Source organism: Castor canadensis, chromosome 15 (assembly GCF_047511655.1).
Source record: "Castor canadensis chromosome 15, mCasCan1.hap1v2, whole genome shotgun sequence".
Lineage (NCBI taxonomy): Eukaryota > Metazoa > Chordata > Mammalia > Rodentia > Castoridae > Castor > Castor canadensis.
The window spans coordinates 31019322-31091410 of record NC_133400.1 but is presented as its reverse complement, the minus strand read 5'-3'; the positions used below and the strand labels follow the sequence as shown (position 1 = coordinate 31091410).

The following is a 72089-nucleotide window of genomic DNA, read 5'->3' as shown; positions in this document are numbered from 1 at the left end:
AGCTGGTCTCATTCGTGGTTGTCACATCTCATCTTCAAGGTAAGTAGTATTATTTAACTAGGTAGAACAGTAATAAAGCTGGGTGTGCTTTATCCAAAATGCTAGGAAGCAGAAATGCTTCTGATTCTGGATTATTGTGGATTTTGGAATATTGGCATGTACATACAGACTGAAACATTGTGGGGATGGGATATAAATCAAAACACCAAGCTCATTTATGTTTACTGTACACCTGTACACAGGACCAGAAAGTAACTTTACAGAATCCTTTTCCTAAAAAACTTTTTGAGACAGCTTGGTTTTCACACTTATGAGCTCTAGTGATCCTCTCGTCTCCGCTTCCCTAGTAGCTGGGATTATAGTACCACACATGGTTAATTTATAGGATTTTTGAAATTAATTTTGTGTAGGAAACAAAGTTTCATGTGTGGAATTTTCCATTTGCAGCACTGTGTCAATGCTGAAAAAGTTTCAGATTTTGGACTATTTCAGGTTAAGGGATGCTTCACCTATAATGATAATAATAAATAACATTTTTGAGAGCTATGTACTAGACTTTGAAAGTTTTTAACTCATTTAGTGCTCATTTGGTCATTTCCCCCATTTTGTATGTGATGAAACCAAGGCTTACAGAGGTTAAGGTCACAGGGAGTCAAGAATTAAACCCATGCTGGTCTAACTCCAAACTCCATGTCATGTTGTCCCCAAGGTGAATGCTCAGACAGTGGTGTCTGCAAGGTATTGAGAAAGGGGTGAGGCCATGGTGTCTGGTCCTGCAGGTCCCTGAGCATCACAGTCCCTCCACTGCCATTGGTGGGTGAGATGCCCATGGGAAGAAGTCATGGCTATTAGAAGGACAAGTTTGGATGTGACACACACCATCTTGTCATGGCCTCTCCCTGATGTAGTTCAGTAACTACATCTTATGACAGTGCCAACAAACAAGGAAAGCTACTATCTTGGACTTCCTTAATCCCATACTGCACAAGGCCAAGGGCTTGTCCACCAACACCCACTCTAATGGATTGGACTGACAGGGTGTGTCTGGGGTTGGCCTGCATCTGAGGCACCGTTCTTGTGGATGGTCATCTTAATAAAATACTCCAAGCAGGCTACGTATGAAGAAAAGAGGTTTAGTTACCTCAGAGTTCTGGAGGTTCAAATTCCAGATGGCACATCATAGGCTACATCCTGGTGGAAAGACGGGAGGGTGTTCAGGAACAAGAAGATGACAACTTGAATGTGGCAGTGGCCGTCTGAGTGGGCCAGGCATGGTCCTTTTATGACTCAGGGAGTCCCCCTAGAATTACCTCCTGAGAGCACACTCCCAATGACACAAGCTCCTCCCTCTAGGCTCTACCTCTTAAAGGTCCCATCACTTCCCAATACGTCCAACCATGATGGAGATCTGGAATTACAGAATAGAAGAAGTCTCCCACGAAGGTATGAGTTTTCCAAAGCCATACAGGATGCAAAAGGGGAGTGTTGATGACAAGCTCCTCAAATGCCTGTGAGCTGCTTCTCTGTGTTTCTCTCTTACTATTCTGAGAGGGAGAAACAAGGCAGACTCCATCTTCCTCACAGCACTTAAACCTGACCCAAATCATCTCACTTAATGCTAGCTTGTCCTGCCTGCTCTCTGTAGAGCTATGAGAGTGGAAACGTGGAATGGCCTGCTTACAGGATCACCCTAACACTTAGATTGGGAGGCCACACCTGGCATTTGGTGAATGCTTATTGAATGGATGGTTCTAGTGATTTCCCCAGACCTCCACTCTCCTTTGAGGAATTCCCACTATTTATCTCAGGCTTATCCTTCCCAAACTCCATCTTTTGGATTTGACCTCTGTCTGGGGTTTTGGATTTTATTTCTCATTTCATCTAGTGTCTTCCAGTTTTGCCATTTAATCAAGACCCACGTGTCTTTCTTGGGAGCAGTCCAGAGCACAGAAACATCTTCCCGAAGTAATTTGTATTCCTAAATATGGCCTCGTGGGCTCCCACAGCTAGGGGCAGCCTGGCTTAGTCAGATTTTAGATATGCATATTATTATGTAAATGTGTTGGAATAGAATATAATTGCCTTAGAAATATTTTCCGATGGAAAATAGGTCTCCTTGCAGGAGGAACCTTGCCAGGCAGTACCTGAAGAAAGCCTAGTTGTCTGTGCAAAGCTAGCATGAAGCACTTCAACAAGTTGTTTTCAAAATTAATAATGATAATCACAATAGCTAGAATTCATTGAATAGTTAGTTGCTAGTGCCAGACGCTGATCTAAGCCTGTTAAAAATGTTTCCTCATTTAACCTTCCCAGCAACACTGAGTCTGATGATGATCATCCCCAGGTTACAGATAAGCAAACTGAGGCACGGAGAAGTTTGGAAAGTGCCCTGAGGTTAGCCAGCTTGAGACAGTGCTGGCACTGTTAGTTTTAGTTCAGGATGATCCCAGAATCCCTGTGTAACCTCCCTGCCATCCTGGGCCCAGGCACTTGTACCCCAAATTTGACTCATCTTCCAAACATCCCAGGAAGTGTTTAGGCAGATCCGGAGGTGAAGAGGACAGTTATCTCACTTTCCTCATACCTTTTGTTCCATCATGTCAGCTGGCTCATGGCCTCCGGAGGGTAATTGGAAGAAGGCAGAGATCTCTGGTTAACAGATTGTATGAAATAAGCCAGAACTTCAACACAACACACAGAGTCAGACCCACTTGGCTCTGTAAATGGGAGTTGTGTTTGTATCAGCAGACTGTGTTGTTCTCTCTCTGAGCCTCTGAGGAGACTCCAGGGTGGCTTCTATTTCTTTTCTCTGAAGGGAGACTGGAAATCCCATGCACATGCATTCCAAACCCTGTCTCTCCACATGACTAATCCGGTCTCCTGTGATCTCCCTTTCCTGTGACATAGAGCCCATAGCTTCTGCTGACCCCAAACATTTAGTTACATTAATCACAGAGTGCGTTTAGACGGCGAGCATCCAGAGTGAAGGACACTCTCTCGGGGAGACATTGATCAAACAGTCTACAGGTATCTGTACATCGAAAGACATTAATCATTTGTACGTTATCTCGCCCACCAGTAGAATATGTAAATGTGATTCCTGTCAATGATAAGGGAAAGTGAAATTATTCTTAGAGATTGGTCCATCTGGAGCTGTTGATACAATCTTACCTAAGACAATGTTGTAAAGATAAATTTTTTAGCATTACTAATCCAGCGTTGCCAATACCCATGGAAAATGGAGAAATTTAAAACCGAACTAAAGAGGTACAGTCGGTGTCAGAGAGGAAAACAAGTCCCAGTTCTGCTAAATTCCGATAATATTATTTGGCAACCTAGCAGGATAGATGCTTTCTGCATAATTAAGGAGGACATTTTTGGAAGGGTCTTGGTAGGCATTTGGAGAGAAAGTTCTGCAAGGGCTCACATCCAGCAAGAGGCTTAAAATGACAAAGGCCTGCAAACTCAGAAGGGGATATACATTATTTCTACAGACTCAAAGTCCAGGAGTTTAATCTTCATAAGAGGAATCTTTCTAGAATCTTCTGTCCCATCAACTGCTCCTTACAAAATTGATGAAAAATGTCCAGTATAGAGAAGAACAGGAGGAAATGGATAGAGCTCTGTGGAAGAAGGAGACACAGGGTTCTAATCTTAGCTGTGCAACTCATGAACTTGCAATCTGGGCAAATCTCCCTCTGTCCTGGCTCATTTCTTGCGCTTCTAAAATGAGATGTTTTAGCCAGACGTTCTCTTCTCTTCTCTGTGATGGAGTGATGGGCCTTTCCACCTGCTGCAGCTCATCTGTGGGGTGGAGAAAGCTGACAAGTTCAATAGAGGGCCTTGGGATGCTGACCTTCAGAAAGTGTCCTGCTTTGTACTTTGTGTGCATGGTGCCAGGTGTCACCATGTTTGGTGTTGGTGATACCAGGAAAAGAGGTCTCTAGAGAGAAGATGCATACACTTGAATGAAGACTATTTTAACAGAATTTAGATTGCTCAGGAGTCATTAAATGCAAAAGCGCCCTCGCCATGGAGAGCTGTTTCTTTTCTAGGTGTGACTGTTTAGCTAAGCATGTTTTGCTAAAAGCTCCAAACTTCAAGGATAACTTGGAAGATTTTGGGAAGTCAAAATCCAAAAAAGTGAATTTCTGGGATGTTCCCTATACTCTAGCTACCCTCCCTCTTTTCACATTGATCAAATCAGAGAGAAGTTCAAAACTGTTACTCTTCAGCTCCAGACAGGAAAGGGAAAGGAACGGGTTTTGATGGGCATGAGAGAATGGTCTTTTTTAGCAATTAATGGTGGCATAACTGGAGGCCAGTTGTTAGGTGAAGTGAGGAAGACTCCTTTTGGAGACCTTTAAGGGAAGAAAGGATTAAGTGGCAACTCACTTACAAAGAAAGGACGAGGTAATTTCCTTCTCTGATGTCAGCTTCCAAAAGGTCACAGATGCTTCTTCCCCCAAATCCTTCGCTTTCTTGAAATAATCCATTAAGAATCTGACATCCTCAAATTAGCCTAAATGTTCCTTGGACTTTGTGGGGTAATGAGTTCCCCAACTTTGTTATCCTCCTGTGAAGGTTAAGCCCTTAAGCTTTGTAGGCTGCCTGCTTTGCATTTCAGGGTATTTCCTACTTAGCTATGTCCCTTTTTCTGGATTTAACTGTCTTCATTTTTAAAGCGTGTTCTCATATAATTATTCTATTACTTGCTAATGGTGCTAATTCCTGCCTTAATGTTACGGTTACCATGCTGTTGAATAGCAGATTTGTTCAGTGGGAACACTAGAACATACGATGATAAGATTATGCCTTTGGCGTCTCATTAGACCAGATTTTCCAAACTTGTTCTGAAGAACTCAGTTGAAGAAAGGATTGTGTTTGGGAAACTCTAGGTCAAAGAGCTAAATGGAAGGCTGGTCTTTTCAATGCTTATAACGTGGTAGTGAGCTCTGGAACTGTTAAAGTAGGAGGTGATGCTACTCAGCATCTCCTACATTTATCTCCTGTGACAAGTGTCCATAGAGCGCCTATGGGGGAAGGAGGAGTAGAAGGCTGCACGCCTGGGGTATGTTAAGCGTACACTCAGTGCAGCGCTCAAGAGAGTGAATAAATTACATTAGCCCTGATGCTACTTAGAAATTTAAGAATTCATCATAACCTGTGCAATTTACTTATTAAAAAGACAGAGACTCTCCTATACCACAGGTAGGATTAAACATTAGGATAGCCTTTCTGGAAAGTGATGTCACAAAGCTTGTTAAAAATGTAAAAATACTAATACTTAGTAAGTAGCAATTTCCTTTCTAGAAAGTTAACCTAAGTAAATAGTTATTAAATTATACCAAGACTTAAATCTAGTGATATTTATTCCAATATTGCTTATGGAGTTGATATTCAAAATCTTTAATGAGGCGCATGGCAAGGGTACCAGCTGATCAGAAACGGTCTCTTTGACGGGGTGTTGTGTGTCTATACAGCAATGAAATTCAGCACTGGTTGAAACTGAAAAAAGTTCCCAGAATAGTGGGAATAGTTATATAAGCTGTGATAATATATGTAATGAAATATTTCATAGCTATCAAAAGTAATCTTATTAAAGACTATTCAGTAGCATATTCTTGAAATATTATGTGGAGAATATAAGATAAAGCTGTATAGACTGTGATTCTGTTTTGAAAATAAAGTGTATGTGTGTAGAAAAAGACTGGAAGAAGCACACCCAAATATTGACATTGGTTATCTGGGGTGGTAGAATTCCAGGTAGTTTTGTTTTTCTTCATTTTAAAGTATGATTTGCAAGGCAAATCTGGAAATCTGCTTTTATAAATAAAGTTTTATTGGAATACAACCAGGCATATTCATTTTTTTTGTGTATGGCTACTATCACTCTACAACAGCAGCATCCAGTAGATGCAACAGTCACTGTAGGTGTACAAAACCTAAAACATTTGCTAGCTGGATCTTCACCCCCCACACACAAATCTTTGCAGACTCCTAGTCTAGTTTATATACAATGCAACCTTTTACCTGTATAATAGAAAAGCTCAACACTAAAGCAGAAAATAATAAACTCTAGAGTTTAACTATCAAAACGGTTCCCTTTTGAAGATGGAATTGCACAGAAACAATCTTTAAACTTTCAGTAATACTTCTCCCCAATACTCACACCTTTCTGGACAGTACAAAGGGGAGAATGCAACAGCAGCCCGACAACCCACTGGATGCTAGCTGAGTTGGATATCACAATGTACAATGTGTAGATTAAAGTGTTGGAGTTTTCAGACAAAATAAGTTAGATACCAGTAAGATGCATCTCCCTCCTTACCCATTTTCCCCTTCTCCCTGTTGCTAATGACTTCCAAGAAAATCACCATGCCCCATCTGCTACAGACTGAATGTCTGTGTGCCCTCAAAATTCACATGTTCAACCCTAATCCCCAATGTGATGGTATTTGGAGGGTGAGGCCTAGGGGAGGTCATGAGGGCAAAGCCTTCATAAATGGAATGTATTTTGTATTCATCTATGAAAATAGAAAAATGAAACCCTTTGAAATTGTTCTAAGAAGGAGAGAGGGAGGAAGATAGAGAATGATGGAGGGGGTAAATCTAACTGAGATATATTGTAAACACATATGTAAATATCACAATGTATCCCCTGTATAACTGTTATATACTAATAAAAAAAGAAAAAAATGAATGAGGTTAGTGACCTTACAGAAGAAGCCCCAGAGATTTCCTTCCTTCATTCTGCCGTGTGAGGTCCCAGTCAGAAGATAATTGTCCAAGAGCCAAGAAACACATCCTCAGCAGACACCGAATTACTTGGTGCCCCATCCTGAGCTTCCTAGCCTCCAGAACTGTGAGAAATAAATGTTTGTTGTTTAAGATGCCAGCCTCTGGTATATTGACTAGAACAACCTCACATCTGGACTATTGAGTTCCAGCTGCTTGTCTTGTGGGCATCCTTCCACACTTTCCCAACTTCCACCTCTTAAGAGGTCAGCAGACTCTTCTCTGGGATCTAGGAATATCACCTGTGGAAGTCCCCACAGCAAAATATGGCCTCTGAGCAATCATAAGACATGCAAAACTTCCCTTTCATCTTTAGAGTCTCTCCAGGCAACACAAGATTTTCAGATGTTTGAGAAACCTTCAATATAAAAACACTCCCCCCAAGACCAAAACAACAAAAAAATGAAAGCAAGAAATAAAGACAATACAGGGGTCAGAAGATAAAGAAACAAACAAACTATGTCATGTTCAGAGCGATAAGAAAATATCTCTGACAAGAGACTATGAAAATCAGCAAATACACAATAAAAGGAAGTCTTCAAAAGGTCAAGTAACAAAAAGAGATGGTTATGAGAAGGAAAGGGTTTTTCAAAAGAGGCCAAATCTATGTGTCCTTTTTCTATCAGAAAGCATAGAGATAATTCACACAGAAACCAGAGACAAAGAAATTTTCAAAGACAAAATACAAGAAAACTACTCAGAAGTCTCCAAGTTAAATGACCTACTGACTTTTCAGTGCAATGAATGAAAAAAGTTGGCACTAAGGTCATAATGGTGAAAATTCAGAATGGCAAAGATAAATAGAAGACCCTAAAAAGCTATCAGAAGAAAAAAATGTCATTCTTCAAGACTGTTGTTAAGAGTAACATGAGATTTCTCAAGAACAACAGTGGAAATTAGAATTGAAAAACCCTAAGAAAAGATTCTTCTAATCCAAGAATTCTATATCTAGAAAATTCTTCATCAAGTTTTTTTTTTAATTAAAAAATAAATTAGTTTCCAGGCAGCTACTGAATGATTTATTTCAGCAAAGTGAGGGTTGCACCAGTCAGCTTGGGCTTCCTTAACAAAATATGAACTTGTGTGTCTTAAACAACAGTCATTTATTTTCTCTTAGTTCTGCAGGAGAGAAGTCTCAGATCAAGATCTGGCTTGGTTGGTTCCTGGTGAGGATTCTCTTCTTGGTTGCAGATGGCACTTTCCTACTTTTCCTATGCATGGAGTGACAACTCTGGTGTCCCTTCCTCTTTTTCTAAGGGCAGCAGCCCTTTCTAACTAGGACCCCTCTTACTATTATTATGACTTTTTAAAATATTTATTACCTCCTCCACAGTCACAGTGGGGGTTAGGGCTCCAACAGATGACTTCAGGGAGGCACACAAACATTTATCCCATTTTCAGAATGTAAACCAAACAAGAGGATGATAAAGAATACAGGAAATCAGAGGGAGAAGCAAAGGGAAGCCCCAGGAGCCCAGTTTTGGAGCAGGGCTGGAAGCACCCAGTCTGGTCTAGAGAGATCGCGAGGACGGAGGCGATTTTCAAGAAAAATATGTGCTTGCGAATGAAAACTTCTATGGAGAGGCTGTTGAGTTTAGGGATGGGCACAGTGTGGGGGGAAGGAATACTTAGTTCCATCTACACATTCTGGCTGGCAGTGCTTGCTAAGTGCTTGCTGTGGTTATTATTAATAGGGGAGAACTATGCTGGAACTAACAACTGTCTGGTCAGCTCTTTAAGGTTTGGGAGTCTAGAATTGAGAGGAGAAAGGCAGGGAAGAGATGAGGAATTCAGCATGTGCTAAGCCTTCCCTGCATTTCCCCACAGCACCATTGATCCCCCATTTTACAGGTGAGGAAACTGAGCCTCAGGAAGGAAATGTCACTTGTACAGTCAGGAGCTGGCAGAGGCAGGTGTGTAAGTCAGGCTTTCTCACTCCAGGGCTCTTGGTCCGTGCTCTGAGGAGAAGAGAGGGCTGCTCCTCCTAACTTCTTGAGTCCCTGGTCCTCCTCCATTCAGCCCTCAGGAGCCAAACTGGGGGGGCTTTCAGGCCAAGCCAAGGGCAGGAAGTTAGATCATCAGTCATCCTTCAAGGGGATAATTAGCTGACTGGGAAAACAGCTTCTCGAACCACAGACATTCACCCCACCAGGGGAGAGGGGAAGTCCATGTTTTTATTACAAACGGAATCATAGAGGGCCAAAAGCTTAGGAGTGTTTTGGTTTAGTTTTGTTTTTTAAAGACCTGAGGTGGAATTTGGCATTTGCTGTCCCAGCCCAGAAGAAAGGAAGTTTATTTTCAGGGTCAGATTAAGAGACTTTGGCTTTCTTGACTTTTATTTTCATGGAAGAGGAACAACTTTCTACTTTTGCTGAATCTCCAGCTCCCATTTCTCCTTCCTTTCTAGGCTTTCTCTCTTTTTTTGAACAAATGGTGGGGGAGGTTGATACTGGGGTGGGGAGGAGAGACAGAGAGAAAGGCTTGTAGGGCAACTCTAGGAGCCAAGGCGAACAGAGTGGAACCCAATGGGAAGGCTTCAGGTACCAAATACTGCTTCTGTGACCTTGACCAAGTTACTTAACCTCTCTGAACCTGGTTTTCCCATCTGCATAGTAAGAGATGTACCCATGGCTTGTCCAGAGAGCAGGTCTATCCAGTGTAATGCTGTGGTTTTGAATATGGACATCTTAGCTTTGAGCCTTGGCCGCACCCCTCCCGTGCTACATGAACAAGCGACTTGAGCCCTGTTTCCTCATCCATAACATGGGAATGGGGTTACTGGAGTTGCTGTGAGGATGAATAGCAAAAGTGCTTAAACTATGCCTGTCACGCGGGCGTGCTCAGGAGACGTATAGTTTGATGCGATTGTTCCAGTTAGCAGTGTTGATGTGATCTGTCTGGTTTCTGCAGGGAGTCATGGATAATGATTCCCATATTAGGGAAAGGTTTAATGTTGATCTGAGAAATTTAAGGAGACCATAAGAGGCCATTTTACTCAACCCACTCAAGAACAAAATGGAAAACCAGGACCTCAGATAGCTGGTGAGTGCAGCCAGCTTAAGTTCCCAGTGGCTGACCTGTAACCAAGCAGAGCACCTTCAGCGGTACCCACTACACCATCAGTGGGGAGACTTCCCTCTAAGACATCTTCTAGATCATAGTCACTAGTGTCCAGCTGCTTTCCCAAAGGACTTGGATGAAGGCACCTTTTTCATTCATATGCGAACACAATAAGCCCATGTAGTCTATTCACACTTTAGTATGAATTAATTTTGTGCTAGCTAGCTGACAGCAGGGTCCTGCTAGGTAGGTCAAGGGACAGATAAATTGTGACTCAAGTTGGTGGTAGAGAACGGAGTCTTCTGAATCAGCTTCAGTGTGGTGGGGGTAGGTCAGCTGAGAAATCAGAAGGCAGCCAAGGGTCCCCCACCCACTTTCCCAGGGACACCTAATATGTACCTCTTATAATTGGGGGTGGAAATATCTCATTCCTTGACCACTCAGAACTAAAAAATGCTTCAAAACTTGGTTAGTGGAAACTTAAACCTCAGAGGCCCATTTATAATAGGGCCCAATGTATTGGGTTGAACCATTTTCCAGACCACAACATCTCTGGGTTATAGTATTCGTTTTTTCACTTCCAAGTGGGAAGGGCTTTGGGCCATTTATAAAGGTATATGTCAGATGAAACAAGATGGCCTCCTTGTTGCTCCTCCCAACCACCTTAAGTTGCAAAGGAAGGTGAAAAATGGGAGTGGTGTAGACTGTCCAATTAGGACTGGGGAGGAAAGGTAGAGTCCATTAATTCTTACAGCTTGTCTCCCAGTGGGCTGCCTCTGTGGGGCGATTTTGGCCTTTTTGAATGTACAGATGGAATCTGCTTCCTCATCCAATCCTTTTTGGTTGTCTGGTTTTTTTGGTGGTACTGGGGTTTGAACTCAAGGCACTGTGCTTGCTACACAAATGCTCTACCAGTTAGGCCACTCGGCCAGCCCAGTCATCCAATCCTCTAAGTCCTTATTACTGCTACTTGTGAAGAAGCAGCTGAGATAAAGGGGTGTAGTTGTCACCTCCACAATGACCATGGGGCTCCCTCCTGCAAAGAGGAGGATTTCCCACAGTGGGGTCTTTCTTCAGATCATTCATTTAGTTATTAAGTTTGTTTGTAATAGATGCCTATTGCAGGTCTGCACACATCCGGGCCTTAGGCATACAAGGTCCTTGTCTCAAAGAGCCTACTGTCTTGTGTGTGAGTTTTCGTGTTATCTTGTGAGAAGCGCCCCCAGTTCCTTGCCTCAATGAATGTAGCCAAGGGACTTTGGAGAGGGAGCTGACTGCTCAGAATCCAGGCAGGAATGCACAGAAACTCTGATTATTTTCTCAGAGGAAAAGTAATGCAAGAGAACCACCGACAGCTAGAGGAAGAGCCTAGACTCCAACTTGGGGACAGTGATCAGCAGCAGGATGTTCCCATCACCCCCTCCCTCCAGGATAGAGGAGGTGTCTCCAGAGCCCAGGGACTAGGGCTCCTGGGGGAAGCTGCAGGCCGGCAGGGATATCTGGAGGACCCTGAGCCACAGAGGAGAGGCGGTTTCTCTTCAAACCCAGTGAGGGCCCTGGGAGCGATGTCAGGCTGTGCCCTTCCTTCTGCCTCCGGGCTCCCACTAGGTCCCTCTCAGGCAGCTCCGCATGGAAGATAGCTTTATGGGTGTCTGAGCTTGTCCTGAAAAGGCAAAGCCAGCCTTCTCTCCCTTCCCTGGACGAGTGGAGTCGGGGCACGAGGTGAGAATCATGACCATGGACAGGACCCTTTGGCAAAACTTTCCATGACAGCCGAGAATATAACTTCAACCCGATGGTCAAGAGCGTTAGCAAAATCCAATGCCAGGTTCTCCTGGAAGAATAATCATGAGGACAATAACAACCACCACCATGGACCGCCTCCGTCCCGCTCTGTGAATGCGTCTGTGCACGCACGCACCCCCAGAGGGAGTTCACAATCGGGCCATTTTGTAGAAATTAAGGCTTGAGAAAGTCAAGGCTTGGGAAGCTCAAGGTCATAGAGTGAAACAGATATGGAACCAGAAGCTGCAGGCAGTCTCCACAGCTCTGAATCCTGTGTCTTCAGCCTCTGAGTCCCACCCCGAGGATCTGGGCCTTGGGCATACCTGGCAGATAAAGGCAGTTTTGTAGGACCCAGGGGGTCAGAACTCTTCTGGACTCCTCTCCCTCCACTCCTCCTCCCCCTCCAAGGAGCATCTGACCATCTGGGGCTGGCAAGAGGTCTAGGAGACCGGCCCACAGGCTGTTGGAAAGACCATGGTCCTCGGACCCACAGGATTGGAGCCAGTGACTCAAAGGGCAGTGCGTGCTCATTCCAAGATTTGTGGTGGCATCCCCGGTGCCAGTACATTCTCCTTCCTTCCTTTTGCTCTGGTCAGCTGGGTTGGCTGGGCTTTGCCTTTGGGGTCCTCCTGCTATTGACCTGGAGTTGCTGGTGTCTTCCTGGTGCTTGGTACAGGTGAGCTGAGAGCAGTTGCTCTTCTTGCATCTAGAACTCTCTCTGGATAACCCCTCCCTTTCTGTGAATCATCCAAACCAGGAAGTGGCTAGAGGACACAGAGAGCATTCAACTTGGCCACTTCTTTGAGGACAGGTCCCCCGACCCTATCTCAGTCTCCAATAATTCCTACGTGCCAGGGATAAGCTAGGTCCTTTTGACCATGTTAGATTGGCAAAAGAAGAAAAGTCAGATTGAGGTGGGGAGCAAAGTGAGAGGCTCTGGAGGAGTTAGGCGAGTTTCCTCTGAGTTATGTGTCCCCAAGTTTGGAATGTGGTGTTCACACTGAAATAGTTGCCCTGTTTGTTACAGGGTTGGCAGCCTGCGACTCTGGCTTTATCTCTTCCTAATCTCAGTTTAATTGCTGTGGTCAATTTACCCTACACTTAATAACTCACAGCTTGGTATATTGTTTAATATGGTTGACACACACTTTGCTTTAAATGTCAGCACTGGCTGGGCCTGGGGACTTGGCAGGCTCCCTGGGAGAGATGGCAGAGGAGCGGCGTCATCTGCTCAGCGTCTGGGATGCTGGTATGTTGGCTGAAACTTTTGGCTTGAAGGCTCTACCACTGACCAGGCTGAGCTACTAGATAGGAATTGCCATCTCCTGCCTGGATCAGAGGCCCATGCAGCCCTGCTCTGTTTTCCTTTTGCTGCCACCCACCTAGAGGCCTGTGGAGAAGGAGTGTTTGTGAGGCAAGTGTCCTCAGCTTAGACAGTGTGTTGAGTCTAGGTGTCCCTTGTTGTCCCACCACACCAGTGCTATATGAGGATCCTTGCAGTGTGTTTGTGACCAAGACCCTAGGGGTAGTCTTTGGGTAAATGTCACACTCTGGTTGAGGGTTTTTAAGCAACATCCATAATGGCAGCTGTGTCACCATGGCTCTGCTTGTCATCCTCCCATGTTAGACTCAACTAGCAAGCTAGATGCATTTTTCTGCTTACTCAACCTCCATTTCTCCTCCTTTGATGGACTGAACTATCCTCATAGATACCTTCTGGGGCAACCTCCCAGCTCATTGCAACTTTCTGTGGGAACTGTCCTTCCATCCCCAGGGCAAAGGCAACCAGAGGGGTTGTTGACTTTGGGTGTCCCTGTCTCTCTGGCAAGACCCTTGACCCAAGTGGGACCAATGAATTACTGCAGAGTAGGAATTTAAGGTGAAGAGAATGCATGGAGTGGAGCTGTCCATGGGTACCCAAAATGATACCCCAAGACTTAGAGCACAGTCTGCCCCATGGATCTGACTGCACATGAGGCAGCAGAGCGTGGAGGCAGAAGGAGATGGACAGAGACCCACAGGCAGAAGGGACAGAACGAGCCACTCTGGAAGGCTCTCTAGTTCCTTCCTGGATTGGAGGTCCACACAGGTCTGTTCCAGATCTTCCCAAAGAAAGTGTTTTCCTACCTTTGGTTTCTCTGAAACACTGAAGCCTTGTGACAAATTCCTTCTTATAATTTAAGCAGTTTAGGTTAGATTGGTCACTTTCATTCAAGAGGGCAGCCTTAAATAATGAGGTGCAGCTCTGCATGGGACTGGCTGGGGCTGAAGGTGGCTCTTGATATAAGTCATTTCTGGTTACGATTTTGGGGGAAATGCAAGTTTCTTGGGTGGGACTATGTTGAGGGTCATAGTGTTTTGGGTGAGGGAGTTTGTTCCCAGGGCTGGTGTGTGTGTCCAAGGAGCTCTTCACCTTGCTTGCATTACTCCTTCCACCTTGTAGCTAGGATCTGGTGTCTCTGTCCTCCACCACACCTAGGGGTTTTGCTCCAGTCTTTGGTCTTGTTCCACCCCCAGGTGTTCACCAGGTGAGGGAAGCCCCTTCAGGTGCATCCTGTACTCTCTGGGGCTCAGTTTGGGAGCATCTTCTTTATGGACATTTCCTCCTTTGGGCTCAGCCCTGGGGGGTACCTGTGGGTGCAGTAAGCCTCATCCCCTACCCGGGAGACAGCTCAACAGTAGCCATGGCATCCAGGTCAGAGTACTTCCAGGGGCTAGTGGCAATGTCTTAATATTCATGCCTTTTCAAATCAGAAGGATGGATGAATATAATAATAAATATGTAATAATGAATCCAATTTGGATTCTGTTTGTTTTATATCAACTCAGTTGTAAAATTTGTTTTAATCTGTTTAAAACACATCATACAGCCCTGTCTATACCTTCATACTGCTAAGTGTAGACAACGATGAAGCCCACAAACATCCCATCACCAAGGCAAGTAGACGTGCACTGGATTGTCAGTTGTCTATAGGGAGGGCAGTGCCCTCATGCTCTGACTCATACTGCCCAGTCCTGCCTGCCCTGCATCTTGGGGAGAGGGTTGGGACAGTGGAGGGATAGGGTCATTGATCTGGGGTCATTGCTTTGAATTGAGTTCAGGATTCAGCCAAGCAGAGAGTTGAGCCGAAGGAAGAAGCTAGCGTTGCCTTGAAGATTTGTCTTCACCTGGGGGACAATCAACTCCAGGCATGAGCAAACCCTTGCACTTGAATTCTGCCCTGACCTCTTACAGGAAGGAATGGGGCAGTGCCCTTCTGCTTCTGCTCCTTCCTGGAGACCACAGAATACCAGAGTCACCCATTCATCTCAGCATTACCTCTGTGGCTCACCCCAGCACCCTAAATAGAGGACTCTCTCATTAGCACTATTTTATAGATGCAAAAACAGGTCAAACTTAGAAAGCTAGTAAGTGTAGGGGCCAGGATTTGAATTTAGGTCTGGTGGACACCAGAGCATATATGGTCCTTAAACCCCTATTTCCAACCTGTAGGCTGGCCTGGAGGGGTAGGGTCCCCAGGAAAACAGCTTAGGGAGTCTTGTCATATATAAGGCGAGTTTTTGGGTGTTATGCAAAATAAACTCTTTTAATACCGTATGTGGGCATATAAGTAACATACACAGTTTATACACCACTACCACAGTTTCCTGAGTATTCCTGCTAGAATAAGGTAAGTAAGTTTTTCCAAAACAAATTAAACCATTAAATAATGGTTCAGCTAACTTAGGGGTAAAACAAAACAAACAAACAAAAACCCAACTTCTAAATGCTACACTGTGTGTGAGTGGGCTGTGGATCTTAACTCAGAATCTTTGGCTTTCAGTTATTTTATGAGCTGCGTGCTGGAGAAAGGGTTTTCAGCTTCAGACTCAGTTTCCCCATCTCTTGAGCAGGAGGTGCTGGAAAGATTCACAGGAGTTCACACACAGTAGGTGCTTGCTTCCCAGCAAGCTCTGGGAAGAGACAATAAGTGGGGGCAGGGAGCCCTCCCCCACCCCCCAAGCAAGCATTTCTTGCTGCAAGCTCTCTGGCAGGGAGTGGGAAAGACATTTGGGTGGGAGAGACTGTGGGGGCATTGGATTTGGGATGTGGAGATCTCTGTACTTAATTCAACTTGAGACCCACCCCAGGTTGCTGGGCCTCCCAGGTAACATGATATAAATCCATTTAAATGAACATGATTCTTAATTGCCAACGTTACCTGTAACATTAGCTTCTTCCACAGCTGTGCCCTCTACTGGGGCTGGTGCCAGTTCTCTTAGGATTACTGGGTCCTGGGAAGCCCAGCCTTGATGGGTGGACTGCCAGTAGGTCTCAGATCTCAGCCTAGGGCCTTGGAGATGTGGCAAGGGGCCAGGGTGAGAATCTAAACTTTGGTGCCCAGACTTCTTAACTTGCTCTTCCCAGGATGGTTCCAGCCCCTTGGCCCAGCCTTCCCTGGTTTAAAAGTTTGGAGAAATCTTACTTTTTCTGTAATCACCTCAGATCCTGTGGCCAATGTTCCTGTCACAACCCCTGTGAACACAGGGCTGTTCACAGTTGACCAACGGGTCCACAACACCACTGAGGGTTTAAGGTGACCAGAGGGGACAGGAGTGTCAGAAGAATCCTGCGGAAGTGGCACCAGCACAGGACACCTAATTTTTGCCTCCAGTGACCTTATCTTCACAGAATAACGTGAGAAAATTAAAATGGTCAACAGAAAGGAAGGAAGGAAAGAAAGAAAGATAACCCAGATCACCAGTTATCAGGAAAATGCAACACATAAAAATTACATGTGTTTGTCACCTGTCAGATTGCAAATAATTTTAATATTTACAATAGTGTGCTTGTACATGGTGCTGGAGATTAAGCCCTGCGTTGCACATGCTACGTAAGTGTTTACCACTGAGCTGCACTCCCAAGCCTCTGTTTTTTTTTAATTCCAGTGGCAGAATAATTGGGTTGATTTGTTAGGATGACTTAAATTAAAAATGTGCATGGGTGTGTCTCTTTATCCAACAACTCCACCTGTAGGTATCGATCCTAAAAAGTATTTGTATATGGACCAAGGACACAGTTTAAAAAGTTGTTCACAGCCGCATGTCCCCAGGAGTTACTTCAGGTCTCCAGTCCCCTCTGGTCCCTCAAGGATGGACCCTCAAGGCTAAATAAGGGTTAGAATTCAATGTGCACACTTGAGAAACTCTTTGAGAACAAAGGCAAATCAATATACTGTGTATTTCGCACAGAAAATGCATTTGCAATGTGTTTCTACAAGGGCAGAGATAGCAGTTGTAAAAGGCCAAACTCAGTGGCAGTCACTCTAGTGAGGGAGGTGGGGCTGGGGCGGGTGGATGCGTGAGACCTCGAGTTTTATGGCAATGGTTTGAAGATAATTTCTACAAATGAATGTGTTTAGGTGCAATTTGTGAAGTTAAAAGGGAATTTCTTGGTGTAGTTGGGTGAAATCTATCTGGAGTTGTGCTGTGTGTTGTCAACTTGTATATTTGTCCAATTCCACATAATAAAAATTTAAGAACTAAAACATAAATTGGGCATTGCAAAAGTGATTATATCACAGGGATATTGTTCCTTCTAAGATCCATTTGATGTTCCTGGTTCTGCCCCCAAGGTAGATTTGGAGGACCAGCCCCTCTGTGTCATGGGCAATGTTCCCTGAATAAATGAATGAATGAGGACAGAAGGGCTGCTCCACTGGAAGGCACAGGACCTTGCCCTTGGCCATCCATTTCTGGTATTCCTGGAGGAGGCTCCAGGCCTGCTGAGACTGTAGGGCTCAGGGAGAAATGTGGCTTGTTCTCTTCCCTGGGACTGGACAGTGGGTGTCTTGGGGAAGTGGTTAATTCTTCCACAGAAAGAAACCTTGGAACCCTTGTCACACTCCCATGGGCTTCCTTCACAGGAGCCCAAGTGTTCCTTCCCCAGGGCTCCTGGCTAAGCCCTGGCATGGAGAAGAGGCTCATGGGTGGCCCATACATGACCAAACGGGCTGAGGAGGAGACGTGATATGAAGAGCTCCTGGAGACCATGTGACCCAAGTCCACCCTGGAGCAGGATTGGAATTGCCTCCCTCATTCTCCTTCCTTCTCCACTTGGGTTCAGCCCCAAGCATAATCTAGTGTTGGTCTTCCTGAAGGGAGGATACTTTTTCTCAGACTCGTCCCCGTACTGTATTTATTCACTGGTAAGATTTAACATGATAGCAAAAGTGTTTTGCCATTCCTGCTGGATATTACCAATGAGAACCACCATTTTCAACATTTAGGGTCTGAAAATGGAAATAGGAGAGAGGAGGAAAGAGATGAGCCTGTCTGTGTGTTAGTGTGCATGTGGGGAGATGGAGTTGGAGAGAAGAAAGGAGTAGGGGACCAGGACCAGAAAGGGGAGTACGAGGCACTTCAGGCACACTATGGGGGAACCCCCAAAGTACAAATGTTTGGTAGACCAATGTCCAGGCCCACACAGATCTCTTTTGTCTCCAGCCTCTGTGGTTGTCACACGATGAAAGTGAGGTTGGAGATACTTGGAAGGGCTCTCAAAGCTGGGTTTCATAGAACACCTGTCTGCCAAGACCAAGTAGTTGGCAAACAGAGGTGTTGACATGGTACCTGTGCCACCAAAAGATGGGTATTGAGAGTTTCTCAAGAAATTGAATGAACCTCTCTGATGTGTTCACAGAATGGCCTTTCTAAATAATCTGGCTGTCGATATCAAATAGGTAGGGGATACTGTTACTGTTGTATTGGTAACAAACAAGAGTTGTTCTTCCTTAGTTCTTAACATAAGCTCAAAGTTGTACTGATCGCTTAGATGTTATGAAACATCAGACCTGTGTATTTTGGAATAGCTACTTTCAATTTCCAAATATAAATCAAGGCCTTTTGCACTATTAATTTGAGCTACTCTCGTGATTTTCCCTTCCTTCCTTCCTTCTTTCTTTCTTTCCTTCCTTCCTTCCTTCCTTCCTTCCTTCCTTCCTCTCTCTCTCTTTCTTTCTTGTTCTCACTATGTAGCCCAGGCTGGCCTGGAACTCATGATCCTCCTGCCTCAGTGTCCTGAGCACTGAGGATTACAGGTATGTACCACTCTGCCTGGTTTTGTTCATGTTTTTTTTTTTTAAATAAACTTTAGTAATAAATAACTAAGCTTTGTTTATACAGAGCCACTGTTGGTGAGTTCCACCGTTTCAGTTTATGCTGGAGGAAGTTCTGTTGAACAAGCTGAAACACGAGGATTTGCCCAATGGACAAGATGAGGGAGAGGTTCATCTGGCAGAGAGCACGGCATGGGCAAATGCATAGAGGCATGAGCCAAGGAGGTGGTTTGGTGGTGCAGGAGCAAGTTTGGCATTGCAGCATTGAGAAATGTCGATGGCAAAGGGCAGGAGAAGAAGCTACAGAAACTGAGTAGAGACTGATCACTGTAGCCCTCGGGGAGCCACTGTGAGAGGTTCAGATTCCAATCTGTGGGCAGTGGGGAGAGTACACCAGGAGAAGAAAAAGACCTGGCTCAGCTTTAAGAAACACCACTTCTGAGCTGGGTGCAGCGGTTCACACCTGTAATCCTAGCAATTCAGGAGGTGGAGATCAAGAAGATCCCACTTTGAAGCCTGGACAAAATAAAAGGCTGGGTGTGGTAGTATGCACTGCCTTCCAAGCTACGTGGGAGGCATAAATAGGGGGATTCCTGTCCAGGCTGACTTTGGCATAAATGTGAAACCCTGTTTGAAAAATCCCTAAAGCAAAAAGGGCTGGGGGTCACAGTCCAAATGGTAGAGCACATGCCTAGCAAGTGTGAAGCTCTGAGTTCAAACCCTAGTACTGCCAATAAATAAATAAGAGAGAGAAAGAGAGAGAGAGAGAGAGAGAGAGAGAGAGAGAGAGAGAGAGAGAGAGGACCTTTGCTCCAGGAGGCATGGGGAGCTAAGTATGATGGTCTGGAGTAACTGAGTACAGGACAGCAATGTTGTGAGGCACTGTCCCCGTGCAGTCTCAGCAGTGTCACCCTGCATCCTTGGGAGGGGCAGAGAAGTTGAGGGACCTACCAGAGGTCACACACCTAGCCAATTTCAGAGCTGGGTTTCACGCCATCTCTGGCTGTTATTTACCTTCCTAAAATGTAACAGAACTTATTCCTGTATTTAGATAGGTTTAGTTTATTTATTTATTTTTTGTGGTCCTGTGTTTGAACTCACGGCCTCACACTTTCTAGGCAGGCGCTCTACGGTTTGAACCACTCCACCAGCCCAGGATATCTTATTGAAAAGATAGCTTTGTGTCCTTATTATAATTTTAAAAAGCAATTTATTTTCTACTACCAACTCAAATAAAAATCTAACCCTTAAAACAAAAACATTTGCCCATGGAGATGTGACAGTGACAGGTAAAGCCAGGTGAGGGTGTGGCAGGGACCAGATAAGAAGCACCATGCTGGAGACCCATTTAAGAGATTTTGGCAATGGGACAATGCAGTGACCAGCTGGTATGTGCCTGAGGCCTCATTGGACACACCTGAGATCTGCGTGATTTGTGACAGGCTTCACGCACCTGGGGGTGGACAGCCAGCACTACAAGAGAATCCACCGTGTGCAACTGAAGTTAAATCCTAAATCAAGTGCTTTGAGGGGTGATTTCCACTGGAGGGAGTGGCGTGGCATGGGGCCGAGGACTTGGTCACTAGCTTCCTGGACGTGCTAGACAGGGCTGTGGCTCAGGAGCCTGTGCCCTGGACAAGGAAGCATCAGGGGGACATGGAAATTCCCAGCGAGAGTGGGAAGGTAGGAAGGCAGCTGTGTACAGGGCCATGTGCACAATTCTGGTGCAGCTGTAACTGAAGCCCTAGAAGATCACAAGCAGTGTGACATCAAGGCCACTTCTGCAGCCTCGCCTGACAGGTGGGTGGAGCACTTATGACTTGACTGGTTTCAGGTGGGGGATGAGAGGAGAGCTGGGGTGAGCTCTTCTCCCAGGCACAGGCCTTTCCTCTTATCCCACCCCAGCCCCAAGTTCAGCAAGGTTCTCTCGCCTGTCGCCTTTTATTCCTGTGGAGGAAAATTTGAAGGCCTAGTGGCGTGCTGCATTTCTTTCCAGCACACCCAAGGCAGAGGAAACACCTGAAGGACAGGGGTGGGGTGGGGACAGAAGTTTTCCGTTTTCAAAAATGTTTTATCTCATGGCAGACACCTCCTTTATTAAAATGAAATTTATAGGTTGAAATGTGAACATGGAGGAAGAGGAGACACAAGGTTTAGATCTACGAGGCGGGAATGCAGAAGAGATTAAAAAAAGGAACCCTCAAAGCCTTGCACTCACCCTCCCTCCACTTGCAGACCAGGGGGCGGGCACATTCGTTGCGGTTCACTGTCCTCCCCTCCGCCACCTGTGTTCCACACCTCAGCATCCCATCCTTGCTGCACCTCTGCATCCATCAGACACTGAACACAGCTTAGATGAGAACTTGGCAGAGGAGTACAGGACCTCAGAGCTGGCCAGCTTGCAAGAACCCCAGTCTGGACATTTGCCCTTCTGCCCAGTCCCAAAGAGAGACAAGGGCTGGGAGGAGACACAATTTGGTGCTTTCTGGAATTAGACCAAAGTCAGGAACAGCTGCCTTTTGCAGCATCCTTCCTTCCTCCTTGTCATCCCGGGTCCCTTCCTGTTTGCCACCGTCCAGGCTGTAGGTTTGAGGAGCAAACCCAAAGTCTCACCATCCAAATGACAGCAGGCTACTGAGTGAGCAGGAGCTGCCAGCTTCAGGGAACACTCCCTGTTTCAAAATAGCTACAGTACACTCCATAAGTGGACCATTTATGTATTGCTGGTGTTAGAAGTCCTATCAAACCTCAGGCCTATTTATACAATTAGAGCAGCCAGTGAGAGCAAACAGCACAGTGACAAATTGGGCTCGTGCACTCTGATTAACCTGTTAAGATGAATAAATGACGTCGGAAACGGGCCCTGTTTGAATTTATGAAATTGCATCTCATGAAGATAGATGGCTTTTAGGCCAGACTGGGGCGGGCAGCTGGTACTCACCTTGGCCAGAATTAGATATGCATCCAGAGGAAAGAGGAGGCTATCCCCCACCTCCGGACTCTGTGACAGACCCCCTTGGCAGTGCCAGGCAGGGCTGCCACTTTGTCCAGAGTTCGTAGCAATGACCTCATTCAATAGTTCTCATCTCCTGTTAATGCAGGACTCAAGCTGGCTTTTGTCACTCAAGTTTTTTTTGTTGTTGTTTTTATGAGCAACATGGCTAGTAGAAAACCAACAAGGCAGCAGGGTGTACACACACACTCACAGGCATGCACAGAGAAGGCAGGGTACAGGTGAAGGCAGAGGTTAGAGGGATGCAACTACAAGCTAAGGAGCCCTAGCAGCCACCAAAGCTACAGGAGACCAGGCAGAGATTCTCCCCTAAAGCCTTGAGGCAGTGTGAGCCTTGCTGATAACCTTAATCTCAGCCTAGTGACACTAGCTTTAAACTTCTGGCTTCCAAAACTGTAGGAGAATAAATTTCTGTTGTTTTAAGTCACCACGTGTGTGGTCGTTTCCAGTAGCCACAGGAAACTAATCCATGCTGAGTAATACTGTGTTCACATCCCATGGTCTTGGTGATTTCACATGACTGGGACATTCTTATTCCTCAGAACTTCAGAGTGAATGTCACCTGCATAGAGAGACCTCCCGGCTCCCTCCAACCTGAGAAGACCAGCTCCAGTTAACCTTGAATGCAGTGGTTAGTTGAACCTAAATTCATTCCTTAGTTTGTGTCCTTACGTTTTGTCCCCCACCTTGTCCAACTAGAATATTGGCTCCAGCAGGTCAGGAACTGTGGCCTCCTGCTTCCTGCTGTACAGAGCAGACCATGAATGTTTGTGAGTGAATGAATGACCTTTCACGGTGTCCTGGAGCTCAACTGAGTTTGATCAGTGTGAAGGAAATGTGACCTCTATCTCAGCTTGATCAACAGGTCTTGATGACTATTTCACTTCTTATTTTGGGTCTTTAATCTGTCCCAATCTGGGAAGCTGTTTAATATTCAGTCACTCATTCACTCATTCAATAAATATTTATTTCTTTAGGGCTTATTATGTGTGAGGAATTCCACTGATGACTCCTAATTGGGCTATTTTTTCCCCCTGTTGAATTTCAATTGAGGAGGAAAAAAAGCAATTGCACCATTTTTTTAAGGCAAAACAAGTCAGAGAACAACTGCAGACCACAAATAGCAGAACAATCTTTCATGAGGCTAATTAGTCCTAAGCCTTTAAAAAAATAATAATTGCTGATTCTGAAGCCGTCTTTGAAAGCTTTTTGAACTGAAATGCAATCAGGAAACACCAGCCCTTACCAAGCAAGCTCTCGGAGCAAAGCAAAGCACTGTAGAGCTGTGTACTTTGGTAACTCTTGATTTGGTTGAGTTTTTTTTTTCTGATAAAGAAATTTTAAGGACATTTATTGCACACATGGATTCTTTCAACAGACTTGGTGATACACAACCGGCCTCGTAATCAGAAGTCTCTCTTTCTGTTTTCAACCCGGAAGGGTAGCTGACATCTTTTATCAAAACGACAGATGATGTTTATCCCCTGACAATCCCAGATTATGGATCCCGGGAGACTCTCCTTACACCAGTATTTTATCACTGGAATCACAGTGACTGCTGTTTATTTTCTGAACTTCGACGTAGTTTTCAAGGTGTTGCCAGCAGGGCCTGGGCTGACAGTGACATATGTTATTGTCACATTGCTAGATCTAAAAGAGAACAGGAGATAAATAAATACCAGTGTTGCCTCGGATCTTTTGCTATCCCGGGCACCGCAGGCACTGGCATTTGTTAATTCACGGATCTGCTCGTCTGCCAGGCTGCTTTCTCCTTTCATCTGACAGGGATGTGCGTGAAGGTGGAGGTGCAGGCCGGCAGGCAGCCAAGGGCTAGGACAGCCATGGGATCTGGTTCCCAGGCCAGGTGAGGGACAGAGGGCTGAGGTGGCCTCTAAGTAAGGCTTGTCCAGGAGGGAGGCCAACACCTGACTCTGATCCCCTCCCACATGGCCAGCACCTTGCAGCGTGGGAGAGAGCATGGGCTTAGCAGCAGATGACAGGGGTTAGGGTCCCACTTGGGGAACCTGGTTAATATCTGAATCTGTGGAACATGTACTGGAACCTTCCTTCCTCTCTCCCGGGTTGCTGAGATGACTCACTCTCAGGGGCAGTGCATACCTCCACTACCCTTCCCGGGTAGCCCCCCATGCCCTTTGCTCTTTTCTGCATCACACCTCTCCCTGCCTTTTGCCTCCTTCAGATAGCCTTATCCTTCATCAGAGAGTGACGTCAATGAACAATGTGGCCCAGGGGCCACATCTGGCCTGCTGCCTGATTGAGGAAAGGGATATTATTGGAACATGGCTGTGCCCACTCATTTGCATATTTTTCACAGCTGCTGTTGTGCTGCAGTGGCAGAAGTGAGTCCTTGCGACAGTTACCAAAAGGCCCACAAAACCTAAACTATGTGCTCCCTGGTCCTCCAGGAAGAAGTCTGCCGAGCCCTGTCCTGGACATTCTCGACCTCTGGCATGCTGAATGTACTCATTCTCGAAGACTTCACTGAATTCTTTTTTTTATTTCTTATTTTTTTTTTAATCATATGTGCACACAATGTTTGGGTCATTTCTCTGCCCTTCTCCCCGCCCCCTCCCTTACTTCCTCGCCTCCTCTCTTTCCCCCCCACCCCCTCGCTACCAGGCAGAAACTATTTTTGATCTGCTTGGAGCTCTGTGGCATTTTGGTCAGCTTTACATGTAAAACATTTCCATGAGAAGTCCTCAGTGAGACAGGCTTTAGCAGGTTTCTTTTTTATTTATTTATTTATTTATTTTGCGGAACTCAGGGCCTACACCTTGCACTACTCCACTAACCCTTTTTTTGTGATTAGTTTTTTCAAGATAGGCCCTTGCGAACTACTTGCCAGGGCTGGCTTCAAACAGCAATCCTCCTGATCTCTGCTTCCTGAGTAGATAGGATTACAGGCTTCTTTGCTGGCTGCAGGACTTATCAGGAACATGTAGTGGACAGGGGTGCACTGGTAATTGCCAAAAGGGGAATATGGTGTACCTGTTCCTTAGAGATGTTGCTGTGCTGGGTCACTGAGTGGTCAAGAGTTGGACCCCTGCTACCTAACTGCTCTCTTACTCCCCAGGTGGTATCACCTGTACATAGTTTAAGAATACACTACATTTTTATCTGAAATTCCAATGTCCAGCCTGGATCTTTCCCCAGGGCATGGACTCCACCCTCTTTATTCTGCAACTGTCCAACAGACGTGTCAACCTTAATATGCTCCAGAACTACCTGCTCCTCTCTCCTTGTTATCCATCTTGGCAAGTGGCAAGGGTGTCTGGCAGTTTCTGGGAGCAAATAACCAAGGACTCATCCCAATGCCCTCATGTCTTCACATTCTGCATCTGATTCACCCACGAGTCTGTACCTTTGATTTCAATGTGCACCCTGGGTGGAGGACCTCTTCTTACTACCTGTGCTGTGTCCAACCAAGTCTGAGCCATTCATGCTTCTTGCCTGGATTCTTGCAACAGCTTCCAAATCGGGCTCCCGGCTCCTGCTGTGACCCCCTGCTTTACCTTCTACCTAGCAGACAAGGTGATCTTTCTGTGACTCAAATCCAGTCACACCTTTCTCTGGCTTAAAACACATGCAGGAAGATATTTCTGTCCCAACCAGAAGGAAAAACAGACTTTTCCAGGCTTTCTCTCATCTCTCACCTATGGCCCATTCTGTCCCTCAGCTCCGCTAACCCAGGACCTTTGCACACGCTTACCATGGTTTTGTCCTCCTTCCCTCAGCACCTCCTCATCTTTTCAAGGACTCTTCATTATCATTTAGGTGTCAGTTTCATAGATCTTCAGAGAGTCCCTTGCTGGCCAACCCGGTATCCCCAATTTCTTGGGGAGAGAGTTGTTCTAGCGTGTCATCTTCCTATGTAAGATCGGAGCCAATGTTTTCTTACTCTTCTCTTTTTTTCCTGCTTGGATTCTGTCTCTCACTGAGTACAAATGCTATGACAAAAGGACCAGTCCTGTTTTTTCTTTTCCTCACATCACTGAGCAACCACAGCCTTAGGGTGCCAGGTGTATGGTGGTGATTTGCCAAGAACCACTTGTTGACAGAGTGACTCCCGATGCCCTTTGTCCAGAAAGTACCTTGTGTCCAGCATTGTATACATTGTTATGATGACAACAGCAGCAGTGATGGTGCTGGCACTCATTGAGGGAACTTCCCAAGTGCCTTTTTGCTGATGTCTCACAGTTCTTCCTGTGTACCCTCACGGTTCATGAGCAGGTTCTATTGTCATTCCCCTCTCATGGGGAGGAATCTGAGTCTTAGTCCATGAAGGCTGCTGTAACAAGTGCCGCAGGCCAAGCAGCTTGAACACAAATGCTTATGTCTCACAGTGCTGGGAGCTGGGAAATTCAAGATTGGTGCCTGGAGACTGACTTTGCCCAGGTCTATTCATAGAGGGCCATTTTTTCCTTGCATCCTGACGTGGAGGAAGAGTGAGTTGTCTATAGCTTCTCTCTCTTTCTCATTCATGAATTTCAATTTATTATAATTATTATTTTGCTATATAAAAAATGCTATCTCTGGGTAAGAAAGAACAGATTCAAATTGGCCCCTAAATTCTTTGGAAATGACCCTGGGGTCTCCTTTATAGGGGCCCTAATCCCATTCATGAGGGCTCTGCCTTTGTGGTCCAATCACTGCCCTCCCCCACAAATGTCCACCTCTGGTACCTTAGAGAGTTAGAGTTTCAATGTAAGAATTGGGGGGCAGTGCAGAACCATTCCAGATCCATGACTCTGGGCAGTGCCAGGTCCTGGATGCTCTGGGCTCGAACTTGAGCCTTTGGGTGAGGCAGACAAGCCCAGAAACCTCAAGAGCAGACTCAGCTCTGACTGTGGCTTCTGACTGGGCAGCGGGGTGACTTGCAATATCACCTAGTTAGATCAAAAGCTTCATTCTTGTTAGAAACAGCCAAGTGCGCTTTTTGTAGCTTCTTCACCTCTCATAAAAAGTGGCTCTGAGTATTTGCTAATGAGTGAGCTAATAACTGTTGGGCATTAATATGTCTGCAGAAATTGCTTTATGAGTTTTGGTTCAATAGTAGAGCCAGTATGCTAGTACGTGTCTATAATCCCAGTTACTGGGGAGGAAGAGGAAGGAGGATCAAGAGTTCAAGGCCAGTCTGAGCAAAGTTAGTGAGACCTTATCTCAAAAAGAAAATAAAAACAAGAGGACTGGATACATGGTTCAAGTTGTAGAGCACTTGCCTAGCAAGTATGAGGCTCTGGGCGTTCAATCCCCAGTACTGCAAAATAAATAAATTAACTAAATTAAATTAAAAATAAAGAAAAGATAAAAAGAGAAAGAAGAAAGAAAATAAAAAGGTTATATGGGCCTGGAAGGGCCAGAACTGTGAGTAAAACCGTGACATTGAATCACAGAGGCTCTGCCTTTCTCAAAGAGTGACACCTCTCTAACGCCTGCTAATCTCTCCTGTTAGCAGAGAGAGTTCCTGGAACTAACTTAAGGCTCAAAGTCCCTGGGACTTTGCATGCAGTACACATGCTATCATGTGTATTTAAGTGTTTGTGGGTTTGTTATGAGGGTGAGCTTTTATTTATAGCAAATAATACTGCCTTCTTGTTATAGTAGTATGTGAAGTTTTCTTTCTAAGTAAAGTTATCTTAAGTAAAAATTAGTTTAAAACATTTATGTACCACATGACCTGTCAATGCCACACCTAAGTATATGTACCCAATAGAAGTGAAAACATGCCAACACAAGGACTTACATGCAAATATTTGTAGCTGAGTTATTCGTGATAGCCCCCACCTACACCACCTAAAAGTTCATCAGCAGGTAGAGAAAGAAACTAGTGCATATCCATACAATGGAGAACCACTAAAGAATAAAAAGGAACAAAATATTAAGGTGCATAATTAACACGGATGGATTTCAGAAGCAACTGCAAAAAAAATGCACTTAAATGCAAAAAAATCAGACACATACTTTAATTCCATTGATATGACCTTCTTAGAAAAGGCACCTCTTTGGACTAGTTCTGCACCATCCCCAATTCTTATGCTGGAACCCTAATTTCCTAAGGTGCTGGTACTAGGAGTGGAGATTTGGGAGGGATGATTTTGTCATGAACACAGAATCCTCATGAATGGGATCAGAACCCCTATAAAGAAAACCCCAGAGTCATTTCCACAGGCTTTAAGGGCCAATTTGAATCCATTCTTTCTTTCCACAGATGGCAAAGTGGTGTGTAATCCCAGCTACTCCGGAGGCTGAGGCAGGAGGATCACAAGTTTGAGTTTAGCCTAGACTACATAGTGAGAGAGACCCTATCTCAAAATAAAGGGTTCAAAATGAATGGAGCTCAGTGACAGAGGGCTTGCTTTAGCCTACGTGAGGCCCTGGGTTTGATCCCTGGCACTGCATTAAAAAGAAAAAGAAAAGGACAAGGAAAAGGAAAAGAAGTGTCAAATTGTAGCAACAGTGAGTAGGTTGCTTTAGCCCTGGGATGAGCAGAGGTGATGGCTGCAAAAGGCAGCACTTTGGGGGAAGATGGAGGAGATCTGTGTTGAAGGCAGAGGTGAGAATTGGGTATACACGTGGGCTGAAAGTGGGACCATTGCATGGCACAAAATATAGCTCAATTCATTGACTGAGAGTTCAAAGAAAAAATAGGCAAATAATAAAATAGATGTTAAATGAAAGGTAAAATTGTGAAGGTGCCAAAGGAATGACAGAGGTGTAGAAAGCAGTGGACTGGAGCCCTGCGACCCTAGCAGGACACTGTCCTTATGCTCTTGTTCCTCTCTGGGCTGTCATTAAAAATTCCTCGTCAGTCTTTTGCCTCCCCACACCTCCCCTCTCACTCCCTCCCCCTCCCTTCCCCTCCTCTTCCCTTCCCTTCCTTTTCTGTGTAGCCCAGGCTGGCTAGGAGCTCTTGGGTTTAGGTAATTCTCTTGCCTCAGCCTCCTGAGTAGCTGAGACTCACCCTGTCAATCCTAACACAGATGTGACTTTAACTCTGTCAACATTTTCCTTTACGGAAAATGTTTAAAAAGACAAAGAGCCCTTCCCACCCTAATATTATGAAATCTATTTTCTCATGTAATTCATGAGTGCTTGTATAATTTTTAAAAACATGGCCTTTAAAAGTTATTATTTTCATTGCGGTAAAATATATACTACAACATTTGCCATCCCAACTGTTTTTGGGTGTGTCATTCAACAGCACTGAGTGCATGCACACTGCTGGGCATCCATCACCTCCCTCCATCTCCAGAACTTTTACATCTGTCCCCACTAAATAATAACTCTCCTCCTCTCCCTGACTCCTGGCTACCACCATGCTATTTTCCGACTTTATGAAAGTAATTATGCTGGAGACCCCCTGTAAGTGGAGTCACAAAGCAATTGTCCTGTTGTGACTGGTGTATTTCACATAACACAAGGTTCATATATATTTTTAAAGTGTTAGATTTAATCCACCTGAAATTTATTTTTGTACATATGAGTACGGTGTAGCTAATATTTAATTTTATTCTTCCCAACAAAGAGTTAAATCATCTTCCCAGGATTGTTTATAGAAATGACCATTTTCCATGATCATTTGATAGTCACCCGTATCATAAATTGTATTTATTTCAGCAAGATGTAAGCTCCCCCTTGTTGGAGCCTCTCTCCTCTTCCTTGATGTGTTCGTTGATTCCTGTGCTACCTCCATAGTGTGTTGCTTACTCTAGCTAAGACCTCGCCACCTTCTGTCCAGGACTTTTTCTTCTTTTCAGCTGCCCTCAAGGAATGGGATTTCTCCCCTCTCTCCCAGTCCCCCTAAAACTCTCCATCTCTCCCTTCCTTAGTGCAGGGGCCTCAGTTGGGAGGCAGGTGAGGAAAGCTGGGCCACACCTGTCAGATTGCCTGGACCTGGACCGCTCTGAGCGCCCACCTCCTGCTGCAGAGTTGGGGTTCTAGGAGGTCAGTTGCTGGCTCTTGCATCAGAAGGGCTTGATGGAGCACAGAGGTAGTCTGGGATAATTTGAATTTCTCCATCTGCAGTGGAACTTTGCCATAACCTGGTTGATTGTCATACCAAATTCAAGAGAAGGCAAGTTAATCTTGGTTCCCCTCCAAGGACATTTGGTACTGCCATACAAAACAGGATTCTTCTGAAGTTCACTTCAGCAAGAGCCTAGAGGCAGTCATGAAGTGTCCTTGTCTTTCCATAAAGGGTGCAAGAGCACTACTGAGGCCACTTCTCTAAGGGTGTGATATGACCCAGAGGGTAGATGGTGGGGCCCCAGCAGGGCAGAGCTGCTGAGCAGGTCCATGGGCCCACGGAGTTTCCACAGCTACCTGCTGGGCACTGGAGCCTAAATCTCAAGGCAGAGGTGTGGGTGTAATGGGACAAGGCTGAGGTTTCCATGAGTCTCTTGCCATCCAGCATCAGATGACCGAGTCTGAAGATTCCTCTAGGTTTCTGGTAGGAGGCAGGAGAGATAAGTTGGCTGAGGTGGAGCAGAGATAAGCTGGGAACTGTTGGGGAACAATGGGGCACCCTCCTTGTCTCCAAGCAGCTGCAGCTGGGAGGCCACCTGGAGAGCTTGTGGTCACATGGGAACTTGCAGCTCTAGGAGAATTATGCCAGAATTGTGGGCACAGCGGGCAGGGAGTCGCAGGAAGACAGACTGACAAAACCAGCTTATAGTCAGTGTTCCCAAGTCACCTTCATTTGTCCACCACCACCCCAGCTTTCCAGGAACCCCACTTTCTACCTTGGCTTTACACACACACACACACACACACACACACACACACACATGCACATATATGTTCAAACCACCGTTTCAGCCTAAGTTTAGTATTTTTACGAGCAATCAAACCGATAAAAGAGTAATAACAAATATTACTCAGAGAACCCTTCGTCATACCAGGCACTGTTGTAGCCATTTAAAATATTATCAGCCTGGTCAGTGTCAGCTCCCTGAGCAGATTCTACACTGAATTATTTCCTCCTGGTAACATATGAAGAAACTGAGGCACAGAGAGGTTAAGCCCAGACACCTGGCTCCAGTCTATGAAGCAGGCTGCCTCTCAAATCCTGGGTCAAATATGGGTCACCTGAGCTTTTTCCCCAAAATCATATTAATAAATCACAAATAATATGTATATATATGTATATTGATTACACGTGTGTGCACAAACAGTGCTCATCTATACAACCTGGTTCTTTCTTTGGTTTTGGGCACCCTCTTAATCACTGGTTATCCCAGAAGGATTAATGTATGTGTCCAGGCCATGCAGGGGCTGTGATAAGTTCCTTCCCCTGGATGGCAGGACCAGGAAAGACCACCTCCTGACACCCCCACCTTGCCCTGGTTTATACCCAGGTGCCATCTCTAAGCTACTGGGGCAGAATTTGGTGTTAATGAGTTGGGTGGAGGGATGGGGAGTGCTGCAGATTCTCACTGGTCACTCCTATGGCAAGGATGCCCACTTCTGCTGTGGTCAATTTGCTGTTGCCTCATTATAAAGCAATCACCTGTGTCTTCGGCTTCTGAGGGTTCTCATCATGTTGGCAAGCAGCAAGTTCAAGTGTGGCTTCCCATATGGCTGGAAGAACGTCACCCTCAGTTCTGGGCACCAACATTCATGGCCTGCTTTGTGGTTTCAATTAGGAATTTCAGCGTTATTTGTGGTGTCACGATTTCTAGGGGACATCTTTTGGGAGAACTGGGCAACAATCTGGAAAAATGTGGGGTTCTAACCCTCAACCCAGGTGAGCATGGGATTTTAAAGATAGTCTGTCTTCTCTGCAAGAGGCAGGTCAGATGGAGGAGGAGTGGCCTCTCCTACAAGCCTTGATCTGGGGCTGTCCCCCTGACAGGCTGGGCATCAGATCCAAGTGTTTGAGGGTTGGGACTCAGGGGTCCACTATAAAAATGACCAAATATGTCCCCCTTTGTTGTAGATAATTATGGTTTGGGGCAGCAGGTGACTCTGTGCCAAGTCCTGCGCTACTCCTACCAGCTGGGTGGCGTGGGTGAGTTATTTAACCTTGATGCAGCCAGTGTCCTCGTCTTGAAGTGGGCATAGAAGCAAACTTTGCTGTGTCACTGGGAGGGTGGGGTGGACTGACAGGTGAGGAGCATGGCCCCTGAAAGTTGTTGAAGAAATGGTGGCTGCTGCCACCAAGACAGCTAGGCCACAGGGAGAGACTACTTGGGGGCTCACTGTTTGGTGCTTGCACGTTTATTTTCACCCCAGCATCTGTGGAGAAGCGCCTCTGTGCCAGGCAGTGTGGAGTGGAATTCAGTAGCAGCTGACATGGATGCAGAACTAGCCTTCACGGACCAGAGCATCTGTTTTCTCTGGTTCCTAATCGCTCGTTTTTATGTTCCTTAAAGTCTGGTTCCTCAAAACCTTAAAGGGGTTGCAAAAATCAGACAAGTGCACATATGTACAAGGTACACAAAATTTGCAACCAAGTCAGGGAGTGATCTAGGGTTTCCATTCCTCTCTAGTGCCAGGCTAAGAAATGCCAAAGATGAAATGGAAAGGGGCACAGTGGCCTCAGTAAGTTATGCTTGTTACTTTTTTCCCATCACAGCACTCAGGATGTGTTAGGCACAGCGTGAACACTTCCCTCAGAGCCTCACACCCACCTGACTGCTGACACCCAATCTCCAGGTGCTCATTCAACCTTGTTTTCCTTCTCTCCTTCAGTCCCTGAAGTCCTTTTCAGTAGCTGAAAAGTCAGCTACTGATCATACCTCTTTTGTTTGTTTGTTTTTTTGGGAGATAGGGGTTTGAACTCAGTGCTTCATGCTTGCAAAGCAGGCACTCTATCGCTTGAGCCACACCTCTAGTCCCTGATCATACCTCTTTAACCACATTGTGGCTTAAACTTCTGCACAGGTAGCTCGATGACAGAGGCCAGCTGGGCCCCGAAGAGCCACTGTCTCACTGATGTGTTTGTCCCTGCTCTGCACTGAGGCTTGTGTCTTCTCTCAGTAAATAGAACATGTGGTCCCCAGTATCTCAGGTGAGCTCCCCTTGCATCTGGCTCCCATTTTTATTATTATTATTAGTTCGTGAGAACTAATTGTCCAGGCTGGTTTTGAACCATGATCCTCCTGATGTCTGTCTCCTGAGTAGCTAGGATTACAGCCATGAGCCACCAGTGCCCGGCTCATTTTATTTATTTATTTTTTGTTTCAAAGTTTCCCTCCCTAGCTATGACCTGGGACATTGCCCTAACTGATAGGAGAGGTGAAGAAATTGCCTGAAACTGTGACCACCCTGGACAGCAGAGCCAAGCCTCTATTGCTCCCCCCAACACATTGCTGTGCTGTGAGTCTTTGGGTTGTGCCTGTTGCTGGGTACCCCAAACCCTCTAGTGAGCTCCAGGCACTCGGCTATGCTTAGCAACCTGATTTGTTTGGTCTCATTTCTAATCAGATGTCATGGACAGATTAAACTGATAACCGGCTCTGTTTTGCAATAGCAGACCTGATCAAGATGGGAGACAAAGGAGAGGTGTGGAGTAACCTTGAACCACACAGTAAGCCAGACATTCTTCTTGTTGAACAACGTGTTCGGTCTCCAGGAGCTGCCCGGACAATCCTCCTGTAATTCCCATGCTAGCTGCACTCTGCTGTGTTGTGCTCCATGCTCCTTGTCCCCTTAGAACAAAGCTTGCGGGAGCAGCCAACTGGGTGATGGAGATGGCCTGGCTGGCTGGCAATGGTCCTTAGAAACCGTCTGTGGACATTCCCAAGGCTGTGTCTCTTGGAGGAACATGCCCATTGGGAAAACGGCTTCCCCTTCTATCAATTCTCCTCCTGCCAAGAATTGTGGACTCAGTCAGCTGGCTCTCGTTTGCATCCCTCTCTCTCTCTCCTTTCTCCCTCACTCTCATTCTCTCCCCCAAACAAAAGAACACTTCCCAATACTGAATGTATGGATTCTGAGGAATGAACGCTCCCCCAAGGGTCAGCAGTTCATTGCCCAAGTCCACTGTCCAGCCTTCCTATGGTCACCTCCTTCGCAGGCCTGAGGACACATTGCAATCTGTAAGCTGGAAGGAAACTGACCAATTTAGTTCCAAGGTGTGGGTCCAGCTGACACCATAGGTGGGTGATACAGGCGATGAGGGTGTGGACACCTCCAGAAGGCTCTGTAGAGAGCTGTGCAGCAGTGTTCTTCACGAATGTATGTCAGCCTGCCCTTCTGTAGCGTCACAAGGCTGCAATCTTGGTTGGGGGAGAGGGGCATGGCTGTAAGGGTAGATTGTGGGTGAGGAGATAACTCTTCAAAGTCATGTCCAAAGTTCAGCTGGGGTAGGATTTCCAACTTCCAGGAGAGAGAGATAGGGAGTAGATACAAAAAACCCCATATGTTTTGTATGTCTATATCTGTATATACTTTTATGAAATTTTTTGGTGCTATTGGGGTTTGAACTCAGAGCCTTGAACTTTCTAGTCAAGTGCACTACCACTTGAGCCACACCCCCAGCCCTTTTTGGTTTTAGTTTATTTTGGATAAGGTCTTATGTTTTTGCCTGGGGCTGGCCTCAAACCTCAATCCTCCTACTTATGCTTCCCATGTAGCTGAGATTTACAGTGTGAACCACCACACCAGGCATTTATGGAGATGGAGTCTCATTAACTTTTTGTCTGGGCTGGCTTTCAACTTTGATGCTCCCTATCTCTACCTCTTGAGTAGCTGGGATTATAGGTGAGAGCTATGAATTAGTTTTTTAATATGCCTGGTCATTTTATGAGATGTTAATTGATATAGTTGGTTCCTGGTCTGTGTCCTTACAGGAAATAGATTTCATTCCAGATGGCTATGAGGTCTTAAAGACTCCTGAGAAGCGATATGCATTTGGGGAGGGTTAGGGCATGATCAGGGAAACATAGCAAGGCACTCTTACCATCTTTAGGCCTGAAAGGGCAGGCAGGTCAGGAGCATGTCAGAGCTCTACAAGGGTGGGAGGCTTGGAGCAGTGCTGTCCACCAGGAGTCGCAGCCTTGGAGGGGCATGGGCACACAGCCCCCACACACAGTCCAAAGCAAGGAGAGAGAATAGAAGAGCTATTCCCTTCTCTTCTCTTCTAGAAATTTATTAGGGCCTCTCCTTTCCTTGACCAGTCAGGAGCCAGCAAGCACGAAAGCCTGGATGTGTGGTGCATGGGGTCTGCCTCATGGGGCATAGGGCAGGGCAAAGGAAGGAGGGGAATAGACATGGAGAGGTAGCAAGTGGAGGTACTGGCACAGTCAGGAGGCAGTGACAATGTCACCTGGCCCTGGATCTAAAGCCTCTCTGGGCTATGTGAACGAAGCTGCCAGCTGCTCTCCTACATGCATCACCTGTGCAGGAGACCAGCATCACAGTGGGTGCTATGCTATTCCTTTACTCACTGTCTACTAGATCTAACAAATGAACTATTAATTAGCTATTTTGATGTTATCTTACTTAATTCCGGCAAGATGCCTAGCATGTAGAAAGTGCTCAATAAATATTTCTTAATGATGCATGAGTGAATCAATTAATACATAAGTAAATTGAAGAATGGGTATGACTCCTGTAGAGTGAGGGGTGTGAAGCCTGTTTGACATGATAAGCAACTGGGACCCTGACCTGCCTGAGTCTACTTTGTCACTCAGTTCATTCCATGAAAGCTGACTGAGTAGTCACTTCATGCCAGAAGCACTGACACTTGACTTGGGGAGACAAACCCATAAATGTTGTAATACTTCCTAATGCTACACAGATGAACAAAATAGGAGGAAGGCAGGGAGCTCTGTCCTCCCAATTCTAGACACTGTGTCAGGGATAATCTCTGCAGTAAGGAGGGACATTCCAGGGCAGGCATGCAGGAGAGAAGGACATATCTTGTGGCTCTGGGACAAGTGCATTCTGGGAGGAGGAAGTGAGAGCAAGAGCTTTAAGGTAGCACATGTTTGACAAGGGACCAGAATGGTTGGGAAGAACATAACCTGGCTTTCTATGTGGTGCCCAGAGTGATGCTCTAAAATGTCACTCAAATCTCATCCTTCCCCTCTAGAATCTGCAGTGTCCCTGGAATAAATCCAAACTCCTACCTGGCTAGGACTATTTGCAAGGTGTCACCTGCTCCATCCACCTCCCTGACATCACCTCCCTTATTCTCCTTCCTTCACTGCCCCGCGGTCACACTTGCAACTTGGCTTTTCCCATGGCTAGGTCTTTGACCTTGCTAGTCCCTCGGCCTGGAACACAGGCCCAGGTTCCTGAGCATGGCTTCTTCAGACTCCACTCCAGGGAAGTCTGATCCAGGGGCTCTGAGTCTATCATGGCTCCTTTTTCAGTTCTCCACATTTGACAATATCTTCCACTATGTGGTTTGCATGTGTGTCCACCACCCCTGCCCCATGGTGAGCTTCTGGAAGGCAGGAATCTCATGGGGACCTCCTCAGGGGGTCCTCTGTGTCCACAATAATGGCCGGCCATAGTAGAACTTGAGTAAATATTTGTTGAACAGGAAGGGAGGAGTGGGGGAGGAATCTTTGAGAGCCCAGAGTGAGATTCAAAGCATACACAACCTTTTGACCTTGTTGAGACTGTGGGCTTCTTTGGAGAAGGTTTAGCACAAACGTCCACACTGGCATCTGAAGGCAGGGATGTGGGGTCCTGGAAGAGGGGCTGGAAGAATTTCTCCTGCACCCACCTTGCATTTCCTTCAAAAACTCCTCTGTATGTTCTCCTCCATGTTAGAAGTTTCTAGAACCCTGGGGGCTACCCTCAAAGCCACACGGAAGCCTTGAATGCCAGCCCACCACTCTGCCAAGCCATCTTCCCTTCTAACAAATGAGCTAATGAACAGGAAACCACTGTCTTCTAGAGCCCAAAGCTGGAGCTGGGGCTTTGAGAAAGACCGGTTCTCCTACCTCTGGGGTGGGAGTGCTCAGACTCAAGTACTCATGGATCACTGCTATGGGATCTCCCATCTTTTTCTCAATCCAATTACTTAGGCAATTCTAAGAGTAACTCATTTCTCCTTACATGCCTAGTTTTGCATTCACTATTGAAACCATAGAATGTTTCTTTCATGTTAGTTCTAACATTCTTTAAAACACTTAGAATGCTACCCATTCAACATTATCCTCTACTGCCAGTATGGAAGTGTTCCTTTAGCAAATGCTAGGCTGGAAATTCAGACTAAACAGCAACCTGTGCTTAGAGCAAGCATTTCCAATGGTTTAATGCACTTTATCTGAGGATCATATTCTGTTGGCTTTTGGGGCGTGTGTGTGTGTGTGTGTGTGTGTGTGTGTAATCCATATTCAGGCAGATTTTAATGTCTGCTCAAACAAGGTCCTATCAGAACACTGGTGTAGAAATCTGCCACCATCACCCTGACCTTATGACTTTCAATTATCACAGCTTTCTTGTCCTTTAAATCTTCTAATGGGGCTGTGCTGTAAATGGGACCAGCATGTTTTCTGCTCCATTTAATAGAGAACAGTGGGTCTGAAATTAAATGGCTTGCTTAGGTTAATTTCACCATGGATTCTGTAGTCCTCCACTTTATTCTGTACTTGTGCTGGTGGAGGAGAGAGGAAGGAGCCGGCAGGAAGTGACCCAGAAAATTGACCCACAGTGGAAGTAGAGGAAAGAGGGAAAGAGAAGAGATGGCCTTCCTGGGGCTTTTGACCACCTGGAGTCCCATCTGTACATTTTCCAGGGAAGGGGACATCCCAAGATGCCACATGCACTGCAAATGAAGGACGAGGGTCAAAATGGGCCTAGATCCACTTCTCAGAGATGACCCCCAACTCTCTCCTCTAGCAGAACCTCTCAGCCTAGGGTAAGCAAATGCCCCCCAAAGGCTGAGCCCCCAGAGAAGTCAGCATTTTCCCACAAGCTCTGCTTTGGAAGTAATTAATCTTCCAATGTATGGGCCCCTTTGTGGCAGAAAGCTCGAGTTGACACTTTTGTGTAAACACCCAGCTTAACATATTGACAAACCAGTGGCTGTTGCTTTGATCCCAAGCTGCCAGCTTTGAAAAGACAAACCAGCTTGGGCCTCGGGGAGCTGTACCAGGCAAGAAGATGGGTCTAATCCCCCCTGCACTCACGCCTGACCCGTATTTAGAATTCAGAGTCTCTGTTTTCTATACCTACTTGAGCTTGCTTGAAATTTGTTTGTTAACCTTTTTTCCTTCTTTGTGCTCACTGGCGACTCATAAGTTCATTTTCTTAGCAAGGCATGCAGCAAAATTCCAAAGTAGCAAATGACCCGAATGAAAACCCTTAAACTCACATAGATTTAATCACTGGAGCAAATTGGAACCATTTGTGGTCAGGTTTTGATGGCGATCTATAAAGATTTCTGCAGTTCCCCTCCACTTTCTTTTTAAGTGGCTTAGTGAACATTAGTGGGAAAAAGAGACTTCAATGCCAAGGTCCGTGGGGTGGAGGAAAGGTTCTTAAATTGTTTCTCTCAGCCAGGGACCTGAGTATCTTTCAATGACAAGGAGCAAACTTTGGTGTAGCTGGTCACATATCTCAGTGGCCAGGGCTCTGTGATCCAGAAAACAGCCGGGTTTCAGTGCTGTGAATTTCTACTGAAGGTTTGAGGCCCTCCTAGGAAAATATTGTTTTGTGACTTTTGTCGCCTCCAGTTACCCTAATAAGGCAAGGGAAAGGTCAGAGAAGAAATCGAACCCACTCTGTTATGATTTCTCCTTAAGCAAACCAAACACAGGCAATTTTAATGAAGACACAGATCTGAGACTGACCCTGCCGCACCAGGAGAGAGTCAGATCTGTTTCTGATAAAATCGACATTGAGGTTTGTGAAGAATGAATCAGAAAGGAAATTCAAATCCATTTCATGACTGAGCTGAGCTAAATAGTAGGGGAAAACTTGCCTGTAATTAAAGGGAAGCTTAAAAATCTTGTTTTCTGCTACGTTTTTAGGAACTTCTAGAATTGGAGTTGCTCTCAACAGCTTGTGGGGCTCTGTGTCATTTCTTGAAAGCAAACAAGAAGGTGAATTTGCAGAGCGTGGGCCACAATTTTTACTGCGCAAGTTTTGGGAAAAGTTACCCAACAGGGCCCTCCTCCCACCTTACCTCTTCTCCACCACCTTCTTCTCCAGTTTCTAAGATTATAGTTGGAGAGAAAATTTAGGCTGAAAGAAATTTGATATTTATTTTCTGTGAACTTTAATAAAGAAAGTGGTGGGTTTGAGACTTTTGTTAAAAAGGTCCTTTGGCAAAGTCAGTTTTTAATTTTTTTAATAGAGCCGTTTGGCATCAAGCAGCCTTAGTGATTTGTGGGGTTGTGAAGAGGTGATGCTGAGAGCCCAGCCCGGCGGGTTGGCCTGAGACTTGGACCAGGGTTTTGATTCTGGAGCCCTCTCTTCTTGAGACCCATGTTACCCAGGCTGGTCTGTTAAAATGTGATGCTTGTGCCCTCACTTGAAGTTTGTGTTTGTTTGGGTTTGTGGAATCCCTTTCCTTTCTTCAACATTCTCAGATATCCTCAGATATCCTCAGTTCAGGCCGAACGATCAGCCATAATCCAGTCCAGCTCTGCTGAGAAATAGCCCACTTTGTTCATAAGCTCGTAACATAACTTTGGCCCCCAGGGCCTGCATTGGGAAAGGGAACCCCAGACACTCTGAGATGTCTTGGGAGATAAGTTCGGCCCTAATCCCAGGGTCACCCTGGCCCTGGAGGAGCAGAGTTCATCTATACATCACGACATCATTATCAGACAGAGACCCCAAACAGCTACAATCCACCACATTTTCCACAGGGTTTGATGGTGTTAAGAAAATACCCTCTAGCACGGTGTTATTTTAGGCTGAAACAAAAGTCGACATGAATGGCTAGGGGAACAGAGGGGCTTTGTTCTCCCTGTGGCCTGCTGCTCAGAACTGGCCTGCAACTGGACTCCAACAAATGGAGAAGTAAATGCCATCAACTCCAAATGGGTATCAAGTGTCCAGTAGGATCAGTGGGGCACAGAGCCCAGTTAGGCCTAGGATTCTGCAGTCCTGGGTCATGGGAAGTTTGGTTTCCAGAGGAGAGGCGGGAAGTGACTCCTGATTAGTGGTGGTAGGATGACTGTCTCAGAAAGGGAGAGGGAAAGGGAGAGGAAGCCACCTGCTCACGAGAGACAGAAACCGGATCATCCGGGGCTGGCTTTGTGGAGCATCAGGGAGGTGTGAGCTGGAACAACTTTGAGCCCCTTGAATACCTACTGAATACTTCCAGCCACCCTATGTGGCAGGGACTATTATTTGCCCCTTTGACAAATGAGGAAACTGAGGCAGAGTGAGGTAGACTTGTCTAAGGTCACATGGCTGGTAGATTGGCAGAGCCAGACATCTTGGTTCCAGAACCCATGTCTCTTTTGTCTGTGCTGGATCATTTTAGTCTCAATTTCTTCTTCCTGTGTTTCTTATCATGGCCCCAGGTGACATAACAGATGTGGCAGTACCTGGCCCAGAGCACTGGGCCCCATCAAGTTAGTGTCAACTGGTGGCCCAGCCTCCGAATGCCCATATCTGTGTCTGAGCTTGAGGACTTTCTTTGTCTGGGGGAGTTGGCTCTGCCCATTCTCACAATACACTAGAAGTGGCAAGACATTAACAACCCCCCCCAACACTGATGTATAAATACCCCAGTGCAAATGCCCTTTACCTGCCTGGTCGAGCGGGGTGATATATGGAGTGCTTTCTCCATGCAAAGGGGTTCTAGTTACATCATTGTCCCACTCGGTCTTCCCAACGATCCCACAAGGTAAATACTCTTAATAGCCCCATTCAATAGATGAGGAAACTGAGGAAGACGGGTGACAGACTTGACTTGCTTAACTGGCAGAGCAGGGATGCGTAGAAATGATCTCAGATCCTCAACCTGGAGGAATGCTACATTTTGCTTAGCGGGATTTTTCCCATCAGACTCCGCCTCTGTGAGCCCAAAGGTCACTTTGGTGTTTTGAAGAAGGGTCTTTTCCAAGGCCCATGTCTCCATGTGGTGAAAACTAACCTGAGCACAGAGTCGGGGGTCCGCACAGCAGGCCCAGCAGATGCTGATCTGTGGTCCCAAAAGATTGCAGAAGCCCCAGATGGGCTCCCAGGGGAGCAGTTTATTCACAGGCCAGGGTCCAAACTCATCTTCAGGCCACTATCATGTATCCATTCTGGGGAGAAAATTGTGAACAGTGCTACCAACCGTGAGGATGGGGTCCACTATGCCCTCGGACTCCACAAAACCACTGTAGTAAGAATGCTGTGTGCAGGAATGTCCTAGGCATTTGCAACTATCTCATTTCAGCTTCACACTGAGCCCACAGCATAGATACTAATTACAGTCCCATTTTACGCACAAAAAAGTGGGCACAGAGAAGCTACTCACAGAGCACTCTCTACCCAGGCCATTGCTTCAAAAAGGGCCACGGCTCATTGTGTCAGGACAGCTTGGTGCAGGTTCAGAAGTCAGTCTCCAACCATGATCCGTGACTCGAGAATAATGACAAGGAAAATACAGACCAAAGAGTTACGCCATGATGCAAGGTGTTACAACCTTTCCAACACTCCTGGCTCCTCTGAAGAAGCAGTGGCTGGGCTGATGGGGAGAGTAGCCCGAGAGCCTTCTGGTGGCTGCTCTATTATTTCCCTTGGAGTTTTGTGGAAGCTTCAGAGGATGTTTCCAGAGCTTTCCAGGAGGAAGAACAGTCTAAGAGACTCATGCGGTCTCTGCCTTTAACCCTCGGTCCCATCCAGCAGCACAGGAACCCACAGGAGGACAGGGACAGGTGCTGGGAGTTCTGAAGAAAATACCCAGGCTCTTGAACTTTCACAAAACCACTCTACTCATTCTTCTCGAGGCTCTTGTGTAGAGCAGGTGTCTGTGCACTGCCAATTAGACAACTCCTTTCCAGTTAAAGAGCCTATAGGACCACCAAGGAGGCAGGATAAGCATGGACTCAGGGCACAGGAGAGCAAGGTTCTACCCTTCTCCCCTATCAAAAATATCCTGCTAGTTGATTTCAAGATTTGCTCTCATAGGGAAAATCAGAAATTCGTTGGGCATGGTCTTGGTGCATTTTACATATGGCAGAGGACAGGCAGAGAACACTAACTCTTGTCAGTGCCTTGGGCCTCAGTATTAGTTAGGGTCATAACAGCTGCTGTAAGAAGCAAACCCTGAAATGTATGGGTGTTCAAACACACCAGAAAAATATTTCTTACAAGGAAATCTAAAACCGTTGCTTCTAGCCAATGTGCAGCTGTGACTCAAGGATCTAGATTTCTTATAAGATGTGCTCAGTTATATTTAATACATGAATACTTGGTGATGTGAGGCCACGGAAGACAAAAGCATGGAGGGTTGGAAACAGGAGGTGTTTGTGGGTTGGAGGTGGTACAGAGCTACTCAGACCCCATTGGCTAAAACTCAGGCACATGGCACTCCTAATTGCAAGGAAGCCTGGGAAATGTAGTCCAGGAAGCAGACAAAGGTTTGCTAGACACCTGACCAGTTTCTAAAGCAACATCAAATGTCTTCATGAGACCTAAAGGAAAAGCAGGTTCATCCCAACTCTAGGCAAGATGGCAGAAGGTTAGAAAGAGGTCACGTCTCCAGTCTCTAGTTCAGAACCTGAAAAAATGGCTGTCCCATAAAGAAACTACTCTACATCAAATGTCACATGTTAGTTTAAGAAGAGACCAAACTATCAAAACATAAATTTATGTTTAACAGAATGCAATTTTGCACTTCAAAATCCTTTCGTTGAATAGGTATGACTTAGAATGCACTATGAGCCAGGCACCTGGCGAGTCTGCAGGAATACGAGGGTCAGTTTTGATGGAGCCACAGACTCGGGAGGGCAGCAGGAGGTTGGGTTATCACCTCACACAGGGCTATGGATCTCCTGTCTTGGGTTGGGTTCTTCTAGAAGCAGCTACAGAGATGAATGTTGGAAGAAAGGTGTTATGAGGGAGATGATCCCAGGAGATGCCAGGAGGGAAGTAAGAAAGTGAGGCAGGAAAGGAAGGAAGAACCAAAGCATGCACTTCAAGCAAGCAACTCCTGCAGGCAACCAGAACTCAATCACAAATGAGTTTTCTCAAATGAAAAGTAGGCAAAAGACCTAAATTCTAGTAGTATAGAAGGGTATGCATGAAAAATAACTCTTTCTCCCACTGTTTTTTCTTCGTGGTACTGGGGTTTGAATTTGGGGACTCAAGTTTACTAGGTGTCACTTGAGAAATGCCCCAGTCTTTTTTGCTTTTACTTTGTTTTTCAGATAGGGTCTCACTTTAATTTTGCCTGAGTTGGCCTCAAACCTCAATCTTCACACCTCTGCCTCCAGAATAGCTGGGGTCACAGGCATGCACCACGGTACCTGGCTTGTTTTTGAGATAGAAACTTGCTACTTTTTGCCTGGGCTATACTCAAACCACAATCCTCCTGCCTCTGTGTCCTGAGTGGGTGTGAGCCACTGTATCTGTCTCCTTTTTCTCCCCTTCTTGACTTCTAGCCCCATAGGACATCTTCAGGGCAAACTATGGTTATCTGTGCCTTTTGTAAACTGTCAAAAGATATTCTCCATATATACTAACACAGAAATCACTATCTATCTATCATCTATCTATCTATCTATCTATCTATCTATCTATCTACCTATCTGTCATCTATATTTGATCTATAAAAGTGGGAATTTCATGTGGTTTGAACTAAATGATATGTGTGTTTGGATAAATAATGATAGTCTACTCTCCACACCTTTCTACATCTTATTTACTTATTTTATGTTATTTTTTGTGGTACTGGGGCTTCAACTCAAGGCTTCCACCTTGAGCCGCTCTACCAGCCCTTTTTTGTGAAGGGTGTTTCAAGATAGAGTCTCGGGAACTTTTTGCCCAAGGTTGGCTTCAAACTGCAATCCTCCTGATCTCTGCCTCCTGAGTTGCTAGGAATAAAGGTGTGATCCACTGGCTCCTGGCCTTATTTTATATTTGAGACGGGGTCCTGGCATGTTGCCCAGTCTCCTGCCTCAGTTTCCCCAGTAGCTGGGACTGTAGGATACCTACTACTGTGCCTGGCTACCCTGTTTATTTTTTACCTTTGGTTGATCATTCTGTGTAAGTTGTTACAGACACCGTTCATGCTTTTGAACAGCTGTGAAACCCCCCAGCATGAAGGTATAGTATACATACCTTTATTGATTGAGCTAGCTACCTCATGATGAATGAGTGGTACCTGCATTTCCTGACCTTGATGGAGACAAAAGGGAAAGTCAAGCCCTTAGTCATTGTCCAGTCTCTAGACCCCAGGCTGGCATTCCAGCCTTCAGCACCTGTTATTTCTTCTCTGTTTGGGAATTTCCTGGAGTGCACATTTTTTCTCACTGTGACTACACTAGACCAAGTGTTGGGCTCCTTCTCTCTGTCTAACTGTGACTTGGATTGCTTTATAACTCAGCTTGTAAGTTGAGGACTCTTAATTTGGCCCACAGGACTCTTTAACACCCCTTTAAACCCCGTAAAACCCATGTAATGAGTTTCCCCTTGCTGTGATCCCAGCTTGAAAGCTGAGAGCAGGGCTCAGGCCTCCCACCTGTTCCAAAGATTAGGCTGTGTTGGGGAGGCTCTGGGGCCAGAGTAAAGGGCAGGGGTCAGCTGTGGGTGGAACAAGGCTTGAGTGGGGTGCTCTTCAGCCTCTGGCAGGCACTTGTTAGTCACCTAGAGCTGCCGTGGTGTGCTCAGGTGGGAGCCAGCTTGATTGGAGCAGGAGAGTGGGTCTGCTGAGGTGGGACCACATGCTCCAGGTGGAATAGAAGGAACTTCTCCTTAAAGATCCTGGAGGCCCAGGGCAGCATCCATAGGACTCTCCCTAAAATGCTATCCTTATATATCAGTGCCTGCTCTGGAATCTTCCTTTCATGACCACCTGTTACATGAGGGATGTCTTCTGTTTACACTTAGTCTCCTGTCCCCTTCTGGAAAGAGCCCCTTTTCTTTCTGTCTCTTTCTCTTTCTCTGTCTCAGAAGAGGCCAACTCTAGACTTCCTACTTCTAAGGGATTAGCTAATCGAGGACACAAGGCTGCTGCCCACAGCAATTGGGTCAAGGGTAGCCCCTGTGCAGCCATGATTGGTTAAGGGTTGGGCCTTTGATCCAGGTTTGGCAAATCAGAATATGCAATCCCTTGACCTCAGTAATTGTTTTAGAGATGGACACATGGTTGAATGGTAGTCCAGCTATTCAGTCCTTGAACTGTCTGTGGGTATAAGTAGGAAAGAGATATACTTTTTCCATAAGGCTCACCAGAGGAGAGAAGGCCAATTTGGAGTCTGGAGGTCTACTTGTCATGATGAGGGAAAAGCCTGCTTGAGATGACAGTGAAAACTAGTACTGAGAGAGACAAAGGGCAAGATGGCGGTCTAATGATGTCATTGGATAGCTGGATTCAGCCATACCTGATGTCTTCAGATTTGTACAAGTAAATGAATTCTTTTTCTAATTAAGTCAGTTTGAGCTGAGTTTGTGGACTTCTTTCTACTGGAGTCCTAACTAAAACATGTCAGCCACTATAGATGGCACCTACCCAGGCCTACAACTTCCTACACTTCCTACTTCCACTATGGCTCAGTCTTTTCCCTCTACCTGGTCAGCCTTTTCCTACTCCTTTTTAACATGTCACGGCCAGTTAACATTTGACTAGCCATAAGACTCTCGGTGTTGGGACAGAGCTGTGTTCCTGTCAACACAAAGGTTTCCACTTCCGAGGAGTTCATAACCCATCTGCAGACTGCTTAGCGCAAATACTCAACAAAAAACGAAGGAATGAATTGAATGACTGAGTAAAGGAAAAAGGAGGCAGACATCATACCAACAATGTTCCTACTAGTTCAAGACAGCATTAGCTACCTCCCATGAGAGGAACGGACATGGATTTCTTAGACAGCTCAGGAAGATGAAGGGCAGGCATCAGGAAAAGTCTAGGGAGAACTGCAGACAGGATGGCCATGGAGACCCATCAAAGGTTCAAGAACACACATGTGACATGTAATTCTGTGCTTCAGGGATGATCCACAGACAGTGGTGTGAAGGCCGGATTGGGAGGAAAAACAGTGGTAGGTGAGCAGATGAGGAGGTATTCAAAGTCTACCCTCTGTGGTATGAGGGCGCCTGGCACACACAAGGTGGTGGAGACCAGACCAGGGGTGACTCTGGGAGATTTCTGGGTTCTGCTTTTGAACAGCCCTTGGCAGTGGGTCTGAAGTGGAATGTGACTGTCTTACTTCTTAACACACACAGAACAGGTAATTGTGCTGCATGGTTGTACCATACAGTTGGTCAATGGACACCAAATGATGGTGACCAAAAAATAAGGACATGGGTGGAGAGAACATGGCAAGCTTCCTTATTCAAAATTTTTTAGAAGCTGCAGCATTTTAAAGATTGGTGGGGTGCCCGGGGGCAGTTTCCCAGCACACTCATGAAGGGGGACATATAGCTAAAAGGCGACAGTACCAGACAGTAGATGGGAAAGTGGTTCTTGTAGAGCTGATGGCTCAATCAGAACTCATTGTTTATAGATTGAAACAGGAAAAGCCACATAAAATGCTGAATTTCTCCCTTTCTGTAGGACATTGGATCTGCCACCTACGACCCATCATTCTGCCTGGTAGCCCTAGGTGGGACCCGAGCTGTGACTGCCTCTGTGAGGCAGGTTGGGTCCTCAGTTTGCCATAGTTTCTATGACTCCCCAGGACTCTCACTCAACCCCTGTGGCTCACTTACATTACCTGCTTGGTATCTGTGACATCTAGTGACCTTTAGTGACCCATCTTTGGGGATAAGTATATGAATGAGAAAGAGAGGACAGTGACATGTGAGATTTACGGGCAATCTAAAAGGGACCACAGAGAGGTAGGTATTGCTGGGAAAGATGAGTTAGGTACTCCAAAGAGGAAGGGGGTGCATCCTAAATCTGCCACCGATTAGCTGTGTGATACCAGACCAGAGAGTTGATTTCCCCGAGGCTGAACTCCCACAACTGAAGCCAACGGTGAGGATTGCAGGGAAAATCAAAAGCCACAGGCTTCATCCTCCTTGCACACCAAGCTCATCAGCCCTGAAGTGCGCACGCTGGAAATCACCATTGCAAATCATCTTAAATAACTCCGAGTGCTCAGATGACAGCCCAGATGTAAATGGCACACAGTGAGGGGCACTATATAAAGAAGTAAATGACAAATAAAAGTTTCCAGAATGCCAGATGATTTAGAAAAGATAGCTTTGGCTAAGCTCCCATTGAACAATTTGTGCCTCTGCACTAGCTGCTTTAATACCGGTGAACAACACTTGGAAACTTCCTACAGGGCTTTTGGGCCCCTGACTAAACCCTCTGTATGCTGTCAGCAACCATTAGCAGGGTTCATGGTTGCAAACAAAATCTTTGAAAACAACCATTTGGGTTATGTAATGCTGTTTAATAGTTTGAACATTCAAGGCTAGTTGCTTTAATGAATGATGTTTGATTTTGGAGAACATCATTTAAATACACGAAGCATTTAAATGGTATGTTTACTATCAACCAGGCATTTTCTAAACACTTAACTCGTTGTCTGAGACCATTTTCTGTTGCTGTAACCAAATGCCTGAGACTGGCTGGTTTACAGAGTGTGTTTTGACTCACTGTCCTGGAGGCTGGGAAAGTCCAAGAGCACAGTACCCACATCTGTTTGGCTTGGGCTTCTCATGGCAGGCCAGCATTCATACGCACACAGGATGCCCTCAGTCTCAGTGCCTCCTCTCCTTCCCTGAGGGCCAGTGCGCATGCTGGAAACTTGGCTTGCCCTAGCTGAGGCTGCTGGATCTCAAATGCACCACTCTGTCATGAAGTCAAAGGTCATGCTGCCTTTCTTTCCTCTTTGGTTATTAGGAGTGGGTTGGTGACCTTGTCCTCAACAACCACCAACCCTCCCTCAATTCTGTCCTACCTCCAACTCCCTTCTCCCTTCTATTTATTTATTTAGGTTGTGCTTGTGTTTTGAACTCAGGGCCCCTCACTTGAGTCATACCCTCTTTTGCTTCAGTTATTTTTCATGTAGGGTCTCCCTTTTTTTGTCTAGGCTGGCCTTAGACCTCTATCTTCCTCCCTATGTCTCCTGTATAGCGGGGGTTACAGGTGAGAACCACCATATCCATATTTTTTGTTGAGATGGGGTTCTTGCTAACTTTTTGCCCAGGCTGGCCTTGAATTTCTATCCTCTTGATCTCTTCCTCCTTAGTAGCTAGGATTATAGGTGTGAGCCTCTGTGCTCTGCTAAAGTGGTTTTAAACTCTTCTTGCATTAGGAAATGGAGTCCGTTGAGTATGGCCAGTGTGGGCCTGCTTTGTCCAACAGAATATGACAGAAGCTATGCCATGTCACTTCTGCAGCTTCCTCTTGTCCTTGGAACCTGTGCTCTAGGGAAACAGTTGGACTCCCCTGAGGCCACCAGGGTGTGGAGCCTGAATTAAGCGCCAACAGTCAGCCAAGTGTCTGAGCCTCCTGGAAGTCCAGGCTTATCCAGACCTCAGTAAGTTACAGGCCCAGCTGACAGTTGATGCCAACCTCATAGAAGACCCCCAGTGAGAAGGACATCCCAGCTGAGCCTTAGTCAAATTCTTGACTTGCAAAATTGTGAGGAAAGTAAAAATTCTTTCAAGACCCTGGTTTGGGGGATGATACATTAGGTAAGTGTAGTAGGTTGAACATGACCCAAAGCTTCACTAGAACTTTCTGGAAAGCTTTGGATGAAATGCAATCCTTTCAGCACCAGAAGGCCAATTGTATGAGCAAAGTGATAATGAAATAGACTCACGTTAACCACCGTAGTTTCTGATATATAAACCCGAGTGTACACAAGCTAAGTGACACGCAGACATACAACTGTCCACATGATGGAGTCACACAGGTCAAATGCTGCACCCTTCTCATTTGTAGGGGGCCAAGTCTTAATGGGAAGTTGATTTGGAGAGGACACAGTGGTGAGAAATGGGTTTAGAATCAGACCTCAGCTCATCTAAGACCTCTTATGTGTCCAGGTTGAACCTTTCAGAAGAAAATGCCACTATGTCCTTTCTCCTGGATCCCCCAGCTTGTCATTGCCCAAGTTTTCCTTTTCTGCCATCTAAGCCCAGTTTTTGGTCCACAGCCCCTGACATTTCTTGCAAGGGACACACGCACTGGCTTTTGTTATGTTTGTGATGCTGTTTGACCATCTGACAGTTTTGGAAGGTGGAGTTAGCATCTCTCTCCAAAATAAAGGCATGCATACTACCCATTATAAAAGACTCCAGTTCTCTAAATTTGGGGAATCCCCTCTGTCCTTCTTGTACACCATGTGCCACTCCTGTGGGATTAGGGGCAAAGGAACTTGTGCAAAAACACCCAATGTCCATATTTGCTGTTCATTTCTGATCCAAAAGTCTTCTGTCTGCATCACTGAAATTGACAACCTCTTCTAACTTGCAAGCAGGGTAAAATTTCCACTGGATGAAAGCTCTCATCCAGTCTTCCTGATTTTGGCCATATTGGCACAATAACCTTCACGCTTACTTAACATTGGTCTATTGGCCAGATCTCTCTTTTAAGCTGTTGGTTCATTTTAAAAGAATCCTTTTACAACTGCCTTAAATGGAAAACCAGTTGTTACCTCATAAATCTAAGCTAAAGATAAAACCCCAAGAGGGTGCATCCTCTTTTATGGAGTTTTAGAAAAGACAAAAGTATTGGGACAGAATATAAATCCTTGGTTCCCAGGGCTGGGGGGTGGAGAGAAGTTTGCCTGAGGAGCATGGGGAAGTTTTTTGGTGGTAGAAATCTTCTATACCTTGATTGCAATTGTGGTTTTACATCTGTCTGTATTTGACAAAGTCAGAGAAATGGACACTGAAAAGTGTGAATTGCACTGTATGTAAATTTTACCTCAATGAACTTGACTGAAATTCTGGCTAGCTATTCTTTGCTTGTACAGAGTTTGGAGGCCAAGGCCTGTTCTTGCTTTGTCAAAATAATATGGCTGAATGTTAAAGCCCTGTAAAAGATCTCCTAGCACCAAACCAGACTTTGTCCTTGTCCTTATAAGAAGGACTTGAAAGAATACTGTCTCCACATGTGATCCAATGTTAGGAAAGCTGTGTCCTCAAGTCACCCTAAACCATCTCTACCAACTGGGACAGTTGTGCTGTCTTGTGGGAAGTGTTTCTAAAATGACAGTCCCCTTCCTAGCCCTCCATTCATGATATTTCAGTCATTTCCTTGGCTTTAACTTGCTCCCAGGCAACCAAATCCTCCTGCCTCTTTGCATGTTGACTGTTGGTCTTCCTAGAGATTGCCCTGCATACCTGTGTCCTGCAGATTTCACTTTCTGGGGGAGCTGGCCTTTGCCAAGTCAACTTGCTGGGATCATGTCTTTGTGGCTTAAATGAACCTTAAATGCAATGGAACTATCTATCTCTCCCTCTATCTCCCACTTCCTCCCTACCCACATGCACACACCACAAATCCATCTCCCAGGCTCAGCAATGCCCCACTGGGCCACCAGTGGGGGAAAATGTCAGCCACCTTGCACTCAAGTGGGTGATTAACTGCTACTGAGTTTTTCTTGATGATGACTTTTCTGTTCTTACTGGCACAGCCCTGGAGCATAGAGTGCTTTGTGGCTATGCCAGTGTTCAGAGTGATCCGTAATTAACCCAGATGATTCCCTGCTACTCATTGTACTCTTTTCAAGGCCTGCAACATCCTCTTCCATGAATTGCTAAAAGCAAGTGTGACCCAGGCCTTCCTTGGTGGAGTTTCCCATGCATGCACCCACCCATTCTCTCCTAATGGAACAGCCCAGCCTCACCTGACCCTGGCCTCTTGTGGGGACATCACACTTGAAACCAAGCTATGGAGCAGGAACTGGTCATTTGGTCCCTCTCCTTTAAGACAGTGACTTAGGGCCATGTGTACCCCCTTGCTTTTTTGTTTGGTTGTTTTTGGTTTTTGGCAGTACTGGAGATCGAACTCTGTGTCTCATGCTTGCTAAGCAGGTGTTCTATCACTTCAGCCATACCCCCAGCTCTTTTTGGCTTTTAGTTTGTTTTTTGAATAGGGTCTCATGCTTTTGTCCTGGGCCAGGCTTCAGATGGTGATCCTTCTAATCTTTAGCTCCTGCATAGCTGGGATTATAGACATGAGCCACCATACCCAGTCTTGTGTACCCCTTGTTTTTTCACCATGTCCAGTGACTAGCACGGGACCTGGCACATAGTAGACCTTCCAGAAGTGACTTTTTTGAATTGATTACTTTCTCTAACAAATTTCAACTGTCCAAATGGATGGAAGCTTCTAGAAAAGTGGTTTTCAATTTAGGGTTTTGGTTCTCAGGAGACATTTTTGTTGACATAAATAAGGGGTGCTACTGTCCTATGGTAGGTAGAGGCCAGGGATGATGTTAGACATCCTACCAGGCACAGGACAGCACCCCCTTCCCCCTGCCAATCAAAGAATTATCTTTTGGTAAAGGCAACAGTACCAACATGGAGAGGCCTGGATTTATTCAAGCTGGCATTTGGTTGAGCCCGAGGAAGCCTGGAGAGAGATTTGAAGCACTGGCATGACTGACGTTTTCCTGCCTGGATTTTATGTGAACAGCTCTAATGAACAGGACTTGATGGCTCTGCTGAGGACACCATTCAAAGGAACAATTATAGAGGGTTTTTAATGTCAACTTTTAACCAGGTAGCCTGAGGGCTTGCTGAGCATGAAAGTACAATTTAGAAAACGCAAGGTTTCCTGAGGTTCAGGGAGGCCCCAGCAGGAACGAGGCCGTGCTGAAGTGCCAGGGCTGGGCTGAGTTGTCTGAAGTCCCTAGGATGCTCCAGTCATCATGTTGTCCCCAGCCCTTCCCCAGCAAAGAGGGCACTGTCTGTAGAGAGGCCAGGAGCAAGGACAGTTGGGTCTGGAGGAGGGCCCCCAGAGTTGGGGCTCCTGGCACCTGCTCCCCACTGGTCCTCTTCCTCACTGACGTTCAGTGACTTGCTGACTCATTGCTGGGTTTGAAGCAATTTGTTGTTTCAGTCCCCCTCCCTTGGCAGTTGTGTGCTGTGACAACTGTGTGCCATCCATGTGAGCTGGAATTCAGACCAAGCACGGGAGCAGAAAGGCCCAAGGGCGCCTTTCGATGGTTTTCTTGCTTCTCTGCTCTCTCCAGCCCTCCCCTCCCCTCCGCAGGAGGCTGACCCACAGGGTGCTCCTTTGGGACTTGCTGAGGGTCAGCAACCTCCTCCTGCCAGGCCTGGCTGACCCAAGTCTACTGTTTCTCCTGTAGAGAGGGTCACTCTTCATTTTTCTTCTTCAATTTTTTATTAGTATACATTAATAGTACAAGGCGGGTTCATTGTGATAATTCCATAGCTGCATACAGTGTGTTTTGAACAAATTCACTCCCTCTCTTATTCCCCTTAGCCCTCCCCCTGCCCCCTTTTCAAACAGTAGTTGACTAGTTTCTTTAGTATCTGTACCAGACTTGGATTCTCTTCACCTTCTAGCACCCCTCTCTTCCCCTCCCCCAGACAGTCCCTCTTTTACATTCATATTTTTATTATTATAATTATTACCATTTTTATGTCTCAATTCCACATGACTGAAAAAGTGGTATTTGTCTTTTTGAGCTTTGCTTATCTTGCCCAACACGATGATTTGCTGCTCCATTCTTCCTTATGGCTGATATTACTACGGTGTGTGTGTGTGCACAACATGTTCTCCACCCGTTCGTCAGTTGTTGGGCCCCTCAGCTGATTCCACAGCATGGCTGTTGTGAATAGTGTTGCTATAAACATGGGTGTGCAGGTGCCTCTCATGTATGTGGATTTGTACTGCAGATATATGCCCAAGAGTGCTATGGCAGAGTCATAAGGTAGGTGTATGTTTAGTTTTTGAGGAGCCTCCATACGGTGTTCCATAGTGGTTACACTCATTTACATTCCCGCCAGCAGCATGTGAGGTTCTTTTTCCATATCCTAGTGTTGGTGGTTACGATGACGCCCACTGTCACTGGGTCGAGATGGAATTCAGTAGTTTTGCTTTGCATTTCCTTTGTAGCTAAAGATTAGGAGCATTTCTTCATGTGTTTATCAGCCGTTCGCACTTCAATTGCCCATTTATTCATTGAATTATTTGTTCTTTTGTTGTTTAGTTTTTTGGGATCTTTGTTTATTCTGGATATTAACCCTTTATCAGTTGAATAGCTGGAGAATGTTTTCTCTTATTCTGTGGGCTGTCTCTTCATTCTGGTAATTGTTTCCTTTGCTGTGCAGAGGCTTTTTAATTTGATGAGGTCCTGTGTGTCAAGTCTTGCTCTTATTTCCTGGGCAATTACTGTTCTATTCAGAATATAACTGCCTTTGCCTATATCTTCCAGTGTTTTCTCTATGATTTTCTGTGCTAGTTTCAAAGTTTTAGTTTTAGTTTTTTGATCCATTTTGAATTGATTTTGTACAGGGTGAGGGATAAGGGTCTGTTTTTAGTCATCCACATCTAGATAACCTGTTTTCCCAAAACCATTTGCTGAAGAAGTCATACTTTCTCCAATGTATGTTCTCGGTGCCTTTGTCAATGATTGGATGACTGCAGCTGTGTGGGCTTATTTCCAGGCCCTCTACTCTATTCTATTGGTCCTCGTGTCTCTTTTTGTGATAGTACCATGTTGTTTTTGTTACTATGGTTCTGTAGTATAATTTGAAGTCTGGTGTTGTGATACCTCCAGCATTACAGAGCCACTTGCTTTTGTACCCTTCATCCTCTCTTTGTCACTTGGTGCCATGTGACAATACCTTAGGCCCTTTGCTTTTCAAACTAATGTCAAACAGCACAGGGACAATAGTGATGATATAACTATAGATTTTAGCAGTAAACTGATAACTTGAGATATTTTCTATTTTAGAGCTGTGGCCTTAAGTGTCTTTTTTCTTTTTTTCTTTTTTTACCTGACAATGGAATCATTCATGAGTTCAATAGATATTTTTGGGTTGTCTGTAAGGTGCCAAACACTGCAGAGGGCAGAGCTGTGAGCAAAATAGGCAGCTTTCTTGCTTGTCTGAGTTCTCATTCCAGTGGAGGCATACCACGACAAACATATGGGAAAACACAGGTCAGATTAGTGATAAACGCATTGACAAAAAGAGGCAGGGGAGAGGGCTAGAGGTTACTTCAAGATGGAATAAACAGGGATGTATCACCAAGCAGAGACCGTTTTTGAACTGAGGCTTCCTTAAAACCCCAACATTTAAAATATCTACAAGCAGAGCTGTTGTAGACAATGAAAATAGGGTGGGCTGGTGTTGACAGAGTGGTCCAAGGAAGCCTTGATGAAGGGGTGGTCTATCAGCTGAGAGCTGGGAAAAGAAAAGGCACCAGGCTCTGAAACATAACTTTATTTTAACATTGAAAATGTAATAAGTAAGTATGTACACACGGAAAGTGTCCTATCCCCCAAACCTGGTCTGCTGGCTATTTGGCCCCAAATGTGACCCTCATCCCAAGTTTCACCTGTCTCGTTCCAGTCACAGTTTGTATCTGTGTAAGCATTTCTGTGTGGGTGTCTCTATCACCCTTTTAAACGCCAGCAGTAGCATAAGACATACAACCTTCTGCACTCTATTTTTTTTATTTCACATTATACCTTGGAAAGCTTTCGGTAGAAGCTTGTAAAGAGGTCTTCCACTGTTAACAGGTAAGTGGCATTTCTCGGTGTAACTGTCTTCCTGTACATACCCAGTGTCTCTCTTGCTGCCTGAATGCTTCCCACATCCACTTGCAGATAGATGACTGTACCTATCCGACAGCTACTAGGGAAGGGAATGCACGGATTGGATATATTAATAGGGTATATCTACTGGGTAAACTTCTAGAGGCAGAATCTTGGGGTCAAAGGTACTGTGTTTCTTATTGTGATAGTTAGTGACAATCTGCCGCTACAAAGGGATTACACCAATTTCTACTTCTCACTAATTTCCAAAGGCACTGTCCTCTCAAATACTTATCAACAGTGTGTTATTAAATGTTTTGCTCTGTCTTTGTCAAACTGGTGGGAGGAAAAATCTCACTTTCGATTTCATTTGCATTTTATTCATTTTCTCAAGAAGAGACTAAGAAACAGCCTCCAGGGAGAACTGGGCGTGAGAGGCAGAAGCCCAGACAGGAGAGGCCTTAGGAAGGTGAACCAAGAGATGGAGAGCACTGCTTTGCACCTGACTGCATGGGACTCACGCGTGACCCAGAACACTTTCCATGAAATAGTGGTGACTTCAAGCCAGACTTGGCCGAAGAACCAGAGGTGGGGCTTGGAGTTGACACTTGTGAGGTTGGGAATGGGAATTTGGGAAATCGGACATAGTAGGGGAAAGGTGAGGAGTCAAATAGAGATTCTGGCGGGGTTGGGCTTGGGTTTTTGAGATGGGGGTTAACTGAAGTATGTGTGCTGGCTGACCGGCGAGAAGGTGTCAGGATGTGGGGGGATTGATGTGTGAGAGTGTGGTCAACTGGAAGGCAGGGAGAGGTCAAGACAGGAGTCGAGGGCAGCTCCTTGAGGGAGGAAGGCCATGTCAGGAAGATGAAGGGGCCGAGTAAGGGCATGTTTGTGGATGGAGTGGTGGGAGGCTGGAGCAGATGAATCTGAGAGACCCCCTTTCCTCTGAGTTGCCAGCCTGGTTCCAGAGGAGAGGAAGTGAGGCAGACTGTGGAGCAAGGAGAAGGAATGAAGCAGGACAGGACCTCACCAGGGACCCACTATGGCAGTACCAGGCCTGGCCTGTGCTCCTGCTTGCCAGAGGACACTGGGAAATGGAGCCAGCTGCAGAAGGCTGGGTGCAGGGAGTGGTGAATGTTCAAGGTGTCTAATCGCCACACTCTGCTGGAATTATTTATGTCTGAAATGATGAAAATGCCCTCCCCCCACTTCAGGCTCATAAAAGTGTTGGAGAAGTGGCCAACATAGCAGCCGGTCTGGCTGGGCCATGGATTAGTGCTGTCATGGGCGGCTGTGGCACCCTCATCCATCTTCAGCCTGGAGTCCCCAGCTCCTGCCTGTCAGGCCAGGGCGCTGACCCCCTCTGTGGCCCGCTCCCAGCTCCAGGCACCATGAGGCCTGCACACAGCTTGCCAGCAAGTGCTTTTAATAAGTGTCAGGTTCCTGGCCCCTTGCTCTACCTCCGGCTCCCACTGAGCGCAGGGACGGTTTCCCAGTGCCCGCACACTCGCCATGGATGGGGCATGTCCCAGAGCTCCGGGGGCCTGTCCGCAGGGGTGTTGGATTATACAGCCTTCTGCATTGCTCACACCAGGGAGCCTGGTTTTCTGGAAGATTCTACTGGAGAAGACACTTGGTTGGAGACTTGTCGCAGACCCCACTGCTCTGGCTATCAGTACCTTGCCCATCATCAGAGTCTCCTGGCCACATCTTTGTAAAATGGAAGTGATTGTCTCTGCCCTAAGTAGCTACTATGTTTGGGGTTTAAAAGGAAAATTGGTGGGTGTGTGAAATTCAAATGATGAATGAATACAAAGTGCACTTTTGGGAAAGAATACTTCATTCTCTGCTGTCTGTCTTTACAAACGCAGTGTCCAGCACAGAGCCAAGCACATGGTAGGTGTTCAAGGAACAGCTGAGGAATGGAAGAGTGAACGGGAAGAGTAGATGTGTGTGCAGGTGTAATAAAGCTCTCACCGACCAGCGTTTGCCATTTGTGAGGCGCTGTGCTAACGATGTTACTTGTTTCTCACTGGTAATAAATGGTCACCACTTTGCAGATGAGAAAACAGCAGCTCAGCGAGGCTGGATTACTATCTATGTCTCCTACCTTGTAAAACTGGAGATGGGATTTGAACCTAGCCCTTTATGCTTCCAGAAGCCATATTTTTGTGGGGGGGTGGGGCAGTACTAGGGATTGACTCAGGACCTTATGCTTCCTAGGAAGGCACTTTGACAATTGAGCCATGCCTCCACCCCTTTTTATGTTGATTGTTTTTCAAATAGGGTCTTGTGTTTTTTGTGTGTGGCCAGCCTTGGACCTTGATCCTCCTACCTATGACTCCCATGTAGCTGAGATTGCAGGCATGAATCAGTAGGCCCAGTTTGTTGCTGAAATGGGGTCTTTATAACTTTGCCTTCCTGGACTGGTCTCAAACTGCAATCCTCCCATCTTCAACAGCCAAGTAGCTTGGATTACAGCCATGAACCATCTCACCCAGCCCCAGATGTCAGATTCTTGACCACTACAGTGTGACAGCAGAAAGACCCACTTAGGTGGGGGCAGGGGGGAGAAATGACCCAAACAACGTATGCACATGTGAATAAATGAATAATAAAAAAAATAAAGAAAGACCCTCTTAGAAAGTGACATCAATGCCCTGTGCTAAATTGGGTGTATACTTTTAGGACTGAAAGAGGGTTACTCCCATGAGTCAAAGGCCAACTCTCAAGAATTTAATAAGCAGGAACTGAACAAGTAAACATCTTTCTGTTCAGAAAAAGGACATCCAGTTAGGTAGGATGTACATGGAGCCCTCATGGTGATTTGGACACATGCTAGCCAGGTAGGCTCAGCAACCTCACACCCTCAGCTGTCCAAGTTCAACCACTGAACCAGCTGGGTTGGAGAATCAACAGACCAAGTCTCAAGAATTAACCCCCGGTGGCTTTCCCAAATCAAGTGGTTTTGGATTGAGGAGGGGCTAGCTGAACTTTGTATTACTTCCTCTGTCTCTTCATTGGTAGTGGGACCAAGTGTAGTAAGTGTGGCATTTGGTTCACTGCTCCCCAAGGAGGCCATCAGACCAGGCAATTCCACTAAGATCCCAGCTTCAGAGCATCAGCCCCACAGGCTAGGTGGTCTCTGCACGCACCCAATTGCCTGTTCCCCAGAGGACTGAGCAATGGGAGCAGAGAGGGGACAGTGATGATTACTTGTGGGTCTGCCTTCTACAGGTCTTCTCTGGCCTTTAGAGAATAAAGCTGGTCCCTTGGCTCCAAAGGAGCTGTGATTTGAACTTGGGGATGGATCAGAAGGGCATGGGAGAAGTTATATCCATCCGGGAATCAAAGTCCCAACTCAGCCAGCGGGCATGCACTCCTGTGTACACTGCTGCCTGGCTGCTGTCTCATTCTAATAAATTAAATCTGTTATATCATCACTGTTATATTCCTGAGACAAGCACTTCCAAGGCAGATTAGAAAGGAACTTAAGGGGATTAAAAGCTTCTCTTAGTGAAAAACAATGTTTCAGGTGGGAAATCCATTTACCAATATGAATTTCAGCAGACATGCATGTTTTCTTTAATGCATTGCTACTGCTCAGAGAACCCGGGATTTCCCCCCACGCCGGCGCCCTCTGTTTTGCATAAGTTATAATGTGAATTCCGTTGAGCGTGGCAAGCCTTTCAGAGAGATTGATGGCTTCCATAAAGTTGCACGAAAACATTTCTCCTTTGTTCACAAGGGAAAAGAAAAGTGTCTAATGGATTTGGACTATTAAAAGAGTGTTGGTATATACTGTAAACCATGAAGTCTAGGACCAAACACCAGACAACAGAAGAAACAGATTAATTGAAACTGGAATGGGCCAATTCTCAGTTATCTGTGTGTGGCTAATCTGCAGTAAGTTTTGAAAAAGAAGAAGAAAAGAATCCTCATGGTTCTAGCTCCCTGTCTGGCTGTCTCTCCCTGTGTATTCAGGGAAGTGAAAAGTCATTTTAATAACCTGGACCGATATAATTTGGAAGGTAAAGCTGCCACTGCAGCTATAAAGAAAAAAACACCAAGGGCAGGCCACAGGAGGTATAATTAATTTTTCCCTTTATTCACAGGTTGGGATTCTCTCTACCCATTAGAAAGTTGACTTAAGGAAAACTCAGGAGGCAGATCCCAAAGCCAATATGGAGCCTCTGCTCCAGGGCTGGGAAATCCAGGAGAATGCTGAGTCAGCAGAGTCAGCTCTGGGAGGGAGACTGCCAGGGAGAACCCCTCCAGGAGGCTACATCCCCTGCCCATAGCCTGGCAGAGGGAAGGCTTACAGCTGGCAGCCACTGGGAATTGAATTGTTGTGGGTGATTCTGGAGAATCCTAGGGTCCATGTACAAATCCTGTGTTCCCCTGGGCTGTATGGTTGGAAAACCTTTCTGCCATTCAAGGTAGGGAGCACTGGTGACCAGGGAACAGAAGCCCACTCCTGCTGACTTGGGTTGGTGAGAGGTTTGGTGCAGGGACTCCATGCTCATGGAATCTAAGGCAGTGGTGCAAAAGCTGCAGCCAGTGGTCTGGGTCAAAGCTCACCCTTTCCTTGCTCCTTGTCTTCTCCCCTGCCTTCCTCCTTCTCTTCCTCCCTCTTTTTCTTCCACCTGCCATCCTGCCTTCCTCCTTCTGGCTCCTCTTTCCCTTTTTCTTGGCTGATGGAGGTTGGGTGGGAGTTTCTGCAGTTCCCAGCAGTGCCCACACTACATATCGATCTGCATACCTTAGCTCTTTAAGAAGTGAGCGTCAGCTCTCATTCTCAAAGCCAATAGAACCTTCCATTTCGTCTACACTGTGTGATCGCCGCATCGGGTAGAAGGCTTTGTCTCTTAAAAGGAGGAGCTGAACATCTAGAGTCACCTTTGTAACTTCCAGTCCTTAAGAGTGACAATATCTGTCCACAGTTATGGATGCGAGCTCAGGTCCAGACCCTGCATTATGCACTCTACATTGAACATCTTAGTAGATCTTCTGGACAACTGTAGGAGCTGGGTGCTATCAATGTCCCATTTTACAGCTGGGATGACGAGGCTTGGAGAGTTTATGTACCTCACCCAGGGAACATAGCTACTCCATGGAAAAGCAAAGCTGGAACCTAGCTCTTCTGGTTTCCATGCTTTCAATTGCTGGGTATGTGGCCTTGATCTCCTAACTGGAGTTCTGTGACTTCACAAAGGGCTGTTGGTGTGTTGCTGTTTTTTTGACAATTCTAGAGGTTGAACTCAGGGCTTACTAGCACTTAGCAAGTGCAAGTCTCCCATCCCTTTTTTGCTTTGGGTTATTATTTTTGAGATAGGGTCTTGTGGTTTTGCCCCTGTTGGCCAGAACCACCATTCTCCTACATGTATCCCACAAGGCTGGGATGATAGGGATGAGCCACTTTTGTTTTTGTTTTTGTTTTGTCGGTACTGGGATTTGAACTCAGGGCCTTGTGCTTGCTAGGCAAGTGCTCTACTGCTTGAGCCACACCTCCAGCCCCTAACTGATTTCTTGAAATGGGGGTCTCACTAACTTTTTGCTTAGACTGGCCTTGAACTAAGATCCTCCTGGTGTCTGCTTCTTGAGTAGTTGGGATTACAGGCCTGGCCTACCTGGAGTTCTTCTGTGACTTCATAAAAGGCTGGTTTTTCCTTTCTTCTTTTCTGTCTTTTTGTTTTGTTTGGTTTTTGGTGGTGCTGGGGATCAAGCCCAGGGCCTCACACATGCTAGACAAGTGCTCTACCACTTGAACCACACCACCGCCCACAAAAGACTTTTTTGAAAAGAATCTTTCAGGTTGAAAATGGCTAGTTCCTAGTCAAGAAGCCAATTTTCTACCTACCAGCATACAGATGGAGGTGAGAGGATGGATTGACAGAGGCATGCTGGCTGGTACCTGGGGACTCCAGCACCTGATGGTTCCCATCCTGTGTTGTGTGTGATCCTCGCCCTCCTCACAGACCCCATCCCCGCCCTGACCTCCTCCCCTGGGCCTGCACGGCACACACTCTTAGGATCCTGCTAGAAAACCTGGTGCGAAAATGTTGCTCAATTTTAATTACGCTTCCCAGCGCCTTGCTGTCAGCTGCCCTTCTGAAATTGTTTTAATTGAAGTTCCATGAATCTTGGCGAGTTCAGATGGAGTTCATCTCTAACCCCATCCTGATTTCATTAAAGATTTGATCTTTCTTTTTCACCAATAAAACATTTATTATCGTTATCTGTTTCGTAACCATTCTCTTTCTCCAAAGCAGAGGGGGGCAGGGAACCAACCTCTTCTTCATGCCAATAAAGCTAAGAAATCATCTGTTGATTTTTCTGGCATACATACAATAGCAGTGACAGGATAAAAACATTATTATTTTCCATTTACATGAAAGCAACCCTCATTCAAGGGGAGTTTTCAGCCTGCAGGTGAAGCAGGGTTTGAAAAAGAATCATATTCTTAATCATGATTTTTTTTTTTTGGTCTGTGTGTCTATTTGAGATATCCGGTGGTGTTCTAATAGCTGACAGAGCAATGATTCTAGAAATTCTTCCTCTGAGAAACACAGTTGTAGCCGAACCAAACACTGCAAAAGTCAAACCTTCCCAAGGGTAGCGTGTTGATCCGGGAGTGTAAATAATTAACAGTTAATTCCTATTAAATCATCGTTGTCCTGCCCAGCCTGGTATCACGATTTACACTCAGGAATCTGGTCCAGTCTGTGTTTGTGATTATCTCCAGGTGACATTCACAGCTGGCCCCGTACCTGCCTCCCGCTTGGCGGATTTGAGTCATGATGTTTTTTGTTAAGATTTTAGCTGCTGTTCCTTCTAGATCTGTTTCATGTATGTAATATACTTAAAATGCACTAAATGACAGTTTATAATATCATTATCTACAGTTAAAGATATTATAACTTCAAAAATGCAAAGAAAGTGTAGCCATATGTGGAAATGGTATATTTTGTGCCCTTTTCACCTTCTTCTCTCAAAGTTTCAAGCGGACCAGACAGGCAACAGGACAAAAAAAAAATATCAAGAGATCTGCAAAAATCATTTTGCTACTCTAGCCCACAGTTGGGGAAAGGAAACTGGGTTATTCAGACAGTAAATAACAACTGAGGACTAATTTATTTTGCTTTTTTTCCCTTCTCTTTTGTTTTTCTTTCTTTTCTGTTGGTGCCAGGTTCTAATATGTTCTTTATTACATGGTTTGATAATTCAAGGATGGCTCAGCTGACCCCTACTGCCCTGCCACCACCTCCCCCGCCCCCAATAACATGGAAGTTGATTTAAAACTTCACTCGGAGCAGCCCTGGGGTTATTAGGCACAGTGTGGACGGAGCATGGATTAGGTTTAAAAGTAATAAAAACGTAGACCTGTTGGTTAGGTGAAAAATTCACTATCAGGTTCCTGAGAGCAGCGTTCCTTTTCATGTGCAAACGGCACTAAATGAGCCATTTAATTCAACAAATCCAAAGATCTGATCCGCCAGAAATAGAGACTGGGTTAGTTCAATTTGTTACAAACGATCTCCGTATGATCAAAGTCCTGAGCGCTGATTTCAACATGCTGCTTAAATTAGTCTAACACCAAAGTCTTTGGCTGAGAGACAGTATTTGGAATGTCTTACCAGAAGAGAAATTCCTTCTCACACATGGTTCTAATATCATGCCATGCCAGCTTTCCTTTTTAATGGGCTGACAAGGAGGCGCAGCGCTAACTTTCTGACTCCAGAAACTTCTCTTGCTGTCACCCGCAAACCAGCTAGGATAATTTTTCCTTGGCTTCCTTATTAAAGACTGAATGAAGGGATTGTGCGGCTTTCTTAATGTCACTTGGTCTGTTTGCCATAAATTCAGGCGCTCATGATGAAAGCCGCGCTTATATTTCAGGAGTGTGCACCCCGGTTCCCGATCAATAACGAAGCCTGAGTTATTAAGTGAATTTCATATAGCAGGGCCTTATTACATCAGCGCTTTAGATAATAGCTCCTGAAAAAAAACCAAAAAACACATCTCTTGGGGGTGGCTAGAGAGGGGATACCCAGAAGGTGCCGAGGGGGACAGGCAAGAGCCAGCTGGGGCGAGAATGGAAGAGGTGGGATTGAAAATAATATGATATTTACATTTTCATATAGCATTTGTCTTTGGAGCGCAACAGGGACCCTGGCAGGCCTGTTGGTCAACATGACATGCATGGCTCAGGCTTCCTGCCTGCGACTGTTTGTTTTTCCAGAAGGAAGACTTGGGGTTGTTTAGACTATGAGCCTAATTTTAGAGGATGATAATTATGTTACTTCTAAACCACATATTTTCCAGAATTTGCTGCCCCGTGAGAATAACTCACATGTGCGTCCAGCCTGGCTGGCAGCCAGCTTGGTGCCCAGGGCCTCAGTCCTCCGTGCCATCCTGGGGTACTCCCAGTCAGGGCCACAGCGCTGATGGACAGGACAGGGCTGAGGGATGGGAGGCAGGGGCTGGGTTTGGGTGTTCTCTAAAGTCGCTGTTCTGCAGATCTAGAAAACAAAGTTGGGGCGTCTCTGCAGCTCCTTCCTCTTTGCACGCTCCATCATGTGCGTTGATTTATCTTCCATGGTGTCTGTCACCCAGGTCAGTCCTCCCTATCCTCAATGTCAAGGATTCTCAAACACACTCTTTTATGCTATAAATCAAAAGTGAAGCCAATGAGCCAGTTACCTGTGAAGTGATATAATGATGTCAGTGGGACAGGTTTTATCTGTCTCCTGATGGATTCCTGCTTTAAGACAGGGTTCCTAACCTTTAAGGACCATTCAAACTAACTGGGGACAGGAATCTCTAATCCACGTGGCGGGCGTGGGGGTGGGGTGAGCTTCTCTGCTCTGTGTGTCCCATGAGATGTTGGTGTTGTCCTGTGAACAGCAAAGGCTTAGCATTCAACCACATGGATGCTAAGTGCTCCAGACACTTACCTTCTCCTGGTGCCACTCCTGGCAACATCTGTGAGGTAAGCCTCAGTTTCCCTATATCTAAATGCTCTTGAAGGAATGGCCTTTGAAGCATTGCTCTGAAACTTACTGAGTCAAATATGGATGGCATGGGAGGAGTTGCGCCAGAGACATTGTCTTACCAGGTGCATGGCGGTGACTGAAGCCCTGGGGACATCAGAAGGGAGTGGCCTCATCTGGCTAAGCCCTTTTGACTCAGGACTCCTAAGGTGGCAGCTAAGTGGCTGCAGGTCACACAGAAGCTGCCTCTTCCTTGTTTTCTGAGCCTGGGTGCCCGAGCACATGGACCATTCTATGTGTTCTGAACCCAGGATGATCCATGTGCAGGGAAGGGGGGGGCAGGGTGGGCAGAAATGACTCAGAGGCAAGACAAAATATGAAATACGTAATGACCTCTTATAATTCAAGAATAAAAAAACCATAAACTTCCCAATTTTAAGAGGGACAAAAGATTTTTGACAGATATCATACCAAAAAATATTTACATATGGTAATGCATCTGAAAAGATTCTCAACACCATTTGTTAGTAAGGAATTGCTCATTACAGTAACAATGAGATCATTATGCATCTGTTAGAAAGACTAAAATCCAAAAAACTGACAACACACAGAAAGTGGTGGCTCTCTCCTGTAACAGCAGCTACTGGGGAGGGGAAGATTGGGAGATTTGCAGCTTGAGGTTGGAAAACAATTAGCAAGACCCTGTTTCAACACATAAGCCAGGCGTGGTGCTATGTACCTGTCATCCCAGCTACAGGGAAGCCATGGGTAGAAGGAATGCTGTCTGAGGCCAGCCTCAAGCAAAAAATGCCAAGACCTACCTGAAAAAATAACTAAAGCAAAAGGAATGGGGGCATGGCTCAAGTGATACAGCTCCTGCCTAGCAAACATGAGGCCCTGAGTTCAAATCCCAGTACCACTGCCAAAAAACAAAACCAAAAAACTGACAGTACCAGTGACTGAATGGGCAGCACCTGGGATCTCCATTCATTACTGGTGGAAACACAACAGGGTACAGTCACTTTGGAAGACAGTTTAGTTTCTTACAGAGCTAAAAATAGTCTTACCATATGATACATCAATTGAACCCTTAGATGTTTACCTGATTGAAAACACACATATACAAAAACATGCATAGAAATCTTTATAGCAGCTTTATTAATGGAAAAAGTGAAAGCAACAAAGATGCTCTTCAATTGGTCAATGAAGGAGCAAACTATGCTATATCCATACAAGGGAATATTATTTAGCAATAAAAAAGAAATGAGCTATCAAGCTACCAAAAAAATATGGATGAATCTTAAATGTATGGTTGGGTGAGAGAAGCCAATCTGAACTCATGTTTAGCTTAATATAGATACATATGGCTACATGTAGGCATTTCAATGCGTATGTGTACATTTGAGGGTCAGTATATGTACATATATCTCCTTGATCAGGTGGTTGAAAGGGCTTTGAGGAATGACACCATGTCTAGGGGGGATTTCCACATCCTGTGCTTAGATCTTGGTTTCTAGTTTCACTCTTCAATAAGTGGATCTGAGGGTTGGATCAGTGGCTGATTCTAGGATTTTGGTCCTAGGACAGGATCTATACATGATAAGGCCAGAGCGTCTTGTAGTGGCAGACAGTTAAAAAAACACAAAACACCAAACCAAAACCAACACAGGCCAAACTAAACCTAAAAATCAAACCCACAGTGATGGGCTATGTCAAAGCGAAGGAGTCCCCAATGCTAAGAGCTAGAGCGATCTGAATCACAACGTCAAGTCGTGTTTGATTTTTATCTAAAGAATCAAATGACTCTCCATGAGTCCATGCTGCTACAAATAAATGGCAAAGAAACATCGATTTTCTGCATAGAAGAGTTAGAGGAATTTATGTAGATACTTTACATTAAAGGAGGTAGAGTACAGCTCCCTGCTCCAGCAGCATGGGTGGAGAGGGAGAACAGACAGAATGACTCCACAGTGGAGCAACCCGACAAAATGTCACCTCAAGCCAGGTGAGCAAAGTCAGCCTCAACAGTGGTCAGCCATGTTGACGGCATGTGCCTCTACTGGGATGTGATGAATGGCACTTTGCCTCTGTGGTCTTCCATCCCAAAATATACGACCTCAGTTCACTCACAAGAAAAACGTCAGACCAATCCCACTGGAGGGACATTCTGCAAAACCCCTTCAGTACTCCTTAAAACTGTCAAGGTCATCAAAAACGAAACATGAGAGCACCACCACCAAGAGAAACGTAAGGACAGAGGAAGGTGCCATGTAGCATGGGATCTGGGAACAGAAAAAGAACATTTGAGGACAGCTGAGATGGTCTGAAAGTGAGATGAAATTCAGTTATTCGCAGGGGAGCAATATTGCCACACTAACGTTAAGATGGTGAAAATGGACTACAGCACGACCCTGCTTCAACCCTCCCGAAACAGTATGGTTTAGAGGTAAAGAAATGGTGGATACGTCACCAATTTCAAATGATCAATCACAAAAATGTAACTTTTAAAGAAAATTGCAGCTAATACCATGAAAACTAAAACAATAACACCATATTAAAATGCATTTTTTAGATAAACACAAGTGACACAGTCATAGAGAGAAATACAGCTTACAGCTAATAAAATGCAGAGATACTTGCAAAAAAGATATTAATAGCAAAATTTAGTGTGGAGAATATTCTCTGTACTGTTTTTTTGCAGTATTTCTGCAATCTGAGGTTAAAAATTTGTCTAAAGACATGTCATCATAAAAAACAATTCCAGTTGGAATAGGATGGGGAGAAGGGAGAAGCATGATTTGTGTGCCTGGTACGTGTCAGGCACAGCGCTAGCCTCCCTGGGTCCTGAGCAATGATCTTCACAATAACCGGGTATAACACATTTTTCAGACATGGAAAGGTAGGGCAGGTGAGAAAGCTACAAAGCTAAGGGTTTTATTCCTTTTCCACCAAAATGCACAGGAAATTATCAAGGACTCCCTGGCCTCTACCCACTTCACCAATGGCCTGTGGACTGGGACTAGAGAGTATTTCTGCTCAACATGTGGAAGTTTTAGCCATGACCTTTGCTGAACACCTCAACGTGGAGCTTTGTGGTTGGACACAGAGCCTTGTGGAGCCCAGGCTCAAGGGAAGTCACCAAGGTTAGGAGATTCCTGGACACACGGCGCTTTACTGTTTTCTGTTGCTGTATCACATGAAACAGGGTAATTCATAAGGAGGAAAGTCTTATTTTGGTTCATGGCTCTGGCAGTCTACGAGTATGGTGCCCATATCTGCTCAGCTTCTTGTGAGAGATTCCTGCTGATCCGTGCACAGTGGGAAGGTGCAAGGGGAAAGGGAAGTGTGCAGAGAGAGGAAAAAGAAGAGGAACTTCCAAGAAGAGCTGACCCATTCCTGTGAGAAATGCATTAATCTCGCCATCAGGGCTTCACCCCCAGGTCCTCATACCTCTTAGAGGACTGCTACCTCCCAGTGCTGTCACCTTGGCAACTAACCCATCCTGAGAGGCACAGGAAGGGCCGTTCTCACTCTGTGTGGGGACACCATTTGAGAGTCGCCCTTCTTGGGGAGGTATGGTGTGAAGCCCATGGGCCCTCTTGCTCTGTCAGCTTTCACACACTTTTTATTATTATTATTATTATTATTATTATTATTATTATTTTTGGTGGTGCTGGGGATTGAATTTGGGGCTTACTAGGCAGGTGCTCCACCACTTGAGTCATACCCCTAGACCTTTTTTGCTTTTGTTACTTTTCAGATAGGCTCTCACACTTTTCCCAAGGATTGGTCTTGGACCAAGATCCTCCTACCTATGCCCCCCACGTCATTGGGGATCACAGGTATGAACCACCATGCCTCACTTGTTTGTTGAGATGGGATCTTGCTCACTTTTTTTCTGGGGCTGGCCTCAAACGGAGATCCTCCCAAGTTCTACCTCCTGTGTAGCTGGGAGCCCCCAGCTTGGGCCTATCACACACTTTTTAATAAGGTGCTCCAGGCCTTCCTGATCAGTAACCTTAAGACCACCCTGTGCTGTGGTTTCTTCCACTGGTGCTCTGTAAGACTGCAGGGAGTAGGGACTAAAACACTGCCCTTGAGGGTCCCTCCCATGTGGGGTCTGCTGGAGCTGCCCCTTAATGATTACTCACTGCTACTAATCCCAGTGTCCACGAGCTCCCTCTGACCTCACTGGCTTTTCAGGGACAGGAGTCTGCAGTCAGATGGGGTTCACTTTCCGGCTCTGTGGGTTCCAAGTTGGGTAACCCAAGGAGAGCTGTGAGCCTCAGTTTGCTCCTCTGTAAAATGGGCTAACAATAGCTCCTCCCTCACAGGACGCAGGAAGGGTTAAATGACACAGTGCCTCAGAACATGGCTTTATAGCACTTTTGTTTCTGCTTTCTTAGCCTTTCCTCCCTTCAGCTTGAAGTGCCCATTTCCCCAGCTCTGCCTCTTTTCACTTGTCCCCACCTCAGAGCTGCATATGGGGATTGGGAAGTGGGAGGCGGAGCTGGGGTGGGAGAGGGTAAGAGGGAGGTGTCCCCAGGCACTTGAGGGAAGGATGGAGGTGTGCATTTGTGCTGATGTGACATTAGAACTGCTTTCCAGGGCATTCCCTAAGGGGGTCTGCCTGGGGCATGGACATGGCTGTTGGGGGACTGCCGCCCCCATGGATGGCAGCTGGAGTGACCTCCTTCCTACTAGCACTTTGCCTCAGAACTTGAGACCTTCTATCTGCCTGTCTGGGGAAGCCCAGAGCCTCCCTGACTCAGGGCAGAGGGTCACTTATATGACATCTTGAGAATTCCACAAGGACCAGCCTGGACCTCCAAAGGGCTTTGCCACCAGCCCTCGCTACTCATCTGAGCCTCAACTTGATCTGAGCCTCCTCCTGAAGAGGAGGAGGAGGAGGAAGGAGGAGGAGGAGGAGGAAGGAGGAGGAGGAGGAAGGAGGAGGAGGAAGGATGAGGAGAAGGAGGAGGAAGGAGGAGGAGGAGGAAGGAGGAGGAGGAAGGAGGAAGGAGGAGGAGGAGGAAGGAGGAAGGAGGAGGAAGGAGGAGGAGGAGGAAGGAGGAAGGAGGAGGAGGAGGAAGGAGGAGGAGGAGGAAGGAGGAGGAGGAGGAGGAAGGAGGAAGGAGGAGGAGGAGGAAGGAGGAGAAGGAGGAAGGAGGAGGAGGAGGAAGGAGGAGGAGGAGGAGGAAGGAGGAAGGAGGAGGAGGAGAAAATTTTTCCCTCTCATCGTTTTTTTAATGGTGGGGGAAAGTTTCAGGACACCAGACTTAGATGGTGTCAATCTGCTCTTGGGAGGAAGAATCTCAAGACCTGGGGGTCACGGATTGCTTGCTTCTCTTTTCCATTAAAAGGCCACTCAGTTGGGGCTGATGTGTCTTTGTTCCCTCCACTCCAGTTGCGAGAGATACATGTCATTTCAAGAAGTATGGAACTAATTGAGGAATATGTCCCGCTCTTGTAGAGGTGAACAGGGCAGATAAATAAAAACTCCATCGCACATAAATCTCTGCTCCCAACATCAAAGAAGTGGGGTCCTGCTAAGTGTATTTGTATAATGCAGTAATTTATGCAAAAAGCAGCTTTGATAAATGTCCCCTAATTTATTGTCATGTATCTCAAATCAAAGTCAAACATTTACAGCCTGAGCCTGAAGGAAGCCAGGCCTCAGAAAGCCAAAGGGGTTTGAAGTGGGAAAATCTGTGTTGGGCAAAAGGTTACACTGGATCTGGCTTGAATGTTAAGAACTTTCTACAAAAATGGCGCAAGAAAGAGGGGACTAATTTGGCTCCAAAAACAAAGCAAAGCTGAACTCCCAAGAATTTGCTTCCAGAACAGACATGATCCATGCACTGAAATGTCCCTTAGGAAACAGAAAGAGGCTGTCAGATACCCTTTTCTACATCATCATAGCATGACAAATAGTAACAGCCTATTTACAGTGTCCTAACTATCTGTCAAGCAGCATACTAAGTATTTTTTGTATTCGTTTTCTTGTCTCTTGGCAACACAATCTATGAAGACATATCGTTGCTGTCTTCATTCTATAGCTGGGGAAACTGAGGCAGCACATGAGACATAGAGTTAGAAGACCCAGGAGGCAAGTGGCTATGAGTGAGTGCGCACAGAGTCACGGACCCTGTCCTTATGAGTTGCTCATTGCTTTTGTGACATTTGCCTCAAGGGCAGATGCTGTTCCACAGGAGTCCCTATGAGGAAGGGAAGTGGTCCCCAAAGGGACACCTGGGTTTGAATCCCATCTGTACCCATTTCTGGCTGTAATTCTGGGCAAATCTTTAACATCTCTAAGCCTCAAAACGCCATCTACTGAATGGTCCAAAGGACAGGGCCTACTTCTGGGGGCACCAGGAAGATGAAGGGAGACACACCTGCTAGGCCCATGCCAGCATTCACTGTGGGTGTGACTATCACTGTCTGATTCTTCCTGGGAACAGTTTGTCATTCTGCATCCAGAAGTGAGAGAGTCCGGGATTCTCCAAGCTGTACTCCAGGAAGCAGCCAGAATCCTAAGACCCTGGGAAGGTGAGGTGGCCCTTGTAACATGACATTTTCAATTCTCTGTTGGAAGGGTCTGCTCACCCGTGCTCCCTATAAAATAAACTTACGACTCCAGCAGTGGCGGAGCCACAGACAGCAGCTGTTTAAAAGATTTCACTGCCCATCTGGTGGCTTGGCCTGGTCTTCAGGCTGGTTCTAGGAGAAGGGGCTTTGCTCAGTGACTCCACCAGCTGCTCAGTGGCACTGCAACCCACTCTCAGCTCTCGGCCTTCTGGTTAATAAAACAGAGACGGGGTGGACTTGCGCCGAGCGGGATGTTTTCCCTACCCCAGGGGTTCGCCTCGGAGGCCTGGATCGCGATGCTGGGCTGGTGTCTGTCCAAGGCGAGGTCCATGGCGGTTGTAAATCAAACAATTCAGAGTGTGCAGGATTTGGAGAGGCTGAGAACGGGCTGGCCATGGACTTGTTGGCTTTGCTTAGTTCCGGTTGCCAGGGATGGAGTGGAGAAGCTCTTCCCACCCAGATGGTGGCTGGGAAGTCTCACCACTTGACTTTTGAAACGTGCTAACAAAGAATTTCCCTTCACTACACCTCGCCAGAGAGGGCGAGTCAGTGGGGCCCCAGTGGGTTAGCCTAGAACCTACATTTCATGATACCCTCCCTCTGGGAAGGAAGCAGAGAGAGAATCAGATCCTCAGGTTCCAATCCCAGGAGAGCACTTCTGGGTTAGTGGAAACTTGAGGCTATTCCTTGACTGCTCAGGTCTCTACTTTCCTCATCTGTAAAATGGAATGAATAATTGTGGCCTGTTCCACGGGGTGGTTGAACACTTGAGACCAGCAACCCATTATATCACCGAGAGAAGAGTTGGTCCTTGAGAAATATTCCTTTTCTTGGCCTCAGTTTCCATATCTATAAAGAAGAGGAAATTCACCTTCCCCATGACAGCACTGCCATGAGAAATCGTGGACAGCACGTGTGCAAGGTGCCTAGCTCTGACATGGGCTGATCCCCAGTCCCCACCTACCTTGCATTCAACCATGAACCTGAGGCTCTGTGTACCAAAGACTAAAATTAGCATGGACATGCATGTAGCTTTTTCCACTGCTCTTGGACCTGGGGAAAGTCCCACAGAAGATCCAGGGAATTTTCAAAAGCAGTTCCAGAAAGGAAGGATGTGAATCTTTGTGAAAAGCATTGGATGACAGTGATCAAGGCCTCAGAGAGGGGCCAGATCTGCCTGTAGGTGCCAGGAATCTGTGGGTTCCTGAGAAGCCACCCCTGGGCTGCTAGACGGCCTGTGAGTCCCCAAGTAGGGTCCCAAGGGGACTCAATCCTCCTCCCTCCTGGTCCTGGGAGGGTCCCAGGCAAGAAAGGAGGATGGAGTTCCTTCCACCAGCCCTCTAGGGCTTAAGGAATCCTTCGGGGCCACTCAAAGGCAAGAGCCAGTGGGAGCAGGAGTGGGCTCCTAGCTTACAATTGCCCAGAAAGTCTGATTTGGAGCTCAGTCTGTGCCAATATTCTCTCACTTTAAAAAAAAATTTTTTGGCAGTTCTGGAGTTTGTATTCAGAGCCTCATACTTGCTAGGTAGACATTCTGCCACTTGAGCCACACCCCTGGTCTTTTATTTTTTTTTTTGCTTTTAGTTTGCTTTTCTGATATGGGGTCTTGAACTTTTCCCTGGGCCAGCCCTTGGACCATGATCTTCCTACCTATCCCTCCATCCTAGCTGGGATTACAGGCATGCACCACTATGCCTGGGTCTTACTCCTAGACCCCATCTTCACTCCAAATGCATCCCCCAAATTGCTCCACTGGGCCCTCTGCTGAGGCTGGAAGGAATATGTGGTGGACAGAGAAAATGAACTGCCCGTCTCAGTCAGTTGTCTACTGACAACCTTCACGTCTGTCTCCAAGTGCCTCCCGGCCAGGAGCAACCACTCTAATTAGAAGCGGAAGAGTGTGTGGCTCTGTGTTTCCTTTCTTTTTTCTTTTGCTGTTGGTTACACTTTTAAGTTCTTCCGACTG

The 72089-nt window shown here is 46.0% G+C and overlaps 1 long non-coding RNA gene across 1 annotated transcript; it reads left to right on the top strand.

Annotated features, from left to right (window-relative positions):
* Positions 1-20360: 20360 nt before the first annotated feature.
* Positions 20361-56350, top strand: LOC141417194 (uncharacterized). Its single transcript, XR_012441783.1, has 3 exons — positions 20361-20540; positions 54934-55127; positions 56134-56350. It is a non-coding gene; the product is annotated as an uncharacterized lncRNA (long non-coding RNA).
* The last annotated feature ends 15739 nt before the right edge of the window (positions 56351-72089 follow it).